General features: G+C 43.0%; 2 protein-coding genes across 3 annotated transcripts in view; both read right to left on the bottom strand.

The window, feature by feature from the left end:
* The window catches only part of VDAC2 (voltage dependent anion channel 2), a 21,945-nt gene extending 4,082 nt beyond the window's left edge, over nucleotides 1–17,863 (bottom strand). Inside the window, exons 1-7 of one of the 2 annotated variants that reach the window (XM_066619066.1) lie at nucleotides 17,704–17,863; nucleotides 15,731–15,792; nucleotides 10,818–10,889; nucleotides 7,775–7,824; nucleotides 4,255–4,407; nucleotides 4,117–4,169; nucleotides 1,202–1,429 (exon numbers count right to left, since the gene is read on the bottom strand). In XM_066619066.1, coding sequence (XP_066475163.1) covers nucleotides 1,202–1,429; nucleotides 4,117–4,169; nucleotides 4,255–4,407; nucleotides 7,775–7,824; nucleotides 10,818–10,889; nucleotides 15,731–15,767 — 593 coding nt within the window. In that variant the 5' untranslated portion in view covers nucleotides 15,768–15,792; nucleotides 17,704–17,863. The remainder of the gene's footprint in view (nucleotides 1–1,201; nucleotides 1,430–4,116; nucleotides 4,170–4,254; nucleotides 4,408–7,774; nucleotides 7,825–10,817; nucleotides 10,890–15,730; nucleotides 15,793–17,703) is intronic. The other variant, XM_066619067.1, reaches the window with a different exon arrangement.
* An 18,347-nt stretch (nucleotides 17,864–36,210) lies between these two features.
* On the bottom strand, nucleotides 36,211–71,610 carry SAMD8 (sterile alpha motif domain containing 8). Its single transcript, XM_066621984.1, has 6 exons — nucleotides 71,502–71,610; nucleotides 63,299–63,888; nucleotides 50,348–50,443; nucleotides 48,669–48,786; nucleotides 44,463–44,613; nucleotides 36,211–43,398 (listed from the first exon to the last, which is right to left on the bottom strand). The coding sequence occupies exons 2-6, from the start codon at nucleotides 63,880–63,882 to the stop codon at nucleotides 43,094–43,096; spliced, it is 1,254 nt and encodes a 417-aa protein (XP_066478081.1). The 5' UTR covers nucleotides 63,883–63,888; nucleotides 71,502–71,610; the 3' UTR covers nucleotides 36,211–43,093.
* Between the last annotated feature and the right edge of the window lie 479 nt (nucleotides 71,611–72,089).

The following is a 72,089-nucleotide window of genomic DNA, read 5'->3' as shown; positions in this document are numbered from 1 at the left end:
TGGAAACAATTAGAATAAAGTTTGCCGAGAGCCATAATCTTATACATTAGGAAGGGTATGTATTCGGAATTATATGCAACTGGGCATTTTTCCCCAAACGTCTCTTGTAAAAAAAGAATTACATTATTATTAAAGCTAAAAATCCAGAACATGAACAAAGTTTTCCTGTTTCTATATCAGGGTGGTCCAACTTTTACTACAAAGGGAACCGCAATACTGGGGCGCCACCCCCTTCCTGAGCGCACAAATGCAGAAGTAATTGGCAGTGATGTGATGATGTCACCACCAATGACTTCCCAGGTCTGATCACTGAAGTCACTTGAAGGAGGCAGCAGAAATAGGCAGAGGTGAAAGAGGAGGTGACAGTGGGGATTTTCAATCTCCCTGCCACACCGCTCCTACTTCTTCAAAGCTGCTGAAACAGGTGGAGGTGGTGGTGCAGCAGGGCTCTCAAGGGCCTCCAAAAGAGGCCTCGAAGGCTGCATGTTGGACTTCCTTGATCTATACAGCAAACTAATTTCAACTGCTAGCCACTAGTTTTTCTTAAGTTTTCTACAGGAAGCTGTAGGGATGTCAGTGTGAGTGAAGTTGCCATGTATGTGCAATGTCAAATTTGCATAGTAAAGGGAAGTCATCAACTATTCAAGAGCATTATGTAGTACTTAAAGATAAAAATCTGAGCACTACGCGAACAATCTTACATTGAATTTTATTAGTTAACATCCAATTGAAGCTTTCCTAACACAAATCGTTGTTGGGATGCTCTTCCTGATCATAAAAACTTGTCAGGTTATTTCTCAAAACAAATTTTTAAAAAACAGAGAGTTTAAGTGCCATTCTTGTTCTTCTGACCTTCACAATGTTTTCTAATTACTAAGCATCCAACAAATAAGCCCTATGTGCCACTTCAGACAGGGATATGGTTTCCGAGCCCCGTTGTTATGCGATTAGGTGGTTAAGCAAACATTCAGCCCAATGCAGTGCCTTTGTTGTGTAAACAGACACTCTGCTGCAGACTATGGGAGACCCGACTGCCTCATTAAGCACCTCTTTGTTGTACTTTTACCATCATCGTATATGCAATCCGACCTGCGCATGACTGTATTTAATTATACTGCAACTTCGACCATTAAAACATGTTTCTGTACGAGTGAAATTAACATGTTAAGTGCAATATTGTCAAGTCAGATTTAATACTTACACGTTGGTGTGCAGCTGGAAGTCCCCAGTCTTGTAACCCAAGGAGAAATTATTCTTTGTCAACTTGGATTTGGCACTATCAAAGGTCATTTGGTAACCAAAAAGCCAACCCTCATAGCCAAGAACAGCTGCACCATGGATAGCAGGTCCAGCAAAATCAAAGTCAACATCACACCCAAGGTTCAGGCATTCACGCTTATAAGACGACTTTATTTTGCCACTTTTCTTTCTGAAAAGAGAAGCATGTTTTACTAGGATTCACTCTTCCCTTGGAATGTCCAAATTATAGTTTATCCTTAAACATGAAAATAAAAGAGACACACTTTGGATTTGGCTAATCCAAAATGTGAGTGGAGACAATAGACAGCAAACACAGGAGTTCAATAGGAACGAAGAAACAGTCCAGACGTGATAGGTCACATTTGTACATTAAGGGGGCAAGAGACTCTGTGCATCAATTTTGACTCATTATCATAATTTACCCTCTCCACCCTCAGTCAGTGTCAAATGATGCATCTGAAGTGTATTGCTAGGTAAAGGGCTGCAACCCATTTGTGTACCATAGATACTTGAGTATAAGTCGATCTCACAGATTAGCTGAGGGGAGGTTTGGCTGGCAACCTTCAGTCTCGAAAGACTATGGCATAAGCCTACAGCACCCAGTATTCCCAGGTGGTCTCCCATCCAAGTACTAACCAGGCCTCACCCTGCTTAGCTTCCAAGATCAGACAGCCACACTAAGCTGAAAGATACCTTTCTGCTTCAAGGGCAGGTTTAGAGTCAAAAAATCATGGAATGTTCTGTGACCCATGGATAAGTGGGGGGGGGGGGGAGAGAGATAAACTTAGGGGGTGTCTGACTATAGTTTTGCCTGATTTAACCAGAGACCAGATCCTGGAAAATAACCTACCAGTAATTGTTACCTAAGAACTGTACAGCATAGAACTGTACAATACAAAAACTGTACAATAAACTGTACAGTTAAAATACAAAAGATCATAAGATACATTTTTATTCATTCATTTTTTAATTCTGGTCTTCACAACCTTTCAGTAAACACTATCAGAGTAAGTGCACAGTAAGCAACATACCAGTAGAACCATTAATCTTTAAGATGCCTGATTTGTTAAGCCAGAGGCTCTACATGTAACATACAACTTGTAACACATAACAGGGAGTGCGCAATTCAATTCACAGCAGAGAGACAAGCAACAAGGACTGAACGTGAGCAAGCACAGCTACAAATAAGGTGCAGCCCTATTTATTCAGAAGTAGACCCCACTACTTTCCATGGGTGTTATTCTTAAGTAACGGTGCACTGAATTGTAGCCTCGGACTTTGTTTCAAATGGAAATGAAGATTACATCCTGGTGTTTAAAAAAACAAGACCTCTGCCAAACGACTGCAAAATTATCTAATTTGCATTGTCCTCTTACTTCTCCTGCTGCTGTGACTTGCTGACCCCTGAGTGACCTTAAAAAGTGAGGAAAGAAGATTATCTAAGCTTGATTTATTGGCAGAAGTTTCTCGTCATAGGCGAGTATCTATGGTATATTAATAGCATAGAACAGGGGTTCATGGCTGAACACAGTCACGTTCTGGCAACTCCTGCGACGCCGCTGGAACCAACCGTATTGGCCTCTGCCTTTCCATTGGACCATTTCAGCGACGTGGAGAGGGGGGATTTGCTGCAAGGGTAACAGCCTATCCTCCATACCTACTTTACCCAGGCTTCGCGCACTGGAGAGGACACTCTGTTCCAGAACCACCATTCAGAGCATGACACCATAGTCTTCCGAGACTGAAGGATGCCAACAGAACAGGGGTGTCCAAACACTAGCCCTGGGGTTACTTGCAGCCCTCGAGGACTCTCAATCCAGCCCTTGAGGAGCTCCCAGTCTCCAATGAGCCTCTGGCCCTCTGGAGACTTGCTGGAGCCCACACTGGCTGACACAATTGCTCTCAGCGTGACGGCCAACTATTTGACCTCTCACATGAGCTGTGGGACAAGGGCTCCCTCCACTGCTTGCTGTTTTATGTGTGTGATGCAGCAGCGGCAGCAAAGGAAAGGCTGGCCTTGCTTTGTGCAAGGCTTTTTATAGGCCTTGAGCTACTGCAAGACCTTCATTCATTCATATAAGTTCCATCTCTAATATATTCATTTATGTAATTTTATTCACATTTGAAATGTAAATTAATTGTTTTTCCCCCCCAGCCCCCAACACAGTGCCAGAGAGATGATGTGGCCCTCCTGCCAAAATGTTTGGACATGCCTGGCATAGAACATTTGCCTACTAATTTTGCCCCATGAATTGGGCAGATGCCAAACCTAAGACTTAACTGAAAACTGGTGCCCTTGAAATGCAAAGAAACTCACTCAACACTTAAAAGGTTTTTTTGGATTTAGAAATCAAGAAATACAGATTCAGTAACTTGAGTTCAACTTAAGGTAGGCCTCTTCACTAACTTTCTCCCATCACCTCCCTCCATACTACATCTGCATCTGCAATTAAGAACAAAAATCTTAATTCTGCGATTCCAGTATGAAACATACATAATGTTACACTGTCCATTCTGGCTCCAACAGACATTTTGAGACAGAAAGAATGTGCATTCACCCCCTCCTCCCAGTTTTCCTTCACTATGTGCATTCTGAATCACTGACTTGGACCAGGTTGCTTTACTGAATTATTCATTGAACTGGACCCCTTCTCTCTCTACCACAAGGCAACCATGCCTTCTTGGGGCATACTATTTAATAAGGCAAAATACTGTAAAAGGTACTTAAAGTGAGGTGAGATTATTATTTTAAGCCTACAGTAAGCACCATCTTCACAAATATTCATTAACCCATCGCTCATTTTGCATACTGTCTATTCAGAACACGTTAATACTTTTAATAAGGGAAAAACTTACCCGGTGTTTGGTGAGAAGGTTGTGTCAAATGTCAATTTCAAACCTTTGGCAAGCTAGTTCAAAGGGGGAAAAGAGTAGTTAATTGAGAGCTATAAATGCTTTTTTTCTAAGCTTTTCAATTAACCAAGACTGTATTACCTGGTCTTCAATTGCCATTTCTGTTCCCAGAGTGTTATCTGTGTTCCATTTTTCTGTAAAAGTCACACCATACTCAGCCCACTTGTATTTGGTCTCCAAGCTTCCATGCACTTTTCCTGTGTCTGTGTTAGATGAACCAGCTGTTGCAAACTCCTGAAAGGACAACATGTGAGGTTATTTTAAGCTCAACAAACCAAAAGAGGAGGCGTAGGCAACAATCACCAAATATCAAATATTTTCATTATGTTTTACTTCATTTTTAGATTGTGAGCCTCATGACAGGAAGCTTCTTCTCACTCTATGTACAATACAAAACAGACTATATAAATAATTTCACAAACAAATATAACAGATTCCAAAAGGAGTAATTCCATCTCTTGATCTTCAATGCAGTTTAATATAACATATTAACATTTGAAGTAACAGCTAATCTGAACTCATTTGCTGCAATTTTGGTTGTGCTTAAACATAACCATAGCATTTAAGAGTTTATAGACAAACACACCTGCATCATTTTTCCACCTTGTGTTTGAATTAAAGCGAGCCATGTTTTGTCTAATGCTGCCTATTAAATCAGTTTGTTGTTTTGCTGGATTGCTCCTGGGAACAGGATTGGGATCCGGCATAACTACCGGGTCCCAGCACCGTCTCCCACTCCCCATCTGCCCGCCCCAGGGACCAGCCACCGCCCGCCCTCCCCCAAATTGGAATGCCTCCCTCCCGCCCCCTCCCGCCCACCCCAGAGCCTTGCGCAAGGCTCGCCACACAACTGCCACAGAGGCTGCATTCAGCCTCTGTGTACCAACACACCTCCGTGTGCTGGTACGGCTTGCTCATGAGGAGGCACAAATGTGCTTTACGTGCAGTTAGGATTGCGCTGCAAGGTTCTCACAGATACGTGTGAAAAAGCACAAATAAGACAAACAGTGCAACACAGAGGTACACGCATGCTCCAGCAACTGCGGGTGCTCCGTTCCGGAACTCCCTGTGGATACTCAAAACCATGAATATGAGGGACGCCCTCCTACCCTCCAGAGGTATGTCCAACTGCAGCCTCTGTGGAGTTCAGAATGACTATTACAAACAAAAAAAATCACTTCTAGTTTTTTGGCTGAGCCACTGAGGGCTTTCCTGGCCTTCAGAATGCCCTTTAAAGACCGTAAAAACATCACTTCTAGTTTTGCCAAAAAAACTAGAAGTGACTTTGTAATAGTCATTCTGAGTCTCCACCTCTGCAGGGCTCAGAAGACCCTCTGACAGTAAGGGAAGCACAGCTCCCCTCACCTCTGGAGGGTGTGGGATATATCCCATATCCATGGTTAACTGAAACCATGGATACAGAATCTATGGATGGGGGGCTCAACTTCCTGTCAAATGGATATCAATTCAAATCTGGATATGCTGTCATGTAACTTGTGGAATGATCCAAAGGATCAGTATACTGTAGTACTGCAGCATCCCAAACTACGAGGTAACCCACATGGCCAGAATCCCATCCTATTAAACACACTTGCGTTCATAACCAGAAGGATCAATGTCTCAAGCAAACTGAAAATTACGGAAGAGTGCCTAAGTAACAAGAGAGTCTGCTCTCAACCTCAGGGTTACTGCAATTGCTGGGAGATCAGAATTCAGCGCAACTGAATGCTTTGTTGCTTATTAACTGAAGTTCTGATTTTTGAAAATATAGAATTGGAAGGTCATTGAGCCCAACCTTCTCCTAAGGCAGGATGTCCGCAGATACCGCATCCCCGTTATGTAGCTATCCCGCCTCTGCTTAAAGACGTCCAATGACGGAAAGCGCAAAATGTTCAAAACAGAGGGATAGATGAACCAACGTTCTCATGTAGGAGTACAGGTTTTTGTGACCACAGTGGGGCCTCCGTATCAATGGATTCTATATTTGTGGATCTGGCTCAACACAGGTCCCCCGGACCTGTATTGAGCCAGACTTGGCCCAACCTAAGCCCACCAGAGGGCTTAAAACAGCCAAAACTGTGGATTTCATTATCCACGGTTTTCTGTATCTGTGATGGGTCTAAGAACAGATCCCCATGGATACTGATGCTTCACCTGTTTATCCATCAAAAACGACATAATTTCTACTATTCCAATTAAATGACCAGTAAATTAAGCATTTATTTATCACACTGCCTCAGCAGCTTTCATAACCAGGTCATGGTGCTGGGATCTACTATGCCAGAGTCAGTGTTCTAGTCTCATTTTTAAGACACAGCAACTCAAAACAGTGCGTTGACAACTGTGGTTAGCGCCACATTTCAAACCATGGCTTGCAAACACAGTTGAAAGCCATGGTTTCAAATCACAGTTTAGACTCAAAATGCAAGAAAAGAATGAGTGAGGAGAGAGATTATATGGTAACATATGGTAACATATGGATTATATGGTAACATATGAGGGGACCAAAGTGATACAGCAAAAAAAAAAAAAAAAAACCAGAGAGCAGAAGATTTCAGTAGCTAAGGCAAATGGGGACCAGAGCACAAACCAGAGTTTTTGCAGAAGGAACTGAAGAAGGGAACACAGTTCTGCAATGTTGTAAAGTTGGAAGGCAAAGGAAAGAGGGAAGCTGAAGAAAAGAATGTATATCTTCTATAAGATTTGTATGGTGTTTTATACAGCGTGAAAAAGATCCCTGTCCTGCGGGCTCATCAACTGAGAGAATGAAAAAGAAGGAAAGAGAAGTAGATTCAGGAACACGTGACTGTTTTAGGTACATAAACTTGGGCTTCGTCACAATGTAACAGAGGGACAAAACTTTAAAAAAAATCAGGCTGTGTCTGTAAATGGTAGCAATGTCAAGGGTAATGAAACAGTACAATGAGAGGAGAGCTGGAGACAATGATTATTTCGTTCTTGGATATATTCAGTTTGAGAAGACAATGAAGCATCGAAACAAATATCAGCGAAGAACTTAGAAATACAGTTCTACAGATATTTCTGTAGATAGAAACAGATAGAGGGGGAGAAAGGACCCAAAGGAGAGAGGGACAAACAGAGGAAGAACTTCCCCTACTGAAATACTGAAACAGTGATTACACAGTAGAAAGTGAATCAACTGAAGGCAGAATCAGAAACCTAAAGCAAAAAAGGGATGCAAGCAAAGTGATTAACTGGACTGGAGGTGGTTGTGAATTCTTAAAATTGTCCCCGCATACCCTACATTCCAACCAAGGGCACACTTCCTGTGCTTGTTACAAGTCTTGACCCCATTATCCGCCCCCCTTTCCAGCTGCTTTAAATATCTCCTTTTGACTGGAGCAAGCAGGGAGGAAGAAAACTAGTAAATAAGGTAACACTGCAGAAAGCCAGATTTAGTGTATGTTGTGTAGATATTATCCAACAGTAACTCCCCATATCAGCTGCCATGGGGAACAAGTGAAAGCTGGAAAACATCAGAGTGCCTCTCACTGGTCAAAAAAACTAAAAATGTATTACATCTTTCTCAGATACACAAGTTATTACCTAGTGTTTAAACACCACACTGTAAAGTACTTACAACTCCACTTGCAGATTTCGTTTTTACATCCAATTTCACTAGACCAAAACCTAGACAGAAAGAATTATAGTTACTACACTGCATACTGCATCCGCTTTTCTAGCAATTAACATGAATACACATTCTAGACAGAGGTATAAGAAAACAGCAAGCTACCGTCTTCCCAGTTGCACTGCTGCTACCATAATACATTACAATAAACCCAACCACCAAAGAGAGGCTCCTCCCCTGCAGATGAGCACCCCTGAATTCACCTGCATGGTGAAAAAGCAAAGCAACAGCAAGACCTTACAGCTTCCCTCTGTAAACTCAGAACAAGCAGTAGGAGATTCCCCCCCCCTTTCTCTCTTTGCATGATTTCAGATCTTACACAGAACAACACTGCATGTTGCGATGCCCTGGGGTGTTGTGGGATGCGCACCAGCTGAGCTGCTCATCGGTGCAACTACAACATGACGCAACAGACCAGAGGCTCTGTTCCGGGGGCTGCATGCCATTTTGCTGCTTTTAGGGGGCTCTCCTGCCTGCCCTGACACTGATTTTAGGGTTATCTAAGGTCGCAGGACCCGGACATAAGTGCTGATGTCATCGTGTCAGTGGCACTTAATTTGGGGTTCTGCAACAGGAACCAGTAGAGGAAATTAATTGTGTATGTGGCACAAGGCATGGCTGGCTCTGAAAAGCCCATTTGCAGGAGGAAAAAAAGACCTTCTTTCTTTCATGGAAAATGGAGAGGAAAGGGGATGTACAGGTGAAGCCTCGTTATTCGCGAGGGTTCCGTTCCTGGAACCCATGCAAATACCAAATTTTGTGTGGAAGCAAGTCGTGAAATTTGGGCTCCACCCAGCTCCGAACACGACCAGAGCCTTTCTTCGGTTACGTCCGTAGCTGTTCTGATGCCTGTGGAGGCCATGTGCAGCCTCCAAAGGCCTCGAAATGGCCTCTGGAGGTCCTAGAAGGGCACTTCCAGTTTTCAGTCGAAGACTGGAAGTGCCCTTCCAGGACCTCCAGAAGCCTTTCCAAGGCCGGTGGAGGCTGCGCAGAGCCTCTGCGGGCCTCAGAAAGGCCTCTAAATGCCTCAGAGGCTGGCTCTCCAGAGGTGAATGGAGCTGTGCTCGTTGCCTCTGGAGGCCCTTCTGAGGCCCGTGGAGGTCGCACGCAGCCTCCAAGGGCATCGGAAAGGCCTCCAGAGGTCCTAGAGAGGCAGTTCCAGTTTTTGTCTGAAAACCGGAAGTGCCTCTCTAGGACCTGTGGAGGCCACTGTGAGGCTCATGGAGGCTGCACGCAGCCTCCACGGGCCTCAGAAGCCCCTCCAGAGGCAACTGGAGCACAGCTCCATTCGCTCCCGGAGGGCTCAGGTAGGGCCAAGTCTGGTTCCACGCAGGTCCTGGGGTCCCACGGTGCGTCAGATTTGCAGTTAAAAATATCATGATTAAAGAGGCTCCAACTATAGTTTCTCTCCTGCAAATTGGGTTTTTACAGAAAGTGCCAGCCATGCAGCTCTTTCCTTCAGGAAGAGGGAGGAAGAGATGCAACATCGTTTCCTCCAGCAAGAGTGGGGGGGGGGAGGAGAAGATCAAGTTCTCTCTCTCCCCATTAGATCTGGAATGACGTAGCAGCGAGCAGCACCTTGCTGGTACCATCCTGAAAGAACCAATAGTCCAGGATTTTAAAAAGCTAGCCCCACTCCCACCCCAGATCTCTTTTTGGAAAATATTGAGAAGATGAAGAATTTCCTTGCTAGACAGAATCCAGTTCTATTTTTGGGCATTCCTACCCCACTTCTACATAGAAGCAAAAGTAAGGTAGTTTCTCTCCCTTTCTTTTGAGATTCTGCAAGAAGCAGCAACAGCAGTGAGGTGCTGTTTAGATTTTTTTTACAAAACCATAGCACAAAAGCAAACTATATTTCCAGAGTACTCTGCCTATGCCACAAGACTCAGGAAAGGAAGGTGCCAGGACAAGTCATGGGTTTGGTTATTATCCCAACTCAAATTTTATGGATCACTGCAGTATAAATTCTGATGAATAAGGGCAGGCAGATTTTCTTGTCACTCTAATAAAAAAACCAAGCACTTTTTAAGCTGACCGTAAGCATTATATTACTGAAATTATCATCAAAGTTTGGATGCAATAAGTATTTCTAGTAATAACAGGAAATATGGATATAGTTCACCTCTTCCACCCACACCCTTGCTCCCAGGACAGATGGAAAAAGACATCTGACACTGCAACCCAGAAGCAGAGATGGGCAGTATTCTGCCTCCAGTGGAATCTGGACTAGATGTACAGGCTTCCAGTGGAGGCAAAAGCATTTCGGCAATGAGCCCAGCGCATGCTGCTTTCTAACAGATTCCAGACCTGCTCCAGAAGTTTTTTTTTAAAAGAGGCTTCTGGTACAAGCAAGGTGAGTTGTGTTGCCTAACCAGAACTGGCACATGAATCAATTCTGCTTAACATGCGCTCTAACTTTCCTCTAGCATGCTGCTTTCCCTTGCCAGAAAAAAAAACAACGATGAACAGCTTTATCTTTAGAGGAGACACCAAGATGGCCAGCACAGTTTTCATACTAGGTCAAAGAACACTTAGGCATGCAGTTAGATTAGGGGTGTCAAACATAAAGCATGTGGACCAGATATAGTTGACACAGAAAATTACACATCTTGGTAGATATGGATTACGTCCTGTGAAATAGACATTAAAACAGGCTTATTTCTACTCTTCTGATCCTGAATGGGTCTCTACTGTGCTAATTAGACCATTTCTTACCCTGAAGAAAAAGGAAGAGGCTTTGACCCTAGTTTGATGAACAGAACTAAACATTACACAAGTCAGCAGCAAGTTCAATTATGCCCCATAAAGAGTCAAGCTGAAGTCAACAACGTGCAAAGTTCTGGTCACATACTCCCATTATACATAACTTGCTCAAAACCAAGAGATGAAAACATAAAAGAATATGCAGTCTGAGTGGGGCTTTATCGGCAACAGCAGCATTTTGACAATATTATGCTAGTCTCAGGTAAAGAACATCAGTTATTCATACCAAATCCTTTGTTGAAGATATCTCTAGCAGCTTTGCCGAGATCCCCATACGGTGGCGGGATAGCCATTGGAGCTAGGAAGACACAGTACAGACATGTTAACAGTGTGGTAAAACACATTCGTTCCAGTCATGCTGAATTTTCCAATATGGCTAGGCACATATCACTTCTGCACCAGACTTAGGGTCAATATTTTAAAAGAGAAAATGTGGTTGAGATGTGGCAATTATAAGTTCCATATGACAGAAAACATCCAATTTCAGACCAATATTACTAGATGTTTTATGGACGAGCAAGGCACACTTTTTTATTTTCTGGTGCAGTCTTCAGTCTCTCAAAAAACATAGAAAAACCAAACTTGCTTGCCCATAAGAATGCAAGCTTAGGTTAGCTTACCTTTTCTCACAAGTTATCACTTAGGGCAAAGACAAGCATTCAATATGAGCAACATTATTCAAGCAAATGTTGATAAACTGTGGTGGCCAAAACTAAAACAAAAAAAAAATGCACCACAGACAGTACAATTGAAAACAATCTGATTTTCCCAGGACAGCTGCAATTTATGAAAACAGCAGGGGGGAAAATATTTAAGAAAAATCAAAATTGAAAGTTGGTGGGTCAACAGGAAGAGACCCAACTTCCTTGCTGTAAACTGGTTTCCTGGGGGGAAAAAAGGAGTCTTAATATGAACAAAAAAGTTCAGTCCCCAAATTGCTGAGCAGAACAAACAATCAATCCCACAACAAATTATAAAGAACAAAGTGTCACAGAACCTATAAAACATACTTCCAAGCCCACAAACAGGATACAAGGATGACCATCTTATGCACACTAAAACTAGTAACGCGAATTAATTTTGTCTAAAAGTTTATAACCCTTATTTCAGTTTCCAAGACAGCACACAAATGTGTTCAGCATCCATGAGAAACCGATAGCTCATGAAGTTTTAAATTAACAACTCAGCAAGGAAAAAATAAATGAGAAATCAAAATATTGACTTTTTCATCTTGCCTTTTTAGCTCTGCCTTTAGCAGCAGCTTGTTGTGCACAGATACCTCTCTATATTTTGTAAAGGTTCATCTGCTGTTTTCTGCACATCATACTGTGAAAAGCACAACAGCAGACTAACAGCCCAATCCTGAGCTGCCCAGGGCGCCTAGGCTCAGCGGCACCGAGGAAGGCTGCCACCGAATCCAGCGCCTCCCACGCTACCTCTCGCTACTATCGTCCCCTTCCACCGAGTAAGATAAGCAGCTCCGCAATGGGGCTACTCACTTTACCCCACTTGTGTAGGGCGCGCAGTCCTACACAAGTGCCCTGGATCCTGTGAAGCAGAACTCCACGGATCCTCCTCCCTCCCTCCCCCCAGCACGCCTCCCTCCATTGTCTCTCCGTCCCCCGCCAGCTTCCCCCCTCCCCGGAACGCCTCCTCCCTGCCCCCATCTACCGTGCTGCTGCTTGGTGCTCCGCCGAGACCGCCGAAGCTGGGCTAGCACGGGCGGGAGCCCGGTGGTGAGCCCCATGAACATGTCTTATGGCACATTTGCGACTATGCTCGGTGGCACAGAGCTGTGCCACCGAGCACAGGATTGGGCTCTAAGTCAGGTATTTTCTGATCAGTTGGTAATTCAAGTCACAACTTGGTGCGTGCGTTTTAGAATCCAAGGGTACTTTTAACCATGGATTAATATAATCTTACAAACAGTGAAGTGTTAAGCTACATACTTTAACTGTGCTCTCCCTGAGAAATAACTGTCACTCAACGATAAGCAGGTAAAAAATCCAGCAAGGCAGAATCCATCACCACTTCTGCCATCTGCTGTGCTTTAAAAGCTGAACAACATGAATAGTTTTTAACCAAATATGAGCCTTCTTGATGGTGTCTCAGGAGATCAAAAGGCAACATATGAATACTCATCTAAAATATATCCTTAGAGCAGTGTTTCTCAAACTCTCAGGAAGTTTGAGCCCCGCTATAAGTTCTTGCAGTGGAGGCAGCAACGTGATCGCCAGAATGTCATCACTGTTGAGGGGCACAGGGGCTTGCTTAGACTTACCAGAGGCTGGAAGAGGCTCCCGGGGGTGTAGGGAGCCCTGCGCCAGCCTCCACAGGGCCCTCCGAAGCACGCAAACTGTCAAAATAATGATTGTGACCCACTTCCGTTTTTCTGCGTGCTTCGGGGGGGCCCTGCGAAGGCTGGTGCGGGGCTCCCCGCACCCCCAGGAGCCTGTCCCAGCTTCTAGTAAGTCTAAGCAAGATCCCTCTACAGCGACATGATTCTGGCGATTATGTCGCTGCCTCCCCCCGTCCCCAACCCTTAAGAGTGCAGAAGCCAGGGCTCTCTGGCACTCCAGTTTGAGAACCACTGCCTTAGAGTTTGAAAGTCAACAAAACTGTCTTTGCTAAAAAATACTTCTTGTATATTGGCAACAATTAGGGTTGTTTTTTTAAAGTTATGCATCAGAGTTTTCCAGACTTTAAAATGTCACAAATTTCAGAAGTTTTTCCTATAATGCTTAAAACGAAATTTTGATTAGGAGATACATGCCATACACACTTAATATGGCTTAAATGCTACAGACCAAATTTAAATTTTTACTTGGAATAAGTTTTACTAGAAGTCACAACAAAAGCCTGCTCTCCATTTTTAAAATTGAAATCCGCAAGAGAAGTAACTGAAACCAGTTAGCAAACCAATTTTAACAAGTCTAATGAGATGTGCATTGGAAAGTCATGCGAAGAAAAAAGGTAATTACAATTGTCCAATCTGACAGGCTTTGGTTGGATTTCAATATAATGCAAACCCATGGTTGGGTTAAACACATCTGAATCCAAGCCTACCCACAAGCTATGCTGTTTTGGGACCAAACAAGGATCTGAAACCATGGTTTGAATTTGACTTGCAGACTGGTTTGTGTCAACTGTGGCTTCCTGGTGTGTCCAAATTCACACTACTTCCTGATGCTTTGCTTCAAGAAGCTCTTGCACCATAAAGATGGGAGAGAAAACTTTGGTAGTCATTTGAGGATAGGAAACAAATGAACTACTTCCAGACTGTTATATATCTGTAAGCTCAAAACGTGGTTTTACATCAAGTTGGGACCCAGTCATCACATCCACTCATTTGTTATTAATTACACTAAGCCTCCTGCTTAAATGTGGGTTAAGATCCAGGGGTCTCTACTCAAGTTGAAATCAACGCAAGCTGAAACACCCAATTCTAGCAAGGCCAGAATTTTGTGCACCTGCACAAAAGCATCCAAGGATTACTGCATCTGCACAAAAGTCATCCATAAAACGAATGCCCATAACTGGGGAGCCAGTTAACTTTTAGTAACTACTACATCTTTAGAAATGGTAGATATTCCATGAAAAATTAAGACAGCAGAAAGTTTTCTGCCTGTATTGCTGCATAAGACTTTTCATACAAAGCAGCTTTTAGAGCTTGATCAGAGTTTTAATATTACTTCCATTTGGTTTTCAATTATGACAGCCTGAAATACAGAGTTGAACAAAAGGGATTTAACTTCGATAAAATAGCTGGGGCACATCAACTTTTCTGCAATGTTCTCCTGATTGGTGTGCTTCACCTTTGTTAATTTCCACCTCTCTGCTGGGTTGGGCATAGAATTGCTAAATGCTATGCCTCACAACCTAATGTTCAAAGAACACTCTTCTGTTAGGCTGGAAGCCACTTGTGCTGAAATCTTCAATGCATGTGGCAGGAAACAAAAGGCACCCAGATCTTCTACGCAATCTTTCAACCGAACATTATGCTTCACAGCCGCACAGAAAAGTCAGGAACTGCATTCATCATGCCAGTGCTTGTTACAGATTATGCTTTCATTTTGACTCTGAAGTATTAAAAGAATTTGAAATATTTGCATATTTTATTTCCCTGTTATAGCAAAGCTTAGTTGTATGAGTCATCCCAGTTGAAAAAATCTAGATCAGTGCACTAGATGAATGATATGTATTTTCCTATCCAATAAGGACAAGTAACTTGAGGCCCTGGGGCAACACCCTCTCTCTCCCCTCCCTTCAGTCATTTCAATTCAGCTGTGGCATTAGACTTACTAACAGTTCACTTTGCAATTGAACTGAAGGCCCAGGACTCTTGCTAACCCCTCACAAAGTGGTCTGCCAATGAAGACAATTGCTGATCAGGGCTCTACAGGCAAAAGTGGAAGGGGATGGGCAATCTTTCCTCACTCAAACTGTAAAAATATGTTTCAGTCCATCCTAAATACCACCCCCACCAGCGTCAAACTGTTAGCACACCATCAGGAAAAGAGAACAAGGACTGGCAACGGGAGTTCAGTAACTAGGTAAGAAGTTCATTAAAACCAAACAGAAGCAACTTTCAGGTCAATTGATTTAGAATTAAGATGCCAGTTATGCATCAATTCAGGAGAAACTGAGTCACAAGGCTATATCTCCACATTCTGGTACTGAACCCTAAGAATAGAAGGTTGAAAGAAAAAAAGGACTTCACAAAACTCAAGCACACCTTTCTAAGGGTGCAATAATTAAACAACAAATTAAAAACCAAATTATGAAGATTACATAAATTATGTTGCACCTTTCCCTGAAGTTACTTTCAAACTACTCCGCACCTTTATGTTAAAACAGCCCAAAGGAATTCTTGGAAAACTTCACAAATATCCAAGACTACATTAAATTAAGCAGTTTGTGATAAGGCACACATAACAGACATAGAGACTGTATCTGAAAGACACATTTAAGAAACTTATCAGTTTATACAGTTAAAACTGTCAAAGATGAACAACTTCTTATAACTTTGGATGATCTGCAGTGTTAGATATTAGTCTGTCTCAAAATACCTCACTATAACTTATAAAACTGTTAGTTAAGTTACTTGAACATCCTTGTTTAAACTCTCTCCCTACTTACGTCTTGGTGGGCGATGACATGCTGGATTAAAAGTCATAGCTATCTAGTCCAATTTAGACAATCTATAAAATGGGGAAAATTACATTAAAAATGTAAAATTCACATATTTAGGTGAATATGACAATTTCATAGACAATTTCAGGAGTAGCTTTTAAATACTAGACATTACATAGTGTGTCTTTTTTGAACAGAAGCGTTCACTGCTCATTAAAAGGGCTTCCGCCCCCATATAAAGGACGAGACTTTGGGCCTTACAGACATACGAACAAACGGGGGAGTGGGAAAGACAGAAAAAGAACCTGTACACTCCTCCAATGCTACAAGGTGAACTCTTTCATGCAGCCATCTTATGGAGCCAGTATTGACCCACCTGTTCCCCTACCCCAGCTCAAAATACACCCTTCCTCCTTCTCTTTGCTAACATATATCCTGCAGAGGTGTATTGTAGCTACTGTAAGTAACAGATATGACACCTAGACAGGTTTTTTTTTTCCTTTGTGAAGAGAGAGGGGTGACAAATGAACAACAGCAGGAGAAGCATTTTACAAAACAAAAGTATCTAAATCTAGATGCAGAACACATTACAAAGAATCAGACAGGAGAGGAACAGCCAGGCCTCTTATCCATTCCCTCCAGTGCTGCATTCCTATATTAAACTTCCTTGGAAGTAAATTCCACAAAATGCAAACAGTAGCTACTCCCAAATAAATATGCATGAAAGTAGATGCCTAGGGCAGTGCTTCCAAAACTTTTTAGCTCTGGGACCCACTCCTAAAAATGACTATCTAGTGCGACCCACTAAACAAAAAAAGAAACCTAGAATTAAATAATATTTTATTTATTAATATTTAATACATTATTAATTAATAACATTATTTCTTTCTAGATCTCTTTCTTAGTTTAGTGGGTTGGGATAGATTGGGGTTGTATGCTCTCAAGGCTGCTAGAGATCTCAACAGACACAGACACGTTAGATCAGGGGTGATAAGCTCATTCATACAGTGGGTCAAATAGCATTCATGGTGCCTGCTGAGGGCCTGCTAAGTGACGTGCTTATTTTTGGTTGTTTAATGACTTTTTTCTCTCTTAGGAACTCATTAGCTGCAAAGGACAGAAGAGAAAACATGCAAATCCTGATCATAGTTCAAGACATGGGAGAGCCCAATTTGCACTTGGGCTGCCCTTTCAGCAGTCACACCTCTGCACTGCCCAGCAGCTGAGGGCCAGAGAGCTTCTGCAGGCCACATGCAGCCCCTGGGCCTTATGTTTGGCAGCCCTGTGCTAGACTCTCCCTAGAAATGGGGTTCGAGGGCTGTTTCCCCCCAAACCTTAGCAGTCATTCCAGGGTACCCAGAAGGCTGAGACGGAGGAGCAAGATGCGCACTTGGGGACTTCCAGGCCAGACAAAAGGCTCAAACTGGGGGTCGTGTATCGTGACCCACCCAAAGTAGGCTCGTGGCCCACTGGTGGGTCCTGACTCACAGAGTGGGCCACACCGGCCTAGAGGTGAGTGAGAAGAAATGTAAGGAGCACTTTGTGAAGGGGTGGGAGGGGGGAGACACTCACTCCCTGCAAAACCTGAACAGGGAACAAGGTGAAGCCAGAGGAGGGGAGCTGGGGCTGGGGGGGGCAGGAGAGCTCTGGTCCCCCCAGCCTCAGGAAGCCTGGCCAGGCCCCTCACAAGCCCTTCCCCCTGGGGGGGAGCAGGGCTCACAGTCCTGCTCAGCCATGAGACTCACTGGGAGAGCCTGTCCCAGCCCAGCTCACCATGGGCTGCCCTGAGGCTTCACACGAGCAACGCCCCCCGCCCTGGACTCCCTGGAACTGCAGCAGGACGAACCCCCACTTCCTTCATGAGGCTTCCCCACTGGCCAGTGGGCTCGTCCACTCCCCCCCCAGCAGCGCGAGTGGTTCCCCCCACCCAATTCTCTCCGTTGCTATGGGAACCGCACCCCGCAACCACCCCCGCCTACCTGACTAGGTGGGAAAGGGGCTAGGAGGATAGGTTGTCTCTGTCCTCACGCACGCGCTGCTTGTTTGCTTCCCTTCCTCCCTCTCTAGCCGCGTGAAGGCCGCGCTGGAGGGCGAAGTGAAGGAGACACCTCGCGCTCGCCGCTCGCTAGGACCCCTCCCCCCCCACAAACGATCCAAGGACTGTGCAGCGCAGGTGCCTGTCTGCACTGCACACTTATCCCGCCCTGCTCGCTTCCCCAGGCGCTACCAAGAAGCAAACGAAGGTATCACCGGCACGAATAGCCACTGCTGAGTAGCGTAGAGGGCGTGAGAAGTCGTCCAACCAGACAGGCACTGGAGTAGACAGGCCCTTAGGGGTCCTTTGTGTAGCACGGCGGCCCGAGGGTGGCGAGACAAAAGGGGCGTAGCCATGTGGGGCGCGGCCAAAACCATTAGCGACTGGTGGGCGTGGCCAAAGCATGGGTGGCTAGTGGGCATGGCCTCTGAGAGTGGGAGGAAGGAGGCAGCCTTGGCTGGAGGAACGTGGCGGGTGCTGCTGTTGCAGGCTCTCCTGCTTTGGACTCCTTGCCTTCTGACAGCCCAATCCTATGCATGTCTACTCAGAAGTAAGTCCCATTAGTATCAATGGGGCTTACTCCCAGGAAAGTGTGGAGAGGATTGGACTGTGAGCTGGCAGTGTTGCTCTTACTTTCTAAGTATAAGAAATAGTAGAATTTTTTAGGCTGCTGCAAACGCATCACAGGAGTTTGGAAGGTGACCCAGACTTTCCATAAGTATCAGAAGTGGACCCACAAAGGCTGCTGCCCCACAACTGAGTTGTCTGCTGCTGTTCCCCAGAATAGCTTCCCTCCATGCACTCACTCGCAGAACATTTTGGCCCTGATGCACATCCTGGTCGGGGATGTGCAGTGGGTGCACTGGAGGCCTTCGGAAACCACCGTCGCCATGGGAGGTGCTCAAGCGCTCACTGCACAAAGTGTGGAGAGCCTGGACAGCACAAAGCACATGAGTTGTGAGAGCTTGAGCAGCTCCCACAGCAGTGGGGACACTCTTTGAAGGACTCCAGTAGAGAGGCACTGCCTCCCCACCCACCGCACGTTCCTGCTTGTGGAACAATGAGCAAGAAGGGGAGAAAAAACCACTGAGGCACTAGGTTCTGAGATTTTAGGACACAATTTTCCACCCGCAAGACACACATAGGTAACCTGGATGAATAAAGTGGTATTCTGTGAGGTGTTCACTTAAGGTGATAAGCAAAATAAAGCAAATACTTATTCGAGAGTAACACATTTGATACTATTTTGCACTTATATAGCGCTTTAGCATCCAAGGCACTTTGTGTATATCAGGCTGAAGTAATCAAAACAAACCTGTTAGGTAGGTTAACAAGCCAACAAAGAAGGGGCAGTCATAAGTTCCAGGGGGAGAGAGTTCCAAAGGCCAGATACTGTCACAGAAAAAGTCCTGCCACAGTTTACTACCAACCAAACTTCAAAAGGCAATAGCACCCATAACGGAGTCACCAGTGAGGATCCCACATGACAGGCAAATTCACATAGGATACAGTGGCGTAGCTAAGGGGTTCAGGGGGTAGCAGTCATACTGGGCAACTAGCTTTAGGGGGGCAATAAGCTGAGCTTGACACTAGTGGCAAAAATTGTGAAAATATTGGTATGTATGAATAATACCATCATGTTATATATCATTGGAAAGATAATTTAATGCAGAATGCAATGAAACAAACTATGTTACAATATCTGTATTCTATCAAAAGTTATGGCCAATTAAGCAGAAAGCAAAAACACAACTGCCTTAAGGAACAAAAAGTGGATTTTCTTAATTCAAAACTGACCCATGAGACTGGTAGTTCTGAGAGCCAATGAGCTGTTATTATGATACAGCATGGAACCAATAATATGAGTCAGCTCTCATAATACAGCTACTCCGGCTAACTTATATTTAGCAGGAAGAGAATTAGCATCCCTCTTCACCCCAGCATAGTGTCTCTAACCAAGAAGGGGCACACTTTTTATTTATTTACTTAAATTTGATTTTGTCATGGGGGGGGGCTACAAAATTTTATTTGATCCCAGGTAGAAGATAGATGCCTTAGCTATGCCATTAGCTGGGGGGAAGTGGCAGATCAAGTGGGTGGTGATCTGCTGGGGGGGAGGTAGGCTTTTTCACTTTTTAAAAAGCCGAGTGTGATGTCATTTCCGGTTGTGACATCATTTCTGGGGCATCATTTTGAAATCCGCACCGGGCTACACATTCATTAGCTACGCCACTGATAGGATGTGACAGTCCTTCTGGTACCTGTGTCCTAAACCATTCAAGGCTCTATAGGCCATCACCAGCACTTTAAATTGTGTCTGTATATTCCCAGGCAGCCAAGACGGATTAGTATGGGTATGAAGTAGTCTCATCCCCTCTGTCCCACAAGGAGCCAAGCAGCTAGATTCTATATACTAATGGAAGTTTCTGAGACATTTTCAGAGACTGTTAACTAGGATAATATATTACAGGACAATTGTGACTTTCAAGTTGAATATCATTATTACTTTTAAGTGTCGGACCAAGGCTGTGGTGAAATTCATGCTTTCTTGATTTTCTAAGCTCAAAGTGCCAACGTGCTCTTTCCCTTCTTGTCCCTCAAATAACTGCCAATCCAGACAGTAAATGCTGTTACGAGTTGCTGTTATCATATAGCAAGAACATATCAATTGTGAGGTTAAACACTGGGATTGAGAACCAGTCTCACATTTGTAAACAAAAGAAACTGCTATGCCTAGCTTGCCTGTATACTTAATAGGAACAAAACCAGCAGAGCTGAATCCACCATTGCCTCCTCCACCTACTGTGCAATTAAAGCTGAACCATTTGAACCATACTTTTCACTAAATGAAGCTGCTTCCAGAATCTCTTAGGAGATGAAAGGCAGCATAAAGTGCTCAGAAAAATGAATAAATATGGACACAGAAGGTTAATTCAGATGCTAAAAATGCTACCAGAACATCTGCAAAGCTCACTTCCTCCTCCCTCCCCTTTCCTCCTCATTTTGCACATCTTGGAGTCCTGGTTTAGTTAGACCATGTCTGCATTTGGCAACCTGGAAGCTGTAGTTTAACTATGGCTTACAAACAAGGATATGAAACTGAGAAGATCCCAGTTTTATATCCTGGTTTGTAAACTATAGCAAAGCCTTAACTTCCAAGCTTGGATGATGTGGAGCTGTAGTTTAAACCAAGATATTTGCATCAGAGCTCCATTTGAGAGTTGAGGAGGAAAGGGAAGGGGGCAGTGGTGGAGGCTCTGGCAAATCTCAGCACTAGGCCACTATGGTGCCCCACTCCCTGATGGTGCATAATGCATTACTGCCACCACCATCAATACTGAGAGTTCAGGGGTCAACACGGCCTGGTGAGCCCTCTGATGGGCATGGATTTTTGGCCAGTGCCCCACCTGGCTGACCTCTCTTATCACCATTGACAGCCATTGGTTTCAGAACATTAGCATCCTGGGGTGGGCTGATAGAGGCACTGGCACCTCTTTTCATTCCTTCTCTTCACAATCCCCTGCCTTCTTTCTCCACTCACCCCTCCTGTTTTCTCTTCCTTGCCTTTGTTGTTCTCTCTCTTCCTTCCCCCCCACCTCCAAGCCCACTCTTAAATCTCCCACCCAACTCACTGGACATCAGGCTGGTTGTGCTGCCAGCTTCCTGAAAAGTAACCGGGACAGCTTCTGTCCCTGAAAAGTGGGACAGAACTTTAAAAAAAAAAGCAAAGTGCCTTTTACCTGTGTCTGGAACTGCTGGGTGACAGCAAATAAATGAACAGCACCAATGTCGCCAGATCTTCAGCTTATTTTGTGATATGACCCCTATGAACAACTAGATGTCAACCTAGACATCATCAGAAACTCAGGGGGGAAAATTGAGTAAGGTGCAGCTAAGAAATAGTTGGCTTTTTCTTCTACTTAAATATTTTTGAGCCAGTGATCTCCAACAAGGTGCAGACTGCTGTGGGATTTACTGAGAAAAAAATATATATAATCTCTACTTGTCCAGCTTGCTTAAGTCAGTTACCTTCTTTGGGGGAACTGCAATAAGCAGACAAGCCCAACAGTAATTACATACACTCAGAACAATAATAAATCACACCCAAGAAATAAAATAATGAATACCCACTAATTCTATGAAATAAAGAATCAATCCAATATAGACCACAAAAGCAATATTAATGTAAGTGAAAGCTCAAATATTCACTCAGAAAAATCATGTGCCAGTCTCTGAAAGGGATCACTGTGTAACCTACTGAACATACAAGTAATTAAATCTCATGAAATGCTCAAAACCAACTCGGAAATAACTTGGTTGTGCAAACCTAAAGTAGAAATAATACAAATGCAAGGCAGAGAGAATAAAACTCTCTCAAAGAACATCAAAATAAAAACTTGTGAAAACAAAGGAAGCAAACCTAATGTAGAAATAATACAAATGCAAGGCAGAGAGAATAAAACTCTTTCAAAGAACATCAAAATAAAAACTTGTGAAAACAAAGGAAGCATTTGTATTTTTGTTACTTGTTTGATCTTCAAGACTGCAAGCCTGTGCATATTTGCTTGGGATGAATCATAGTGATATCAGGCATAGTGCTTCTTTCCAAGCTTTGGAAAGCTTCACCAGTGGCCAAGCTATTTTGCTGCGCTAGGCAAAACACATGATTTACACCCCACTTCTCTCCAGCATCCCACTGTGTCTGAACATTGGCACATTAAAAAAATATAGAGCAGTCACCAGGATACTGTTTTTAATATTCATTTTAGATTTCAGAAACATTGACAAGCTGAGAACAGGAAGATCCAAGAATAGCAGCTAACATATGTTCAGAGAAGCCTCACCAGTCACAACTAGGGAGCTGAACTGCAGCACCAGCAAGAAGCTTCTGCTGCCTATTACATCATGACAGGGAAAAGCAACTGTAAAAAGTTTTGCCTCTTTGTACCATAAGAACAACCCATGTCATCTGAACCCTCTTTTCCTGTATGTTTTTGTTCTCATCGTCTTGCTAGCCTTTTTCTCAAGCACTCTTGTCCAAATTTAAGAGCTTCATTCTTCTGGCAGTTAATTCAGAAGACAAAACATTAGATATGCTACAGTAGATCTGTAAACATGGTGTAAAAGCCAGGAAAGTCACACCAGAAGTGTACACACATAGACCCATCCCCAATGCTTACTTGGTAAAGGGAGAATGGGTTGGGGATCAAATCTATCTGAAGTCACAGAGTTTGCTCTGTTGCACCTGGTTGATGGGAACAGGGTGTTGTCATTAAGTGGTAAGGAAAAGGCACATGGCACATGATCATTAGCACTTTTTCTGTGTTAAAGCTTCAGCACAATTCAATCCTAGCATATGCGACACAGGTTCAGGGATTGAACTTCAATGAGCCCTCTGCTCCAGCATAAGTTTTAGCCCCTTTCACACACTAAAGTTTTAGCCCACACACTGAAGAAGTGCATGAAATGGAAGCACTGTGGCAAAGAGGGGAGAAGTCTGGGAATAAGCCTTCCGCTCCCCTCACGTGTTCATTGGTCCTTTGTGAACAGAGCTTATGCATATACAGCACTTATTTTTTCATTAACATTTTAGACTGCTTTTCATAACAAATCAAAGCAGCTTACAGACTGCAAATTGTATACAGTAACTGTAAGTTGCTCATGCAGAGCCTCTCTCTGTGCAGTTGGGAAGGGGAGAGAGAGCTGTATTTTGCCCGGTCCAGGATTGCATGTATAAAGCTATGCACGCAGGCTTTGTTTGCCAAGAAACTGTTAAGCCATGTATGGCTGGAGGAGGGGCAGCAGACACAATCCCATTCCCCACCCCATGAAGTAATTCCATACACATCTCCATCAAGATAAAAGGGCTTTTGACAGCATATTTCTTTCCTTCCCTCAATGTTCCCATTGAATGCAATTAAGCAAGCATACAAAACCAGGTTTTCCCTAAACAAAACCTTCTGAAAGTAAAAAATAAAAATTAAAAAACCCAAATACATGCAAGTTAGGAGTACACTTAATATTTCTAAAGCTTTTAATTTTACATACTGCCCAGTACCCCAATTCCCCTACATGTTACTTCCAAATAATTATTCACAGGTAATATTCATACCATCCTAATAAGACTTATTCATGTCTGACGCACAAGAGGTGCAGGAAGGCTTTATACTATTACTGCTATGCCAAGTATAAAGGCATCCTTTAGTTGCCTATATTTTAGGCATCCTTGAACTGGAAAGCTAATCTTTCTTTCTAGGGAGCTCTAAGCAGCAAGAGTGGCAGCCTGGGATGGGGTGGGGGAACCAGACCCTTTGTTGGGTTTAGGGGCCCAGCAAATAGCTAACCTCCCACCATCCATGGAGCTAGACCTATGCACCAAAGATGACACTGGAACCCTCATTGTTGTGATCCAGACAATCATACTCACACATGTGTTTGCCTTTACTTGACCTGTTTTTTCCTTTCTTTTTCTTCTTTTTCTTTTCTTCTGCCATTTCCACATAAGCATCCTGCAATACAAGGAGAGGCACTTTTTCTGGCATAACTAAAAATGTCTCTCTGCTTTTCAGGTCCTTCCAGACAGTCAGATCTGAAGCCCCTTAGTTCACTAGTGGACTTTAACACTTGGACAAAAGGCTCTTCACTGCCTCTCTTGGGCAAGGAAGAATGTGATCTAAATCTCAATCTTAAAAAGGGGTTTAGGGAACTGTTGTAAATGAAGGAGGGTTGCATAACAAACAACCATCTCCAGCAATGTGTAGATAAGTGGGAGGAACGTGTTTTTAAACTGCCAGAACTATGGACTAGGGGCCCAGTTCTCTCCAACTTTCCAGCACCGGTGCAGCCACAATACAGCTCCGAGATAAAGGAACAAATGTTCCCATACATTGAAGATGCTTCTGTGACTGCTTCCCCACCACAGGATGCGGTGCACTCCCCATGGGTATGGCTGCACCAGCACTGGAAAACTGGATAGGATTGGGCCCTAGGACTGCAATCTGATTAAATTTACTTGGGAAATAAACTGTATTGAACTCAGTACAGCTTTATCTGAGTTGTACCTTCTCCTCAAAGGCTGGTAGATCCTGTGAGGTCTTCTTTAACTTACAGTCTGCAGTTCTGTGCAGACACACCTGGAAATATCCCACTGAACTTAGTGGGACTTCCCTCTGAGTAAACATGCATAGTGGTGTACCTGCATCTGGAAGAATACTTACTTGGAAAAACACTCTATTAAAGCCAATGGACTTACTTCCAAGTATCTGTGTTTAGGATTTGAACAGAAAGGATTATACAGAAGGAAAATTCCACTAGCAGCACAAGCCAATGCATGTCTTCTCAGAAGTAAGTCCCAGGAAACTATTATGTTCAATGAGGCTTGCTCTCATGAAAGTGTGGAGTTGCAGGCTAGGTGAGCTTCTGTCACTACTGCACTGTAGTTATAATCAGCACAGATGAACTTCTTTCTGTGCAACATTTTTAAAGGTAGAGAAAGCCTAGGTTTGATACCTCAGTTAAGCTATTTTCAACCACTGTGCTGTGACACATTGATGCGCCACAAGCAGGTGTGCTGTGGGAGTTGGGGGAAGAGTCATTTGTTGTTACTAGGGCCATTGTGGGATGTGAGCCCCCCACCAGGCAGTGTGCTGTGCCGTGTCAATTGTCAAAAAGCTGATGTTGTGCCTTGATCATTTTAGGGCCCTGTCAGTGTGCCATGAGATGAAAAAGGTTGAAAATAGCTGCCTCTCTTCCTTGCAGAGGTCCTGTGCCTTTAACAGCTGCCCACTAGGCAGAAATTAAGTAGTTGCAGTATTTGCTGGGAAAATGGTGACAACTCTGCAACCTGAGAATACTGTCCTGCAAATATAAAAGATGAATATGTGAAAAGAAGCATTATCGGGGCTCTTACTTCTCCTAGAAACCACACAGAGTCTTATAGCACCTTAATGATCAACCAATTTATTTCAGCATAAGCTGAATTATAGTCCACTTCATCAGATGCATGAAGTAAAATCCTCAGTGGGTAACTATAAATAGGGCTACCAGATATAAAGGGGGACAGAGTGCCTGTCCCTTTAACCACTGTAGAGAAGAGGGAATGTTGGCAGGTGTGGCTCAACATGGAAAGGTTTAAAAAGTTGCACCTGCCAACATTTCCTCTTCTCTACAATGGTTAAAGGGACAGGCACTCTGTGCCTCCCCCTTTGTATCTGGTAACCCTATATATGTAAATACATATGGGGACAGAGAAATGGGCAAAAAAAGATTACAAAGGCAGAGTTAAAGGCCTAATGTCAAGATGTGAAGCTGGTGACCTTATTATGTAAAGTACAATGAGTCACAACAGAAATAATTAGTCACTAAGTCTATATCATGTTGGAGTATTGTAAAGGAACAAAGGTTAACTTTTAGAGTAGTGTTCTTCAACATTAGGGGTTGGGACCCTAATGGGGTCTTGAAGCCTCAGTTGTGGAGTCATGACAACTTATGGGAATGAAAAAGGTTGAAGACCACTGGATTAGAGCATACCAAGTAAAGGGGGAGGCATCTGGTGTACCCCTTCAGGTATTAGGAGACTGTGGGCCCAATCCTATCCAACTTTCCAGTACCGGTGCAATTGCAATGCAGCCCTGCAGTAAGGGAACAAATGTTCCCATACCTTGAGGAGACCTCCAAGACTGCCTCCCCCCCCCCCATGCAATGCACATCCCATTGCCATGTCTGGACCAGCACTGGAAAAATGGATAGGATTGGGCCCTGTGTCCCTGTCCTGCTCAGGTTCTCAGCATCTGGGCTAAAATAGCTTTCAGAAGTACCAGGCTTTATGGTAACTTTTTCTGCTGTCTTAGATAAGAATTTTTGGTTACAGTGAACAGTGCTGGGAGGGCATTATGGGGGGCAGGGGATTGGGTGGGAGGATAGGGTCCTGGGAGGGGGGAGTGGATCAACAGTGGGTCCCCAGTCTCATCCTGAATTTATTTATATATCTATTTGGGTTGTGGCATGAAAAAAATTGAAGACCACTGTTTTAGAGCCTAAACTTGTGACAGGTACCCACTGGTCATGGAATACAAGAAATGCAGTGAGCAACTGATGGTATGCGAAACCAAAAGCATGAGATCTGGCTTTCTGCCTTCCTTTACAATCCCCTGGAACATGAGGCAGAGGCTGATCTGGATTTGTCACAGAGCCAAGAGGAAGCTGCTGCCCTGTCAATTTCCATCCCCTGAGACTAGTATCTGTAAAATTTGCAGGTTAGGAATCATTTGAATTGCGGGTTCACTTTGCATTGTTAGCTTGCATTGTTTCACTTTTCTTTGCTGCAATACTTTGTGCTGTGCTTTCTGTCAGGTCCACTGTGAGAACTGTGACAATGCAGATTTCTAATGGAAAGTTAAACTAGTTAACATTTTCTTGGACAACAATCAGTTTCCTACCACACCCAAGCGCCAAGCCATTCAGTTCCTAGCTAGCAGGACACACTTATTTTCCAATCCATGAATCTGATTCAACCTGTGAGTGATGGCTTATATCAATGTTACCCGGAAGGTGGTGTTTCAAATTAAGCATAATGATTAGTTTGGGTAAAAAACTGCCTGTTAGTGGTGTGGCATGATCAAACTGGCGGTGTTTCCATCCCCACCCCTTTCCCTTATACAGAAACCACTGGACTGGAGACAGTGACAACACCCTTTCTTCATTCATTCTGGATTTTTGTGGGATGACTGTGTGACAGGCAAATAGCTTAGCTGAAGTTGCTTCACGTTATGGAGAGACAAGAAACTGGATAGGCAATGCCTTTTTAGACTTATTGAGAGAGTCCTTCAATAAAGGGCACTAAGAATGTAGTATTTAAAGCCCTGACTAGTAATTCCACCCTAAACAAGCTGCAAAGGAAGGAACCTGCTGTAAGAATTGTTTGCACTTGTTTATTACTCACTGTCTTGGAGATGGAGTTTTCCCCCATTAAAACATTTTATGAAATAAGATTGTCACAGAGAATGCTTTGAGAGTGTCACAGAGAATGCTTTGAGAAGAAAATGCTGCACTTTCATTGATTTCCGTAGAATAACGACTCTCAAAAACACTCATGTAGATAGTTGGGAAGTTGGGCTAGCACTCTTGAGTAAATCTACTCAGTGAAAATGGCTTCTTGGCATATAATTTTTGGTAGCAGGAAGTTTCCACAGGCTTTTCTCTGGATTGAATAGGCACATGTGTGAGTCAGCTAAGGGAGAAAGGGTGCCAACTGATGTGTTTATAACCACACCCATGTTACTAATTTTTTCACTATAGGAGCTTGTAGGCATACAATACATGCTTCTGTGGTGAGCATGGACTTGAGCCCAGAGCTCTGCTGTTTAAGTTCAATACTTTCACTACTAGCTACTGTTGGCCCCCCCCCACCCCCCGGGCTCAGACAGAATGCAGCAGAAACACACAGTTTTCCAGTCACAAACATTAATAATAAGGTGGAGCATTTAAGTTGAACTAAATATGACGATACACTTGAGAAGATAAATACAATGGGGCAAAATGTGAGTTGGTGTAGCATAGGGAAAAGAAACTGAGCTATAAATCCAGAAGTCTCAAATTTGAATCTCACTTCAGCCAGGAGCTCACTAAGATGGCCTTGGGAAAGCTATTCACCCTTAGCATTAACCCTATCACGAACTTGCAGAGTCTCTGTAAATACTACAAGATACTGTATACAAAGCACTTTGAACACTATCTCTGAATGCCAGATGCAAGGGAGAGGCAGTAAGATATTTGGTATACTAGCTTCTTCTTGTCTTGTGTGGTCCCAGGGGCATCTGATGCGCAACTGTGCGATACAAGAAACTAGACTAGATGGGCTCTTGGCTTGATCCAACAGGGCTCTTCTTGTGTCCTTAACTCTTGGAAGTACTATATAAATGCTAAGAATCATTACTATGCTTGAATAACTGACAGAAAGGAATCTAGTTTATTTTATTAGATACTTTTTATTGTTGTCCATTTCTACCCTGCCTAATGCACAAAGTTCTCAGATAAGCCCCGCTTACTATCACTGGTGAGAAGACCACTGAAACAACATGGGGAGGCATACAGCAGTTAAATCCTTTTTCAGAAGCTGCTTTTAAAGGGACAAGTATGATTATTATGTATTTATTTATACAGTACAGCACAGTGTCCTCCATGCGCATAGCACTTTACACAAAGCTAGGGCAAGTCCTGTCCTGAAGGCTCCCAGTCTAAAAGAGACACAAGGAAGACAACAGTGGATGGGGAGAAAAAGACTGGGGAGGAATATGCAGTCTCCATGTTAATAGCTACTAACTCACAGAAGTGCTACCAGCACAGAAATGACACCCCTGTAAGCAAATTACAGTATTTTTCAATTGGTCCACATATATGCACAGCATATAAGAAGGTCCCTACATTTTATATTATATTGCAAACTGCCTAGAGAGACCCGTTAGGTTACAAAGGCAACACCTTATCTTTGAATGTATATAACAGCTTTCCACCTCCTAAGAGGCCCTCAAGCTGGCCTCTATTCTGTTGAACCAAAATATTAGCAAAACATTATAAAACAATCAATTAAAAAATAAATAATGCATAATAAAAAGTAAACTACATCAACAAAAGAAGGGGAAGCTCAACCAAGAGCTTGTGTAAGCCACAAAAAAAAGTCTTCACCAAATGGTGGAAGGATACAACTGAAAGAAAAAACAGAGCCTCTAGGAGGATGGAGTTTCAAAACCTGGGGGCTGTGACTGAAAAGGCCCTGTCTGCATCCCCACTAATTGCATTTCTGAACATACGCATTTTAAAAATAAATTATATTTTAAATGGTCACAACAAGCCCATGAGACAGTCTGCTAGTGTTCCAAGATCATCCGCTGACCAACACTTGAGTCAAGGGCCCCTGACTCAGTCCCCACGCAGGAGATTCAGGTCTGTCTGTGCCTGAGTGTGCTTGCTTACTGTTTTCATGGCGTGAAAAACCTTATGTGGCTACCATTCAGACCCAGCAAACAGCAGGGAAGTTCCAGCCAGGAGTGGAGAAAGGTTGATTTTTGCTTTTGCATTGGGTAGGAGGATGGAAGGCAGGAGCAGGCTCTCTTGCCTGTCTCAGAAAGAACCATTGGTCACTGGACAAAGGATGGGCGGTCTGGTTTGTTTCTTTGGATGAGGGAGGTCAGGAGGAGGAGCCCAAGACGGGTTCTTGCCTTGGAATTGGCTGGAGAATCCCAGGGAAAAGGAGGTGGGGAAGCTGGAGGGGAAGTTCCTAGAGATCATGATTTCCAATAACATGGTTGCTGTGAACTCCATTTTTACTTGGGGGGAGGAAGCCCCATTGAATAGTTGCAGTGGGACTACTTTTGAGTACTGCTGCAAACGATTGGGTCGTCCTGGTAAGCCAGGCAGCTGCTCCATATGACCCTCCTCCCTCTTGCCACCTGTCCGTGCTCTCACACAGTTCATCCCATTCCCTCCCGCCTTGTTTACAGATGGGATGGGGCAGCAGGGGATGTTTAAAGAGAACACCAGCCAACCAACCCACACACACACATATATCCTGGCAGCAGCCTCGTCTTTTCCTATGGCTGGCTTTTTAAAGGGACCGACTCGAGTCTTCTTGAGTCATGAAAACACTCCAGGCTACTCATAAAGTGCCCCCATTAGGACTCATTTTATTTGAGTCGCAGGGGGTGTAGACTCGTGACTTGACTCAAGCTGCACTAGATTTGCCCATCCTTGCAAATTGCTAACATCCAACACAGGGATGGGCAAACTTTCAACTTACAGGATCCTGGACCTTTAGCAATTGAATAGAAGAGGGAACACCCTGCTGATGAAAGCCCAGACACGCTGGGCAGGTCATGTTGTAAGGATGCCAGACCACTGCATCCCTAAACAGTTCTTATATGGTGAGCTGTCTCAAGGAAAGCAATTGCATGGGGGACAAAAGAAGCAATATAAAGACACACTGAAAGCCTTTCTCAAGTCCCTGGATATTGACACCACCACCAGGGAAATCCTGGCACAAGACCGATCGACATGGTGCATGCTGATCCACCAAGGCTGTCAGACATCTGAAGCCAGAAGGACAACCATAGCACAAGAGAAGTGTGCAGTCCATAAAGCCAGAGCTGCAAATGCTGCAACAGTGGTGCCCACACATGTCTGCCCGACATATGGCAGAACATTCCGTGCTCTTATCGGCCTTATTAGTCACCTGCAGACACAGCGTGGACAGTCCACAACCCATTAGATGTCAAGGTGTTCTTCGAAAACAATGGATGATGATCATCATCAGGAGAGGGAATTTCAGCAGGTGCAGCTCGTCATCTCACAGATGACGAGCTGCACCTGCTGAAATTCTCTCTTCTGTACAATTGTTAAAGGTCCAGGATCCTGCAAGTTGAAAGTTTGCCCACCCCTGATCTAACATATTACGAATAAGCAAACAACAATATTAAGTAGCTTTGTGCTTACTAACATTTGTCAGTTCATTCACAATAACTGATTCATTACAAGTTTCTGGGCTGGTGGCTCCAGTAGAGGTAGGATTCAAGGAGCTGTTAATGAAAAACAACAACAGTATTTAAGTTCATCTTTCCCTTTGACCCCCCCCCACCCCTCCCCAACTCTAGAGGAATATGCTGCCCTCTTCAGTTCAGCTAACATAAACAGGAGGCTGGTTCAACAGCTTTCATCTGGCAGTCACCACATTTCCATCTGTCCTGAATTTCCATGTGGTTTCCAGCCAAAAGAGAATGAGTCATTCTTATGGAATTGTTACCAAAAGGAAAAAGCTTGAGGCAAAGTAAAATAAAGACATATTTACAGGATTTATCCTGTCCTGTCCCTGAAGGCTGAGAGTGGGCAAGAATCAGCAACAGATAATCACAGCAAGCACTTAAATATCTATATCCATCTATCTGCAGTGCCTGGAGGTGGGAATCCTAGTTCCTGGAGATAGTAGAGGGTAGAAAAACAACTTGTAAATCTAAATAGGATAAAGATCACCCATTGTGGTTATTTCCAAGCAAAAGATGTTTGTCCAGATAACAAAATACAATGTTGCTTCCAGAAGATGCTTTTATTTGAATGGGACAATCATTAAAACCATTTTTTAAATGTGAAAGTCAGTATTTTAATATTAGACAGTGGCCACCAAGAACATCTTTCTATGGGTTCTCACAAGACCGACCTGGCTCATGTTGGGCTCCACCAGCTGCTGTCCTTGGCTGGCCACAGAGATTGAAAAAAAAGAGAAGGGGAATAACCTAGAAAGTGTGTGTGGCCCAAACCATTTGGGGGCTTGTCAGTAAAAATAGGCCCCTGTCTAGATTGGTGCCAACACCATCACCAGAGCATGTGGCAGCAGGTAGCCAGCAAACCATTTTCAACTGAGGGTGGGGCTCACTTTTGTTACAGAGCCAAACTATGCACTATGTCAAGCATTCCAGTACAGCTGGCTTGCTTAACTTTTCTTTATTAAATAGGAGCTGTGGTGGCCCCAGTCCAGAGCAGGATGCCTTTAACTGGAGGAGGAGGATGCCTTTAACTGTTTACCTCTGCCATCAGTCTAATCCAGTGGTTCCCAGCATTTTTTCCCCACTCACATACCCCTTGGCAGCCCATTTCCATAAATTGTACCCCTGTTTGTAATTCATATAGTTGCTGTTATTTCAAATTTATGTTTTCAATTACTGATCCATATCTGATAATACATAATTTAATGCCCCAAAACTAGCAGTTGGTGGGGCTTTTGCATCTTCCTTTCTGCCTTGCTAGCCCCGTAAGCCTTTTTCTGCCATTATTCAATTTTTTTGCAAGTACCTCCAAAGGTCCTGGCAAGTATCCCTGGGGGTACACATACCCCAAATTGGGAACCACTGGTCTAATCCTATTTGGGCAACCCCTTGTGGCTGTTTGCTCCAGGTACTCCTTATTTGATGAACTACTAACAATGTTAGTTGTGCACAGTCCCCAAAATCATTTGGCAATTATGAAGAAAGACCGAGAAAAATAACAAATCCTGAGACAATAGGGTCAGCCTGCATCTTACCCATACTTGAATCAGTACATGTGCTTGACCAAAAAAAAAAAACCACAGAAGACAGAGCAAAACAACTATTTATCGATTCCACACACCACTCCACTTCCTCAGTATATGCCAGAGCTTCCCAAAACTATCCCTGTCCCTATAAGAGGTGGGGAAGGGGGAACGCAGCAACATGATCCCCAGGATAGCACTGCTGCCAGGGATGGGAGGCGGGTTTTTTTTATTTACCAAGAACCAGCGCATGAGTCCTGGGGGAGGGGTCCCTCCAAACAAAAAAAAGGTACCCCAATAATTGGGCACTTCTTTTTCATCACAAAACCAGAAGTGCCCATTTTTTGTTTTAGATTTTTAGAGGTGCAAGGAGCCTTGTAGAAGGCTGTTAAAAAGACACAGTTTAGAAATGTTCAGTTTACACATTTGATCCCTGTTGCATATATGCAATGTTGGGAAGAAATGATTTAAAGCAGTGGTACCCAACTTAGCAGTTCAAAAGCATGTAAAACTGCGAGTAGATAAATAGGTACCACCTCGGTGGGAAGGTAAGGGCGATCCATGCGCTTAGGCGTTTAGTCATGTCAGCCACATGACCAAAGAAACTGTCTTTGGACAACACTGGCTCTTCAGCTTAGAAACTGAGATGAGCACCGCCCCTAGAGTCGGAAAAAGACTAGGCTTAACATCGGGGGGGGGGGGGGAAGGTTTAACCTTAACCCAACCTTTAGGAGACCGCATACCACTGAGCCAAAAATTGGAATTGTCATGGACCACGTGAAACACCCCACCCCCCACACAAAAAATTTGTAATACAAGTGGCCCTCATTATCCATAAGGGTTCCGTTCCCAGAACCTCCACAGATAAGGAAAATCACAGGTATTTGAAATGTGCAGTTCTCCCCCCCCCCCCCCCGAACCTGACCAGAGCTGAGTTCTGGTTGGTCCAGAGGCTTTTCTGAAGCCAAACACCAGAAGTCACCTTTAAACGATTCCAGGCTTGAAAGGAATCGTTCACAGGCACAAAGGCCACAGGCAGACAGAGAACTGAAAACTTCAGAAGTCAGGTCCAGCATTGTGCAGTCTTTGCTCTCTATATAAGGTGGAGTAGGAGCACTTGAACTCCAATCTTTCCACTTGTTCCCCCCATATACATAAGCATGGGGAGAATCTGTTTACAATTCCCAATGTATACACACAAACCAACTGAAGAATTGGTTGAAGAACTGAAGAACTGAATACTGAAGAACCAACCAACTGAAGAACCAATACAAATTGGACCATGACAAGGTCAAAGCATTAAAGCCCCCTCCAACACCCACCCACTGTGGTTGGTACCCAAGTACTGTATGGGAGAGTGTATTTTTTAAACATACCTTTTTAAAGGGCTAGCACACACTTATATAGACTAACCTGTAGAGGTATCAGTTGTGACTCTTTTAAGCCAATATTTTAATTGGATTCAGACAAAATGCCTTGCTAGGAGTTTTCCTAATGTGCATTTATTAAATGAGCAATTCAGAAGAGTAACATTTTAAGATCTATGCAGCTTGGCAAGTACATCAAATAAACCAATTATCAAATTAAAGCCGCCCATCTTAGACAATTCAGAAAATGTGAATTCAGTTGATGTTCAATTACCAATCAATATGTATGAAGTGCAAGGTAAAAGCAGATTTTTAAACCATGTAGCTGAAAGGCTTGGCTGCAGGGCTTAGCTTTCAAAGACACAAGCTGCAAAACTTTAAGGGGGCTTAGCAGTCCTTGTATATGACCCCATGTACTCTTCTGACAGCAGCAAACATGATCCAGTCATTTGTGGTAGTCCATAACTGATAAATTTCTGGAGGTGACCGGTGTTTCCTAAACTTCTAGTATCAGAAGTTATGGGGGGTTTGGTTAATTAAAAATGGAGGCATACTTTACACTTACACACAAATAAGTTTTCATTTTCAAAATATAGGTTGAGTATCCCTTATCTGGACTGCTTAAGATGGAAAGCTTCTGGATTTCAGAATAATTGCATAAATATAGTGAGAAATGCTTACCCTTACTCCACTGTTTCTCAAACTGTGGGTCAGGACCCACTAGGTGGGTCACAAGCCAATTTCAGGTGGGTCCCACATTCATTTCAATGTACGTTTTATTTTTAATAGACTAGAAATTATTTTTAAAACAACTGCTTGGGTGGGTTAGGAGGGTTCTTTATTTTAAATAAATTTTTAAGCATATACAAGGGCTATTCAGAAAGCAACTCCATTTGGCTTTTTTAAAAAAAAAACAAGAATGAAGGCAAACAATTTTATACTGCTCAAAAGTTAAATACAATGCCAGCACTCAATTCCATGTAATCTCCACCTGAATTGAGGCAATTGTATCCTGGGACAAGCTTTTGTCTCTCCTCTTCAAGAACTTTGCCACCAGGGAGCTCAGCCAGCTTTCATTTGTGTAAACAAAAGGTGTGATTCTTCTCCATGACAATGCGTGTGCTCTTCACAGCAGCAAAGTTCTTGAGCAACTCTCACATGCGACATAATCCAGTACAGCAATTTTAATCCAAATCCAAGATGTAGTGGTTAAATTTAAAAAAAAAAAAATGTGATGTGTGTTGGAACCCCTTTGAAGAAGATAACAGTGGTTATCCAGACCTCGTAGCAAATTGCAAAGGGTTCAAGCCATGAGTTCAAGCCTCCAAAATGTAGATCCACCACTGCCCATGGTGAAGGAAGTATACACCCTGCGCGAGTAACTGATCTTAGTGCATCTTCTCTTGCAGCACACAATCAATAGGAGGACTCCTCATGAAATTTTCAGCAGGAAGACAGCTTTAACTAATTCTAATTTAAATCCACCTGAAGCAGTTGGGGTGCAGGATTAAAAAAAGGAGCTTGGGACTTCTAATACTGACTTGAATTGGGGAGGTCTATACTTGATAATTTAGAAAAATATATATATTGGCAACCTTCAGTCTCGAAAGACTATGGTATCGCGCTCTGAAAGGTGGTTCTGGCACAGCATCTAGCGTGGCTGAAAAGGCCAATCCGGGAGTGACAATCCCTGCCACACCAGGAGCAAGTGCAGTCTGTCCCTGGTCTGTCTCCCTGGCTATGGGCCTTCCTTCTTTGCCTCTTAGCCTCAGACTGTTGGCCAAGTGTCTCTTCAAACTGGGAAAGGCCATGCTGCACAGCCTGCCTCCAAGCAGGCCGCTCAGAGGCCAGGGTTTCCCACTTGTTGAGGTCCATTCCTAAGGCCTTCAGATCCCTCTTGCAGATGCTTAGAAAAAGAAAAATATTTTTCTTAGAAAATCTTAGAAAAATAGCATGTATAGAAAGAGCACAAGATAACAGTAATTTATTTGAATTGTTTAACTTATCTCAGATTTTATTTAATACTTCAATAGTTTAATACAACAAATACAAAAACAATATAAATTAAATCTGGGTTAAATCTGAGCTAAATCCATGTTAATTTATACAACATCTGTGCTTCAAGTCTTTCTGCAGTAGGAACATCTTCAAACATACCACTATATTCTCCAAAGATAGAAGAGAGATCCAAAGTAAAAGGTCTGTGCTGGGCACTGGAAGGATGACTATCCACCATTTTCTTCTTTCACAGGTTATATTGAGAAAAATGCAAATTCAGCAAATAGTTAGTTTGCTTGAGAAAATAACCAAGTGTTTGTTTTTAAAATGGGGAGTTCCCTAGGCCATGCTAGGCCTTTCCCATGGTGGTGATGACATCACTGACACCACACAGGGTATATCCAGAGGGATTTAATACTGTTTAGGACCATTCCCCAGACTAATATGGGCTCTGGAATCTATTCCAGATCCTGTTCAGATCTAGTAGACAGAAACCAATTTGTGCAGGAGTCTACAAAAAAAAATACAACAGAACTGAGAAGTTCCGAATTCCTCATTGAAAGTTGTAGCACTAACACTGCACATCCAACTCACATAGGAAGGGCCTTTTCATCACTCTACTGCTATACAATTTAATACGGGAAGAATAATTTTGTAGCTATAAGTATGTGTTTTCCTTTGAGAACTAAAAAGGTCCCACAGTTTCAACTTCTGAAGACCAACTGAAGACAAACTGAAGTTAGTGGCGTTACTTCCAAGAAAGTAGTTAACAGGATAATAGTGTGCATAACTAACGCATCCAGTTAATCCGATTAAGAGGCCTTTGCACCCCAGAGATTGAGCATTTAAACAAATATTTTGAAGGTTCATTTAACGAAGTAAACAAGGCAATGAACTAAAACTTCTCAAAATATCAAATTATAATTTTTAGTGTTCCGCTAGTCCTGAGCACCCAAACACACGCATCACAAGTGAAAACTGCCTGGTTTAAGCAAACTGTGGGTATTTCATTATGGGCAAGCTATGTATCTAGTTGTTTCAAAACTGGGCAGTGTTCGATGCCACGGGCAGATGTAGACCATATGTGGTCTCATATTGTAGGCCACAGAAAAGCAGAGTAAGACCAGAGTGAGTCAAGGAAGTTGAAGAACATTACTTCATGCTGCTATCCGTAAGTGCATGGGTAAGTTCTAATTATTGCTTGGGATATGTCAGACTGCCAACTCCACAATCTGCATACTTAATCAACAACTTTCTGAACAACACATTCAAAATAATACTGTCTTGAGGATACAAACATGGGTAACAGGGAAATACATTTTTGCTTTTCTCAAGTAGAAAGTATTCCACACAGGGATTTTGAAGAGTGACTCCCAAACTCACAGGCATTTCTCAATGGAAATATTTTGGGAGCGGTGACATGACATCTCACAAAAAGTGTAATCAAACCTGGATGGCATGTCCAAGAACGTACTGATAACATCTTCAAGTATAATTGTCCTTTGGAGGGCTATTTTTATTACATCTCAAAAGTGCAAATGTAGCTCCAGACCAGGACTACTAGAAGTATTTTTCACTTGAAAGGAAGATTATATATTTTTTTATATTGACTAAACAGCATTGTCAAGTAACCTGTTACTATATCAATACAGCATTTTTAATTTCCTCCCAACCCCATTTCCCTCCATCATAGGAAGTAAAATATAGACTCAAATCAGCTAAAGTTGGTGGCAACCAAGACTGCAAAAATATACACTTACTTAGAAGTAAGTTCCATGAACGTTGGCTTAATTCTCAAAGGGTCTGGGCTGTACTACTTCAAACGGCAAGTATGGGCTCAGCTGATTCAATATTCCTCCATATTAAAAAAAACAGAATTTCTTACTGAGAATTCCAGTTCTGGAAGAGGAAGGGGGGGATTTCCTACTCGTGGGAAGCCCCTCACCCTGAAGGCAGGATTGGTCTTGGAATTATAAATCCTCCTTTGGGGTGTCCCTTCCCCAGCCTGGTCTAGAGAGCAGGAATGCTGTCATTCCCTCTTGTCCTGCACGCCTTCCTCTACAGATGGTGTCCTGGGCAAGGCCTAATCGGACTGGAGGAGAACCTTCTACCAGTGTGACATACCAAACAGGACATGTCACCAACAGGAAACTGAACAAACAGAAGGCAGAAATAACATAGGGTGAACAGGTCCTTAACTACTTCCCTCCATAACAGTAAAAAACCACCTAGAAAAATCCCACTGAGCCAGGTTACAGTAGAAGGTGGAATGCGCCATTTCCTCTTCCAGAACTGGAATTCTTGGTAAGAATTCAATCTTTCTCCTGCAGAGGAATGGTGTCATTCCCTACTTGTGGGATCTGCCAGAGCCGTGCTAATGGGTGGGCCAGGAAAAGGACTCGCTCAGTGCCCCACCACCTGCTGGAGTACCCTTTTACCCAGGGAAGCATCAACCGAAGCAGCTACATCAACCCTATAATGTTTAACAAACGTACGAACGGATGACCATGTGACCGTCCTGCAGATCTCCATTAGAGAGGCATAACCATCAAAAGCAGCCAAGGTCGCGGTTCTCCTTAAGGAGTGGGCTGTAATACTCCTTGGTGGATCCTTACCCTTACAGCAATATGCCAACTCAATGCATGCTCACAGCCATTGTGCCAGAGAGCTAGCCGTGGCCTTGTGTCCCATATTAGAACTCTTGAAGGTTACAAAAAGATTCTGAACACCTAATCCCCTTTGTTCTCTTGGTGTAAAACCCAAGAGCCTTCCTAACATCCAGGGTGCGTCACAGCTTTTCAAGATGAGTAGATTTTGGGCAGGGCGGTAGAATCAGCTCCTGGGCGCTATGGAAGATGGTATTAACCTTTGGGACGAAGGAGGGGTCTGCACGCAGAACTATCTTATCCCTATGGAAGAGGCACAGCTTGGGGTTAATGATAGTGCCCCCAACTCTGACATTCTTCTGGCAGAAGTAATAGATACCAGGAACAGGACCTTCAGAATAAGCTTCCTAAGCAAGAACTGTGGCCAGTAGCTCAAAGAATGCTCCCATCAGGGCTACCAGAACCTTGTTGAGGGTGCAGTTTGGGAATCTGTGCACTGGCAGTGGATTTAGGAATGATCCCCCCCCCCAATAAAACACATTACATGTGAGTGACATGCTAGACTCGCACCCAAACCTGCTCTGAGGATGCAGCTCACTAATGTCAAACATCTCTTCAGCATATTAGTAGAAAGTCCCTTATCCAGTCCATCCCGGAGAAAAGCCAACACATGTTTAACCTTGGCCTTGACTGAAACCACCCCTCTGGAAATCACCCATTTAGCAAAAGTGCCCTCGGTGGAACCATACACCTTCCTAGTGGAACCCCTGCAGGAGGCTAATAAAGTATCGGTGATCTTCTCTGCGTAGCCTAGCTTAGATAGCATGCCCCGTTCAATCTCTACACTATTAGGTGAAATAGATGACCTGCTTGGTAGTGGCACAAGATGGAGTTTCCTATCGTTCTGTGCTGTGGCCTGGAACATGTGGCAGGCCGGCCTCATTGTTCAGCTGCAGGTGCGGCTGGATTCCACACTGCTGGAATGGCTGCCGCAACCCTTGCTGGCCCAGCAAGTTTCCTCCTGGGCCACTGTTCTAACAAAAGAAGCACAGAGGGAGAACAGAAGAGGAGAAATCCTTAGAAAAATGCTGAGCTAAGGCTCAGCAAACATGACCAACCTCCTGAAAGGCAGGGCTGGTGTGACACCCCCCAAAGGAGCATTGTTTTGAGACCCTGCCTCCAGGGGGATGGGCTTCCCACAAGTAGGGAATGACACTCTTCCTCTGCCAGAGAACAATTATCTTCTCACAGAAAACTAGCATGTCCAGGGAAGAGGTTACAGCCTAACATTCCCCCCCATCAATCAGTTATATCAACAGAAAATGATTTTCTTCCCCCTAAAGAGAAACATTCAGTCATGCAAGCCCTATCTTGCAATTTGAAGTGGTACAATTTGGGCACAGATTGATCGCCCAACTAAAAACCAATGCTTCCAAGTAAACGCGCCAGTAATCCTACTATCTCAGATAGGACTGTCAAAACCAAACTGGATTGGTGTCAATCTCAGTTTGAACAGAAGAATCAAATATTGCCTACAACATAATGTAAATCTGAACTGTAAACTTATCAATGCAATTTGGTCTGTGTGACATTTTTCCTTTCCAAGAGGAATTGAAATACAACTTTGAAGGAAGCGCCTCTCTTGAATCCCAAGCTGCATTTCACCAAGATCTGTTTTTAAACAACCAACATTATGGGCCTCTGGGCATTGTTACATTTCAGTTTCCCTATGGAGCACAAATTTGGTAATACACACTCTGTGTGCACTTATGTATTAAACATTTTGGATATTTCCTCTGCCATACAAGATGTTCATGGACAGAAGAATCCCCATCAAAACACACATTTACCAAAAGAAGTGGCCATTACTGCCAATAGGAGCAGGCCAAGAAGTTGTCTCTGTCTTGGTGATTAAGGTCATGGCACATTTGAGTATACCGCACTATTATTTTCTGCCCCATTTCTTCAGCACTAGTGAACACATATTTGCAATCCAGGCCATCTTCTATACAACCTTATAGCCAATGCATAAAGGAATGGCTCTAATTAGATGTGTTCAGTTACAGAACACCAGCTCTGCACTACATTGCAGTCTGCAACAAGAATAAGGCATGCTCCGAGACAATAATATTCTTCCCTTAAAGTGGCACATAAAAATACTGAAGTGGTCATTTAAAATGTGTTTAAATACTGTGGCAATATCAACTATTGCTAGAAGCTATACAATAGAACAGTTCTAGTTTGTAGATACTTCTAATGTGCACATTTGCAGGTTTAAGTACATTTTCTATTTTTTGTTCATCACAATTCTAGAGAAGTCTCCATTCCTGGAACACCGGACAATGCTTATATATGTGTCAGTATACAAATATTGACCCATACGGAACAATGCTAACCACAGAACTAGAAAGGAATGTTTACACTGCCTATCCTGCCCAGGAAGCAGGGGCAATAAAGCTCACACCCTTTGCTTCTCAATGGAAATTACTTACTAGCAACGCTCTGTAAAACACAGTATCTGTTTTGTGAGGCTAGTGTAGTCACCAGGAATAGGCACTGGAGAAACAGGCACACCTGACTGTCAGAGCAAAGCTGAGTCATATCACTTCCACTTGAACATTCAGGGTAATAATTATGTGGAATGTTTTCGACACCCAAGGGAGCCAAGGAACCATTCTGTGTTGGAGGGACTCGCTGCAGCTGCATTGCATAGACTTTTTATAATCAGAGTCCAGGCAGACCATAACTTTTAATGCTAAATGTATATATGAGCTAGCATGTATGGGACTTCAACCACATTACTAGTCTGGATAAATTTAAACATCCATATAAATGTCCAGCTGTGTGAGCAGGGCAATTCGGGACACAGAATGGAAGTTGATCAGAATGGAAGCATGAACAGTTTGTGCTGAACTGGCAGACCTGCAAGCCTCTTTTGAATCCTCTTCCTCCGCTGCCTATTTGGAAATACAATAATGCAAAATGAACTCATTCTGGAACCAGTGTGATATTAACCATTACCGTCTTAACCCAAATAGTCCACTTCCTCTCCCCGCCCCTTTGGGCAGCATTTGGGACTCCCGAGTAGAATTTTCTACTGAATAAATAAATTAGATATTAAACATGAACTGAAGTAACTTCTGTAGGTGATAGCTTTCTGTTTGTTTTTTTTTGCAGTCAAAAATAAAACAGGACCTGCAAGGCCATCAGGTTCTGTGCTTGTTATGACTCCAAATACCATGAGCTCCATTTCTAGGTATGAATCCTTACACTAGCAGAAGAGCACTCTTGTAAACAAGCAGCCCTATTTGTAAGACCTAAAAGAACAGTCAGAATCTCAGCTAGCCAATTAAAATGTCAACATCTGCCAACATCCACTTGGAGCAGAATGACACTTAGTCAGCACTGTAGTGATGGGTTGGGAAAAAGATTGCTATTGGGGTATTTCCAAAAGCCACTGCTCAGTATCTCCCCCACTGCTTCAAAACTAAAAAACAGCATATATTTCCTTTGTTCTATGGGACATTGCTTGCTACTACACCAGGTGTTCTAGTTTCCTAGCAGCACTGTTTAAAAAGCATGCACAGACTTATGTAAGTGTTTAATACTGTGTCCGTAGGGAAGTGTTATGTGGCACTAAAACTACGCCAACCTCATTTTCAGAAAACAAAGCATTTATTTCTTACCAATTCACTGAAATATAAATAAGAAAATCACTGGATGGGAGACTAGCATCAAAGGATTCAATCCAAATAAATGAAGCCTTGTTCATAATTGTCAGGTTGGTACCACATCCCTGAGGCAGCTACTTTGCCTCTTTGATACACACCTAGCATCTTTCACATTGCTCAAGGCTTTCATTGGGGAACCGTTTCTCTCCCTCTTTTTCTTCCAAAATACATCTTACTCTCATTATGCAATCAGTTATTTTAAGAAGGATGACACTTGTGTTAGAATCTAACACTAGAACAACTACTAGGGAGTATCTGATGTCAGCTGTTAGCTATTCCTTCAGCAAATGGCAATTTGAAGGCCAGGCTACAGGTTGTTAAGTATTGCTGAAGAACAGATAATAACCTAACTTTAACACATTCATGCAGAACCTTGCTGTAGCCAAGAACATCCACTGTATATTTTTTTTTAAATGGTCACAGTTACCTATTTTAGCTTCATGGGAAACTCGGTTGAAAGAGAAAGAACAAGGCCTGAGATGACACATAGTTTAGAGGAAACCCATTTTACCCAGCTGTTCTTGTAGGGAGTTAGTCACAAATACGTCCCCCACATATGTAAATTAAACCAGGCACTGTTTTATCCAATTAATTTTTTCATTACTGTTGGTTTTGCAAAGGGCCAGCAATACTCATTTGGTACTGTACCATTGACATTGCATTCAAAGAAAGAGAACATGGGAAACCAGATCCTAGCCCTCCTACTCTGATGATAGGCTCTTGTGTTAGCCAAGGTGTGATAGTACAAAAAGAGTCTTGTGGTGATGTAGAAAGCAATGAAGACATCAATGGAGTAGTGTTCGTGCGCTGCCAAGATGAAGAAGATTCCAAAGAGATTCAGCACCCAGGACAAAGTGTGCAAGAAGTTCCAGCTTCTTGGTGTATCTAAAGAAAAGGAAAAAAAAAAAAAACACTCAACCAATAAGAATGTCTAATGACAATTATGTGACAAAGATTTTCTGAACAGCTACTTAGAAGCAGCCAAGATGGTGGATTAACTTCTACTGAAACTGTCATTTCCTTCATCATTGCTGAAAGTAGGACAATCCCAGTCACAAGCTGGAGGACCAGCTGCTGCTCAGAGGTTACCTATTCTATGCACCTACCCCCCCCCCCAGCAAGGAGGAAGACAACATGGTCCCAACAGGATTTAAAGTGCCAGTCAATATCATTTTGTTAAAGCCTTCCCAAACTCATCTTCCTCCTATACCCTTTTCCTTCCTTTTCCTCACACACTTGGTCTTTCAGATTATGAAAGGGCAGGGTCTCTGTCTCTTTTGATTTGTGTAACAGTGACTAGTTAGCATGAGCACTCTAGAAAATAACCAAAGTGAAACTTATCTTTCATGTTGAGATATGGTTGGGATGCTGATTGTATTTAGGGAAGTTTTTCAATGCTGAGATCAGGGGCTGGCACTTTTTCTGAAACATCATTTTAATTGTGATCCAACTGAGCTTATTATGACTTACTGTTTTTAATTTTTTACGGTTTTAATTGTTTTTGCATGAATGTTTTCGTATTGCTTTATGCATCATTGTACTGATGTACAGTAAGCTTCAGGGTGTAGAGTAAGCTGTATGGGTCCTAAGCAGGGTGGAAAGTTGGGGTACAAATTCCTTAAATTAAATTAAAAGTTAGTTTAATACTGCATTAGTACAATACTCATGAAGACTGAAAAAACTAAGACCTTAGCTCCAGTTTGCTTGCACTTTTTAAAAACACGAATTACAATCAATCCTTTTTGTCTAACTTCACCTCATAATAATGCTGCCAGCCACAAGTCCTACTGCCAGTTACCTCCTACTAGTTTCCTCTTCCCCACTGAAACTTTTAACCTCCAATGGAGAAACTTGTTGTGCAAGAACAAGATGTAAAATGACAAGAGGAAGCAGTAACAAGCTAGATTCATTAGACAGATGATCTTAGGCCATTTCAATATTATACTTACATTCCGTGACAAAGAAGTTCAGCATGGTCAGGACAACTGTATGGCCACTGAACATGTAGTCTCCGCAAGTATGGACTCCAGTTAGTGTCATGCCAAACCCACTCCAAATTGCAAAGGCTCGCTGAAATTTTGCCCATAAGTTGTCATACAACTAGAATTAGAAGCAGACATAACATGGTAAAGAATATACCAAACACACTTCAAAGCACTCTAAATGTCTCTGCCTCCAGCTTCCATGACAAGCGAGCAGGTTACTGAAACACAGACATGCTTTATTTTGCTACAAGTTACCCATTATAGTCTAACGCAGGGGTCTCCAAGCTTTTCAACAGGAGGGTTGCATCAAATATCTGGCATGGAGTTGAGGTTTGGAAAAAAATAAATTTAAATAAATTTGAATACATTTATTATTCATATTTGGAAAAATTTCAATACCCAAGAATTCAGGAAAAAAATTTCTGAAAGACTAGAAGCACCATGGACTTGGTTCCATGATTTCTCCCAACAGAAAAGTTTGCTGCAATCCTGGTCAGCGGCCCTCCATGTGCTCCAACCATGGGTTGAACCCACACGGACCCTCTGGAGATGAGGGAAGCTCTGCTCCACCCCGCAGCAAGCCTCCTGCTCTCCAGAGGCTCCTAACCTTGGTTTTTGGATCCAGTAATCCAAAAGAAGCTCTGCTCCCCTCACCTCCAGGTGTTCTGAGGATTAGGGAGGCCGCGCACAGGGAGGGCTTCCCTAGTCCTCCGAAGGCTTCTGAGAGGCCTTAAAATGTCACTTCCAGTTTTTCAGAAAAAAACAGAAGTGACCTTCTAAGGCCTCCCAGAGGACTTAGGAGATGTTCTGAGGGCCAGGAAGGCAATGCTCAGGGCAGCAGTGCCTCTGGAGGATTACTGGGCACCAAAACCAAGTCAGGAGTCTCTGGAGGGCCGGAGGCTTGCTGGGGTCAGAGGCTTGCCACTGGCTGGATGGATACTTGTTGCGAGCCAAATCTGGCCCATGGGCTGGGGTTTGGAGACCCCCAGTCTAATGCATTGATTACCAAGGGGGTCATGAGCCAATTTTCAGGGGTTGTGGAGAGTTTGGTGCCACCATCTTAAAAAGCTGGGCACCATCTTTGAAACTCTTTTGAACAACCATCTGCCACCATCTTGAAAGGAAGAGTTTAAGAACGTGGTTAGTGAGAACATGAGGTGAGAAAGAGAGAACAGAGTGAGGGCCCAATCCTATCCAACTTTCCAGTACCGGTGCAACAACAATGCAGCCCTGAAGTTAGGGAACAAATGTTCCCATACCTTGAGGAGGCCTCTGTGACTGCCTCCCCCACCACAGTAAGTAGTGCATACCCCATTGGCACAGTAGCACCAGCACTGGAAAACTGGATAGGATTGGGCCCTGAGAGCCTGATCATTAGTGTATGCTCTTGAAGCAACTGTTTGTGAAAGTTTGGTGGCGAGTATGCCTTCTTTACTAACTTTATGAAAGACGTTGTCCTCCCTGCACCTGCTGGGGCCCCTTTGCAAGCTAGCTGCGCAAAACTTAGTAGTTTGGGAACAGTGGAAATTTCTGGCTAGGGAAGAGGCTATTAAACTGCCTCAATGCTTTTGGCTGAGAGGGAAACTAGCCTTGCCTTAGACTTGTCTAGGTGTGGTATGTGTGTGTGCAGGCAGTGACGTATCTCCCAGGTCTCTCTCTGAGCAGGCATGTTGCACTTTCCCGGTGTAGGCCTAGGTAAGTCTCAGTGCAGGGGGGGGGGGAAGAGGAACATAAATACTCTGAAGACTATCTAAAATTTGGCTTTACTACCTTGATCAGCAATGGCATAGAAAAGCCACAATGCACTCTGTGCAATCTTGTTCTCAGTGCTGAATCAATCACTGAATTGGTCACTGAACTCAAAATATCGCTTAGAATCAAAGCATTCGGAAAATTCTAAAATCTGGAGTTCTCTCAACTTTCAAAAAGTCTGATTTATTAAAAACAGTCACTTCCTGTTTAATGGCATAGCTACTGGCCCTAGCCTGCACAATGAAATCACCTTCTGTTTGCAGTTTAATGACATTACTTCCTGCTTAATGACATCACTTCTGGCCCTAGGTCTTAGGGAGGTCCTGACAAGTTGTCATACCTAAATAGGGGGCCCGGTGCAAACAGGTTGGGAACAGCTGGTCTAATGTTCAGAAATGTAAGTGAGCATCTTTGCTATTGGGACATAACTTTCCACAGCTTATGCACTGAACTTGGACTGCTCCTAGATACGCAGTCTAAAGACAATTTTGCATGTCATCCCTTAATGAATTAGGTATGCCCTAAATCAGCCTTCTTCCACCTTTTTTGTGCCACAATCCTAATAAATAAATGAGAATGTGGACCCACCACTGATTCCGCCCCCGCATGGGAGGTGATCTGCCCACCCCCACGCACCCCGTTTCCCTCTACCTCTTATGTCTTCCCAACAACCTGGTGAGAACACAGCCTGAGCAGGAATGGCCTTAGGAACTGTGCAGGAACTGTGCAGAATGGCCTTAGTGGCTGTGCAGGATTATATCCAGAACTCAGTTTAGATAAGGGAATGCCATTACTGGACTGGATCCAAGCCCTTTCTTGCACAAGCTTTGAAAGGTTGCTATGACCCCACTGGGGTCATGACTCAAAGGCTGAAGAACACTGCCCTAAATTCACTCAGTTCATGCATGCTTCTACACATCTGCATAATATATAATCAGGCTGGCTGGCAACCTTCAGTCTCGAAAGACTACGGTATAAGCCTACAGCACCCAGTATTCCCAGGTGGTCTCCCATCCAAGTACTAATCAGGCCTGACCCTGCTTAGCTTCTGAGATCAGACAAGATTGGGCATGTGCAGGCTAGGCAAGATCTTTCAACGTATTTATGTTGCTCTTTTAAACACTCTCTTCAGCTTGCATAATTTATAAACAACCCTAATAACAGTTTAGCATTTGAGACAGTTTGAAGTCCTTCATGTTCATTCTCTCTCCATTCAGGACAACAACCCTGTAAATATTATCCATATGGAACACAGGGGCTGCGACAGCCTTAGCAACCCTCCTGTCTAGTGTGGTTGTGGTTAAGGATTGTGAAAAGACTTCTGAGGAATGCAAGTTGTATTAATTCAAGACTGGAAAAAGACAGATGTGAAGAAATGGTCCGACTACAAGCGAAGCCCCCACTAACTGGGCAAAGAGGTGTCCTTCAATTTGTGCTCCTTTATATTTAGCAGAGGGAGAGCAACCATCCCCATTCACCCCAGCCTAGCTTTTTTCTAGACTTGGCTGGCGTTTTTTCTGCATCTTCTTTGCATGTGTGACTCCATCAGGGATAGGGAACCATCCATTTAGCTATGTCACCGTTTTGTAAATTTTCTGTTCAAAACAGTATATAAATATTCTTAATAATGTAGCAAGTGAACTATAAATCTAATAGACCAGTGGTTCTCACACATTTAGCACCAGGACCCACTTTTTAGAATGAGAATCTTTCAGGACCCACCAGAAGTGATGTGATGATCGGAAGTGCAATTATCAGGCAGGAAAATTTTTAACAATTCTAGGTTGCAATCCTACCCACACTTACCCAGGAGTAAGTCTCATTTACTGTCATTGTTAAAATAATATACACAGTAGCTTGTTAAAAGTACAGGTATGTAACATTTCCCCAAATGCATTCAAATACCATGGGAGCATCAAGTCTATTCAAAATTAAATATTGAAATGAATGAGGACCCACCTGAAATTGGCTCGTGACCCACCCAGTGGGTCCCAACCCACAGTTTGAGAAACACAGTAATAGACCAACTTGGTGGCCTTTAAGGCATACTTATGAACATGAAGAATTCCCACTCAAGCTATGTCACACAGTAATATCAAAGCTGCAGGGGCTGCCATAATTGGGCAGAGCTTACATACAAAGATGACAGATATTCCAAGGGAACTCATACCGCCCATACCTGCTAAAGGAAAAGCTGTCTACTGGACCTTTAAGCTGGTCCTCCGTTTTTAAAAAAAACATGTTAAAACTAAATTAAAAATTAAGCATGATGCAAATTCAACGATATGCCTTCTTGACATATTAGCATTAAATCTGCTTGCCAGCAGTTTAATTCTACCCCAAGATTTTATCCAAAGCAAAGTCAGGGAACAAAAAACTGACAGACAGGCTGGTGCCGAAGAGGAGGAAATGTTTTACCTTTCCAGAACACTGCAAGTGTTGGCCGGGCACCGACAGGGAAGTCACAAACATTGTTATGCAACGCAGCAAGAACACAGTACCCATCAGACTACACAATCGTCGTAGGAGGATAGACCTGGAAGTGAACAGGAGAAACTCAGTTCCAGAAACTGCTTCATTTTGACCTAGATAAGGGTTCCTCCCTCCACAGCAAATCAACATTAAGCTAACCAAAACCTTTGAAGTTCTGAACTGGTAGTTTTGACAGTCGGGAAGCACAAACCCATTTGATAAGACAGCATCTGGAACTAGATTTTTGGCTAGGTCGTCCATGTGCCATGGGAGGAAGACAAACACAGCATGTCTGTATTTTTTTTTAAGTTGTGCAACAAAACCTCAGCAGCAGTCTCACTACGAACATGCAAGAAAACCCTCCCATGGGTTTTCTTTAAAAGGAGATGCCTCGCCTATTCCTTGAGATAAAAATACATTTCAAGTTACACGGTGTAGCCCCCATCTTCAAAGTTACTGTGCTTTGGTTCAAACCATAAAACAAGACAGGCAAAGAAATCTTAGTCATGTATCAGAGTTGGAAAAGTTTCCAAAAACGGTATTTAAGACAATTAAGGTCCGTCAACACTGACAATTCGCTATCAGTACGGCACTGATTAGACCTCAAGGAAATGACCAGGTTTGACTAATAATAAATCTGAAACAAGATTATCAATAATTTAAAAGTGATCTGTGCTCAAAAGGGTGCTACTGAGAGCCAACGAGAATCACATTAACAACCAGGAGAGCAATGGTGGAAAGCTACCCTGGTTCCACCTGATACATGCCAATTGATTCAAATCAACTCAAATAGGGGTCCAATCAGTTCAAACAGGGGTCCCACATTCAAATAGGGGTCCAATCTATGCAATCACTACTCTGTAAATTCAGGGGCTATTGTGCAAACCAAACCTATAACGGGGGACTCTACTCACCAAAGGCCCTGTAAAAACCATGCTATTCAAAGAGGGAAGTGTCATCAGTTGGACCCAAGGGAAGAGGAGCACAATCCCTCACCTCACATAAACTTTTATGTAGTGAAAGTTACTTTTCATAAAGTTTTTGACATTTTAGTAGTAGAAAAGAAGGTAAGAGCCTCCTTTCTCCAGGCATTAAAATAGGGTTGTATTGGACAGGATCCATTCCATGCAGATCTCACAGAAATATACTCTCTGTCCAAGAAAAAATCTGTTTCGCGCATCTACTTTGCAACAGCATCAAGCAGTACAAGAGTCGCTTAAAACTGAATCTGTGCAGCAAATGGTCCACATACACATGCCACTGGCATGTCATTCTTCTTCACAACAAACCCCTGGCAGAAACCTCTAGGATGCAGCATGAAACAATGTGTGACAAGCCAAAGCCTACTTTGTGTTACGTTAGTGTTTCTCCAAAGCACATTCTTATTTGTGGAGAACCACCTGGTAAACTGCTGCACACAAACAACTCACTAGGTGGAACAGCTGCAATAGATTCAATTTCAAGCTGCTTCCATGTGCAGTGTAGACTTCAGTATGCCCCTCTTATTGGTCAATCAACCGGTCTTCACATTTCCTCCAGGATAATGGGGGACAAAGAGATATCCACAAAATTCTTCCAACAAGATTGCCTAGTTATTCCAGATGAGAAGTACTGAAGAACAATACCTGTGTTTGTGAAGAAGAAGAACAAGCAGCCAAATATAGCAGAGAATCACTCCACATACTTCAGTCATGGCAAAAGCCCATGGTATCCTAGGAACGCTAAAAGAGAGAGAAAGAACACAGCATGATGCACCTTCACTTAAATAAAATAATAATAATAATAATAATAATAATAATAATAACAACAACAACAACAACAACAGGTATTTATATACCGCCTTTCTTGGTCTTTATTCAAGACTTTATTCAAGGCGGTTTACATAGGCAGGCTTTATTAAATCCCAATTAAATAGGGATTTTTACAATTTCAAAGAAGGTTCTTTCTTTCAAGAACGACTACATTCAAGGTGTTTCATTCCGATCTGGCTTCACATTCTGGCCTCCATCCTCCCACGCTCAGAGCAAATGGAATTGCTCGGCTTCAGCTTGTCAGCTGCTCCAAGGTCGCACGGTGCCGGCGGCCTCGAACTGGCGACCTTGTGGATGTTATCTTCAGGCAGATGGAGGCTCTACCCTCTAGACCAGACCTCCTGCCCATGTATATAAATGTATATAAGCCAAAGTCTTCACTTCTCTGGAAATGCAGAAGTCAAAATGGGAACTATAAGTAATTAGCAATATAAAAAACCCTAGATCACTTGAGAACAAAATCTTATTTATGTACTTAATTACTCAGCATAAAGCTAACAACGTCAGACTGCTAATTTTTCAACCAATCAATTGATACTTCAGCTTGACATACTGAGGAACAACTTTGGAATTTGCCAAAAGAGATACATTTTTTCTGGAGACAAATAGCTTGCCTCTCTCTTAAATCCAAGCTTTTCCTGTAACAGTACCAGTTGGTCAGCAAAAGCCACATCAGCAGTTCCCCAATGTCAGACTTACCAGATGACAGTGTGATAAGGCTTTTGTTCCCCTGCCTATGACGATCATCCCCATTCCAGCCATGCAGCAGTTTAACTGTTTTGCAGATCACCACCAATCTATTCAATTTTATGGCTTCACTAGAGATTCAATCAAGTCCTGGAGCTTTGTTACTGGAGAAAAGACCAGTTCTACTGCTGCACCCATGGTGCAAGGCCACAAATCACTACTGAAGAAAAGGAGCAGGAGAGACTCTGTGGCAAGACTCTCGCTGGGTCACTCAGCCTGCTTTTGTTGCTGCTGCTGCTGCCTGCAGGGTCAGAGTCTTTGCTCCATTACAACTGCTTTTCGACATAATCTCGTCTGATCTCAGAAGCTTAGCAGGGTCAGGCCTGGTTAGTACTTGCATGGGAGACCGCCTGGGAATACCAGGTGCTGTAGGCTTATACCATATTCTTTCAAGACTGAAGGTTGCCAACCAACCAATAGATCTTATTAAAGAAATTATGGACATGATCAAGTGGCATTTACCTGCCTTGATTCCAAGAAGGTGTTCAACAAGGCTGAGCGCAGTTTGTGTTATTTAATGTACTAGAGATATTCCGGGTTGGTACATCATTTCTGGAGTACACAAAAGCTCTGTATGATCACCTGCATGCTACTGTTCTGCCTCTTATTACACGCAGAACTTAGCAAGGCTGCCTGCTGTCAGTTTTACTATTTCTTGTACATACTAGGCCACTAGCAATAGCTAGTTTCAAATATCAAAGTGTAGCAGATGCTACTTTGCTTTGGGGAAGCACCCAAGGCTTAGAGCCTTGTTGCTTGATGGAGATGCCGGGGAGCAGAAGCACTCCGAGGGTTGAGGGAAGGAACTGGAGCAGCAAGGAGTTAGAGAGGCAGAAAGGATGAGATGGCAGACAGGATTTAAATGTGGATGCAGGGGGGAAGCCGGAAGCTGGAAGAGATCTTTGCCCAGCCTCCACCAAGCTTTTTATTGACTCTCAAGCAGTACAATACAATACTGAGAGTTACTGATAACACTAGCTACAACTAGCTGGCTCTAGTTGACCACAACACATTCCTAGGTCTGACCGCTTCCTTATCTCTAATGCTAGCTCATCTTGTTTACTAGGTAAAAGGCAGTGAACAAGGCCAAGGTCAGAGTGCACTCTGGCCAAAGCAGATGTGCCTGCGGTTGCCAAATTCACTAAGCCTTTATGTGCTTCTGCATATGCTACATCAAAGTTTCAGTTTAACTTCTGGAGTGAAGATGGATGAGAATGAATATAAATTTATACATGGAGAATGCAATGCTCATATTAATAAACCCGATGTCCTCCCTACACACAGCTGTAGCTTGTACTGACCAGCTCAGCACTGTTTCCAAGTTTAAATTAATGCTTCACAATTTTAATACTTTGCCCTTAACTGTGCACAGGTCTTTTGGGGGATGACAGCAACAGGGGGACGGGACTGATAAGAGATAATGGGCAAAACACAGAGATAGCAGAAGTGCAAACCGGCAGCTGCAGCATGTGGTGCTCAGAGCACAGAGAAGAATGCTAAAAATGGAGGCAAGACCCAGGGAAGTCCCAGCACCAGAGTCTATTTACAGGCAGTATTTACAAGTAGAAGGCAGTTCCAGAAATCGGCAAGCAGAGGCAGTCCAGCAAACAGTCCAAGTAGCCCGCAAATCAGGCATCAGTCCAGCAGAGATTCGTGCAGCAACTCACTCCTACAACCCACACAGTGGAGCATGCTGGTTGAACATTTATACTCCTGTCAGCCAATGGGAAACACCATGACCTCATCACTGAGGAATGTCATTACATCATCCTGGGCAGGAATTGCATCAGCTTTTCCCATCTCTCCTTGTTCTGTGCAATGACTCAGCACTTTGCCCTGATTGGCCCTTGCCCCATTGTCTGACAGGTATGCTACCATTTAGCACAAACATCAGCAGTCTGGTAGGCCTGCCTTATCCAGCCACCAAAGTGCCTTACTGTATGGGGCACATACTGTAACATATGGTGGAATTTGCAATACATTCGCGTGCAGCATGCTATACATGTAATACAATACGGCATGCAATACAATGCGTGCCGGCAAAGGCTTCCCTAGTGCAGACGGCGCTTCCAGTTCTGCCAGGGAGCCTCCGCAAAGCCCTCTGTGCACCCCCATCTTCACGCTGAACAGTCGCGTCTGGCTGGAAATCCAGGCACAAAGCCTGCTGGAGTGTCGGATCCCAGAAGCAGTTGGCTGGCATGAAGACTGAAGGCACATGGAGGGTCTTTATGGAGTTTCCTCCATGGAAAAGTGCCATTCACACAGGGGAGGGCTTAGGCAGGGTGCCGGATCCGGCCCACGGGTTGGAGTCTGGAGAATCGTGCATTAGATAGTAGACTATGAGATACCCAGTAACTAAGCTATCTACAATTCTGGGCACCTCACTTTAAAAAAGATGCAGCCAAACCGGAGCGGGTTCAGAGGAGAGCGACGAGGATGATTGGAGGGCTGGAGGACAGGCCCTACGAAGAAAGGTTGAGAGAACTTGGTATGTTCAGCCTGGAGAAGAGAAGGCTGAGATGGGATAGGATAGTGCTCTTCAAATACATGAAAGGCTGTCATATGGAAGAAGAGACAAATTTGTTCTCAACTGCCTCTGAAAGTGGAACTAGTACCAATGGATACAAACTGCAAGAGAAGAAATTCCAATTGGACATCAGGAAAGAATTCCTGATGGTCAGGGTGGTTTGGCAGTGGAACAAACTGCTGGGGGAGGTGGTGGACTCTCCCTCACTGGAGATCTTCAAGCAGAGGCTGAAAACCAGAAGTACCCTTCTAGGACCTTTGGAGGCCTTTCTGACGCTTATGGAGGCTGCATGCAGCCTCCACAGGCCTCGGTACAGCTCTGGACGCAACTGGAGCTCAGTGGACCCTGAAATCCGCATGATTTGATATCATGTGGAACTTGGTGTCCACGAGGGGTCCAGGAACGGAAGCCTCGAGGGTCCACCTGTATGCCAAAAGGTCCTGTTTGTCCTTGAAACTGTACCAATTGTCAATTCCCCTGCCTATTCTGAAAAAAAACTGATTGAAAGACTTCCTTCAATACCTCCACAAATACCATGATTTGCTACAGAGGTCTGGTCTAGAGGGTAGAGCCTCCATTTGCCTGAAGATTAACATCCACAAGGTCGCCAGTTCAAGGCCACCGGCACCGTGCGACCTTGAAGCAGCTGGCAAGCTGCAGCTGAGCTGTTCCATCTGCTTGGAGCGTGGGAGGATGGAGGCCAGAATGTTAAACCAGATCGGAGTGTAACACCTTGAATGTGGTGGTTCTTGAAAGAGAGAACCTTCTTTCAATTTGTAAAAATCCCTGCGTGGATTTAATAAGCCTGCCTGTGTAAACCGCCTTGAATAAAGTCTTGAATAAAGACCAAGAAAGGCGGTATATAAATACTGTATATTATATTATTATTATATTATATATATATATAATTATTATTATTATTATTATTATCCATGTGTGTGCAGACACACACATGCACAAGAACTAACAAAAACAGCAAGTTGTGACCCATGCATTCCAGACCCATTCAAGACTACTTTGTCCAGTTCTGTATTGTGTATTGTGTGTGTATTGCAGACACACACATGCACAAGAACTAACAAAAACAGCAAGTTGTGACCCATGCATTCCAGACCCATTCAAGACTATTTTGTCTTCTCAGCTGACCTTTCTTCCTTTTCTTGCCATGAGAATGATTTTTCTGCAACCTTCTGCATATTCTTTGGAGGTTGCAGAAAAATCTTCTAAAAAAATATTGTATCAATGGTACTTAACCCCTGGGGAGGGAAAGGTCAAGCAAGATTGATACTAATTGCTGATGATGAATTGATTGATGAATGCTGGTGATGTCTGTACCCATGTACTGATGTTAATTACAGGGCCCAGCCATCATTACAAAGAAAAAATTAATCTGTGCCATCTCTATAATTACCCCTATAAAACTGACATTAAATCTGATAGTGATCCTTTTAGATCATATTAATGACCAAGTTGAAAGTGAAAGTAACCTCCTGTGGAACCTTCTTATGGCTGCTAAAGTATTCATTGGTCAAAGATGAATTTTTCTATACCATATTTAAAGCCATTGTTGTTGAGGGCTTGGAACATAGCAGAGATTACCAAACTTATGAAACGCATCTGGCTGAGATAAAGGGAAAAGAAGAAACGCCTCCTTTCCACTGTCATTATTATCATAATTTGTAAATATAAAGCAAAAAAAATACCACCTAGATATGAACTGAGCCAACACTGTTTTATGTGCGTAATAGAATGCGCATAGCGACAGTAGTGCTATACTCAATCTGTGGGTCTTGATCAGGCTGCGATGCAGTGTTGATGGTCACAGCACCAAAGCTATATGAATTTGGTCCTTATTTAGATGAATCCTGAGCTTGCTTTTTTAAAAATTAATGTTTATTTTACTGTGTTATACTGTAATTGACTTTTTTCTTCTTGATTTTCTTTCCACATTTGTCATTTAACAAAATATGCTATGCGTGTTTATGATTATATATCCATTATTTGTATTAAGATAAAACCTGAAAAGATTGACGCTGAAGAGATTATTAGACTCTGAAGAAATAGGAACCTGCAGTATCATCATAGTGAATACAGCGTTTCCATGCGGTATTAGACACTCTGGCCTACAGCAGCTTAGCAAGGACAGTAGATAGGAACAATATGTTCCAAAAGGTTTACACTATCCACAGAGTACACTGCAAAAATCAAAACACAATAGATATTTCTGATAGTTCTTTTTTTAATCTTATCTCTAAGTAATAGAACAGCAACTATACAGATAGTTCTTCACTGTTATTAGCATCTACAAAACCCTGTCAACCCATAATGCTCCATCACATTTAACCCCGGGGGAAGAGAGAAACGTTCATAATGGCCAAGGCTGAATTCAAAACAAAAACAGTTTAACAAAATAGTAGCAGACGAAAACTCAGAATTACAAATTAATGGTAGGAAGCTGAAGCAAAGAATCAAAATGAAATAAGTTACAAAAATACCAATACAATGCATTATTTGATAACATGAGATCAAAAAGGGTGGTGATGCTGTAAGTCTAACTGATGTCAGCATAAGTTTTTGTGGACGGTCCAAGAACACTTCTGCTAAAATAAATTTGCTAGTCTTTATGTACCACAGGATTCTGTTGCTTGTGCTTATAAAGACCAGCATAGCTACCTCTCTGGAATTTGATAGTGCAAAAAGCAAAAGTGATAAATACAAGTTCCAAAGCAAGAGAAAAGATGTTTTGGTTGAGTTGAGTTCTAGAAAACTGGTTAGCTTTGGGTTTACAGCAGTAAACACAATCTTTTAAATAGGACGTTTCCTGGTAGATTTGTTAATCTACCAGATTTGTGGACTTAAGGGTCAAACTAAAAGCAACAAAGAAGGTTTTCTGTGTTTAAATCCTAAACTTCCCCACTCAGGCAATGGAAGGCAAGATTCTATTTTTAATAGCAAAAATACCACCAAGGCAGGGAGCGCTTCACACCACCCATAGATTATGTCCCTATATGTGTCCCTATATGTCCCTCTGGGCACTGTCCTCCTCAGCTGAGTTTCAATAAGTGGAAGGGTATTCAGTTCAAAGAGGGTCCTCTTCATTTGTACACCCTTTTGTTGTTAACAATTGGCTTCCTCAACACTGCTATCTGATTGAGGCAGATCTGTCCCAAGCACTTGGACCTCCTGCTATCGAATCTAGTTTGGCTCACAGCATTCTTCTGGAAGCAATTCTCAAAACAACGGACATTTTGAAATTAACAATGTTGGGCTCTTAGGCCATAGTCGAATACAGCTGTTCCTAACTAACATTTTGCCTCCTACTTTGATAAGAATTATCAAAAGATGAAGCTACAGCAAGTAGCTCTACAAACTATCCAGTATAACTGATATAACTGATATTCTGATCTTCAGGTCCCAAGTACCTATTGTTCTACCTCAGTTCCTAAAGTCCCAGATACTTGTATATTCAGTATTGGAAACCAAGAGTCATTTACACTCAAAATCTCCTCTCTCCTGTTCATGTTGTTCAAACGTTTATAAATCTCCATGGCCTCTATAAATCCAAGTGTGATAATGACTGGCAGTGGACAATACCTGTGTTTGCATAAAATCCAAGCCTTGCCAGGCTAAATGCATGCAAAATCTTGCACAATGACACCACAGTGACAGTGCACCGTAGAAGAAGGATGCCATAATGGTGGTAAGCTTGGGAACCAATGCTTTAAGGTCATTTTGCAGGAGAACTTTCTATTTGTGCCACTATTGGCTGAGACTAGGTGGTGGCAACTAGTGGTCTGATCTTCTCCACGGCTTCTGGAACTCAGAAGTGCACCCTCCCTGTTGGCCTTCCAGTGAGGATTACAGATCTTTTTATTCCATCTTGGCTTTTCACCTCAGTTTTTCTTTTTCTCTTTTCTAATAACCCGCCTGTGTCTTGCTGCTATCTGTAATTTCTGCTTATTTATTATATTCTAATTTATTATATTCTTGTTTTTATCTAGTTTATATTTTTAATCATTTGTTGCAAGCTACCTTGGAAATAAGGGGAAAGGTGGGTTATAAATATATAAAAATAACTAAAATAAAACTTCTTATAGAATTTTTCCCTAAACAGAGTCTAAAGTTCATAGTAGTGTCCACAGATACTGTGTTTAAATATATGTAAAAACTTAATAGATAATGTTTCGCTTAATGTCAAAAAGCCAAAAGGCCAAGTTAAACAGAAACCAATTCCAAGTTATGGCATTTTTGGAAACTCTATTCCAATTACTTAGGACAGGGCAGGTAGTACTCTAAAATGAAATCATATACGGACCTTGCTTCTACAAACAGGAGTGCAGCATGCCAAAGAGATCCTGGAAAGATGAAGTTAAACATAAGAACATAAGAACAGCCCCACTGGATCAGGCCATAGGCCCATCTAGTCCAGCTTCCTGTATCTCACAGCGGCCCACCAAATGTCCCAGGGAGCAAACCAGAAAACAAGAGACCTGTATCCTGGTGCCCTCCCTTGCATCTGGCATTCTGACATAGCCCATTTCTAAAATCAGAAATTGCACATACACATCATGGTTTGTAACCCGTAATGGATTTTTCCTCCAGAAACTTGTCCAATTCCCTTTTAAAGGCGTCCAGGCCAGATGCCGTCACCACATCCTGCGGCAAGGAGTTCCATAGACCGACCACACACTGAGTAAAGAAATATTTTCTTTTCTCTGTTCTAACTCTCCCAACGCTCAATTTCAGTGGATGTCCCCTGGTTCTGATGTTATGTGAGAGGGAAAAGAGCATCTCTCTATCCACTTTATCCTTCCCATGCATAATTTTGTATGTCTCAATCATGTCCCCCCTCAGGCGTCTCTTTTCTAGGCTGAAGAGGCCCAAACGCCATAGCCTTTCCTCATAAGGAAGGTGCCCCAGCCCAGTAATCATCTTAGCCGCTCTCTTTTGCACCTTTTTCATTTCCACTATGTCCTTTTTGAGATGTGGCGACCAGAACTGGGCACAATACTCCAGGTATGGCTTTACCATCTATTTGTACAATGGCATTATAATATTAGCTGTTTTGTTCTCAATACCTTTTTTAATGATCCCAAGCATAGAATTGGCCTTCTTTACTGCCGCTGCACATTGGGCTGACTCTTTCATTCACCTGTCCACCACCACTCCAAGATCTCTCTCCTGATCTGTCACAGACAGCTCAGAACCCATCAGCCTATATGTGAGGTTTTGATTTTTTGCCCCAACGTGCATGACGTTACACTTACTTACATTGAAACGCATCTGCCATTTTGCTGCTCATTCTGCCAGTTTGGAGAGATCCTTCTGGAGCTCCTCACAATCACGGCTGGTCTTCACCACCCGGAAAAGTTTGGTGTCGTCTGCAAATTTAGCCACCTCACTGCTCACCCCTGTCTCCAGGTCATTTATGAAAAGGTTGAAAAGCACCAGTCCCAAGACTGATCCTTGGGGCACACTGCTTTTCACCTCTCTCCATTGTGAAAATTGCCCATTGACACCCACTCTCTGTTTCCTGGTCTTCAACCAGGTCTCAATCCAGGAGAGGACCTGCCCTCAGTTTGCAGGACAGAATGAAGCCACATAGTGTTGACAACTGTGGTGATTAAAATTACACATTCATTTCAGAGCAGGCTTAGCTTGTTTTTCAAAGCAGCATGGCACTGTGAACTCTTCACCACCAGTTCCATGCTTCGTTGAAACAATGCCACGAGTTCAGCGGAGGACTGACTAGCCAAGCTCCATGCTTCTGTCTCCCTACAATACATACACTCCTTAGGTAAGCCACCCATCCAGCCCAGGAGTAAAAAGGAGATTCAAGCAAAGAAAGTAGGGGGGGGGGCACACGGACATAGAAGTAACTCGTACAATCCTTTCTGTAGTGGGATGCTCCTACCTCATCCTCTTCTTTCTTCTTCCCAGCTTTGAGCCTTCTGTTAGCTTCATCACAACTGGGTCTTAGTAGTATTAGACAGGGAAAGTCTATGAGGCTGATGATTTTCATCAAACACTTGGGAAAAGTTCATAATACTAGATGTAAAATAGGCATCATCACAATCTGCTAAACCAGCAATTAAAAGTGCTGTAGAAAGAGCCTGCATGAGGGCTATCTGGAAACACTTCTAGAATCTGGATAATGCAGTGTTGGCTAAAACTGATGAATTTTCTTCCATTCTTATAAATATTGTCATTCAGCCTTTATCAACATCAACCAACAGAATTGCTTAGGGAAATATCCAGACAGCAGAACAGCTAGAAAATCATTAGAAATAACCTCTAACCACAAGAAAAAAAAAACAGAGAAAAGTACACTCTGGCATACTGATGACCTAACATCAAATCATTAACAATGGTTCCTCTTATCTGTTCAGCCATTGTCTTCTAGTTACCCCATCCACTGTTAGCAAATGATAATCACGAGAAAGACTGAAGAGTTTATTTGACTGGAGCCAGATTGCCCTATTATTACTGAACCAAAGGGAAAGACATTATTCTTGGTTGTCACTCAAGAGAAGAAAAAACCGAAAAGACTGCTAACAGTTTACAAAAACTGACACTGAAGATAGATATTGTTTTTCAGAAAGGGTTTTTAAAAAACCAAACAAACAAAAATACTGGGTGAAGGGAGAAATGGTGGAAGCCAAGATAACAATTGAATGCTGGAAGCCAAGATAAGTAATAACTACTGAATGACAGAGTGTTCTAGGATGGAATTGCTATTGTCAAGACACTGAGAGGGAGTTGAATGGAAAATGCCAAGAATGAAAGTTACAAAAGATTACAACAATTAGTTGTTTCAGTAACTGAGTGCTGTTGTCTAACAAAAAAGCATATGACTGCAAAATGACTTCAGCTGGAGCCTAACAACTATGCATTTGTGATGATGTTGCAGCGCCTGCACACTGTCTCCAAGAGGCACAGGCTACAGAAGCAATTGCTAAGACTTTGAAAGCCAAAGCTAATACAGTACACAGATTTTGTCGGGCTGGGACAAAAAGGCCAATTTTGATGGAGCTTTGGCTAACTCACCAACCTAAGGGTCGGTTCTGATGCTGTATTTTCATAGACAGGATTTTACAGCTATGCTATATGTGAGAAACCGACTGAAGAAGTTGGCAAGTGGCCTTCTCACCAATGAATGATATTCACTTTAAAAAAAAAAAAAGGGTTCCAAATCACAAAACTTTGTATGTCTGACCCATGTCGTAACCAATTAATTATGAAAAGCACCTATTCTTACAGAAAGAACACAGAACAGGAGTGTTGAACTCAAGTCATTCCAAAGATCACTTTTAATAATAAAAGTGTTTTTAATAAACTCAAGTCTACATTATGTGTAGAAAACCACTTTGTTTTCAGCTTTAAAAGTTCTCGTTTTCACCAGTTCTATTTCTCTCCCTATGTGCACCCTAGCATGCGCTTTGCAACAACATTTGCCTCCCTGATCTGTTTGCTTTTAACCCTATCTCCTTTTCTGTCTCCACTTTGTAATGTACTCTCTTGCCCTCTCTCTTCACCCTATAGCATATGCTCCCCTCCCTCTTTGCCCAACAAGTCATCATCCCATCTGTTATTCCCCTCTTTTTTCTGCTACCCCACCCCCAAAGTGCCTTTCTGGACTTTACTGCATTTTCCCCCACCCTGCACTAACTACTACAGGTCTCTGTATGGCCATATTTTTCCCTGTTGGTTCCATTTCTCCCCACCTCCACCACCACATTCAATGCCAACAGCACACTCTCCCAGCAACTACACCAGCAAAGCAGTCTCAAAGAGGCTGACCATGCAGCATGGCTGACTGAAACAAACTAGAAGAACCAGCGCCAAGTCTGTCTTGCACTTCGGAATCCAGGAAAAGCCATCCAACCTTTGCGATACAGACAGTCAAAATCTTACCCCACCTGTCTTGGATGTTCTCAAACAGAGGCAAGGAGGGTTCAGAAAAAATGAACATTCAAAATTCCCTGGGGGGCACAAATAGGCAAGAAGGGGGATACAACTGGCCTGACAAAGTCTCAAACATGAGACATTCTATAATTCAAAACACCTATCAAAGCTTTCTCAGCAGCAAAAAAAACCAGTTTATCTGGCTGTCCACACTCCAAGTCTTCATGAAAGGCCAAAAAGCAGAATCACATACGTGGGTAGCAGGCTGAGGTGGGGGACAGGGATCACCACCACAAGGGAAGCCTGTAGCTTCGAAAAATTTCTTTACCAACATCCAACCATGACAAGACCAAGGCCACATGTTGTAACGTCTTAAGAAGAACCACTTTGCACTTTGATAAGTTAAGGCAGAATAAATATTTCAATCCAATGCCAAGAAGTAGCCTTATACCTGACAAGGCCATACATGCCTGCCTTATCTGCTTGGTCCATGCTGTTAACAGCCACACAGGATGTATATCTTTGTTGTACAGTGGACCACCTGCTCCCATCAATGAGGTCCATTACCTCCAGACCTTCTTTGAGTTTTTGTTTTGTTTGCACTATCATATACTTCAAAACACTTTTTGTTTTGAGATCTATAACTCATGAGCATGCGCTCGTAAGGCTGGAGCTCTTAAATCATTGCTTATGTTGACCACAATTCCTTGCACGATATTCCTCTTAAGTTGTGAACAAAAAAATGCCATGATTTAAAAGCAACAATATGAAGAGTGAATACAGCACTACTGTTACTTCATGTGTCTGATTAAAGCTTCCAGTGCACAAATGTTCATGCAACAATAATTTACTGGTCTTCATGTGCTTGGAAGAGTCTCCATTTTTAACAGTGACAGCAAATAGAAACAATGGAAGTAGTATGAGCAGTCCTAATTTTATTGGTTTTACCTTCAGCATACCAGCAGTTGCAATTATGAGACCGAGGACTTCTAGAGGATCTTATATCTACTTGTGGATTTTCATTCTTCAGAAGCAAGCAAGTAGTCATAACTATGAAATATCTCCCCCTCCTCATTGCATTTCTTTTCAGACTCCTGATGCCACAGCACATGAAAGTCCCTTTTCCTTCCCCGGTCAAATCAGCTCAACATTTTTGGAAAGAACACTATACAAAGAGGAGTACTACAGTTTCCCGAGGTAGCAATTTGCCAGATTTTCGTATTCACTATCAACCTTTCCCTGGTCACTTATGAAAAGCGACAACCTATTGCTGTGACTGTAGTTGCAAAATACATGCAAAATTCCATGCAGCAGTTTTTCCTCTCTGCTCTCCAGATGCTTTTTCCTGCATGCATATCTTTCACCCTGCAGGGAGAAAAGCAGCCAGTGGCATTTGGAAAGGAAAAGCAGCAAATAGGGAAATGGTTAAAGCAATCCCTTCCCCACATATCTTGCCCCTGCTCTGCAGACTCCAGAGTTTGCTTCTCATGTTTAAAAAACAGGGAAAGTTCACGTAACATAGCTTGGCTCAACAGTCGAGGAATTCTGTGAAATAACATTATTTTGATGGTTAAGGTTGGACTTACCTATCTAGGAAAATGTCAGGTAATGGTGGATATGTTTGCATGTCGGGTACTCGCTCATGCACTATGACCATGACGAAAGAGGTGAAGCCAAATACAATGAAAACATATATACAGCCCAAAGCCGTCTTCCAATACTCTGGATCCAGTCTTCGTACAGAATGCTTGCTTTTCCCATTTGTGTACTGATGCTGGTCACTGTTCAAGTCAGCAACAGGCTCACAGTCATCACAGTCCCGTTGAACTTCACCATTGCAAAGCCAGTCTGTTCCTTGAAGAGAGCCTATCACAGGGGCCAGTGAACCAATGGGACCCTCACTGCCGTAACCAAGCTCCTCCAAAACGTCAACATGGTGCTTCTGTAATTTGCGTATTGACAACATGAGCCTTTTGATATCCCCTAGAACCTTGATTTCCAGAGGAGGAGACCTCAAGTCATATTCAGTCAAGGTCAGTAAAGTAATCCCGTCCAATCTGTGTTTATCACATAAAGTGTCCACATATTCATAAAACCCCTCTTCCTTCAGCCATTTCGCTACATGTCTGGTTGACCAACGCCGAATGCACAGCTGGCTGTTGCCTTCCATTCTTGCCTGAAAAATTAGATTTTTTTTAATTAAGATCACAAGGAGAGTGTCAACATCCAAGTAATATCATACATCAGGTTGTTCTGCTAAAATTTTCTCCAAAATCCCTTCTCCATTAGATGCAGGCAAACATAAGAGGGGGAAACCAGAATACACACTTAGCAGAAGATTACTCTCAAGACCTTCTGTTATATTCAGAAATCTACTGCTTAAGGATTAACACAAAAAAATGCTGTCAACACTCAGACAGTTCCATTACAACTGGAATGAGTAAAGGTTGTAAAATGACAGTCTCTTTCCCTGCCACAGCAGAAGAAAAGGAGCCACATCCTTCAAAGTGCACGTATTAAGAGTTATTCACAGTGCTAATCTAGCATACACCCAATACGTCAAAGGTCAGCTATCGCAGTACTGTACTTGCGAGAAAGTTCACAGCAACTTTTGAACACTGGAGACGTGGGAAGGTCAAATGACTGAAGAGATAATTCTCAACTGGTTTTCTGCACAATTTCTGGCATTATTTCTACACCAGACGGTTCTTATTTATGAAGGAAAGGGACCAACACTTTCTAAAGCCTTTTCTAAAGAATTGTTCTGCACAAAAAAAAATTGGCATTTTTTTCTTTGCCAAGTCATTTGGCTGCAATCTTTATCATAATAAATAAGATGCTGTTTCAAGAAGCTGTACAAGGGTCCAGTCAGCACCTCACCAAAGTGAGTTTTGTCTTAATAGACATCAGAAAGAATGCTGTCTCTTTCAAGCTTCCTACTTGAAATCTTTATTGCCTGCCAAAGCAAATCTACTGGTGAGCAGGCATTCTAGACTGCCATTCAAGCAGTACCTTTGCCCCACACTAACTTCCCCTGCAATCAACATCACATGTATATTTTTAAACATGCTGTAGGCTTATTATACCATAGTCTTTCAAGACTGAAGGTTGCCAACCATTTTTTGTGTAAAAGAAAAAAGCAGTGTAACAGCAGAAGAGATATAAAAGTCAAGTTGAGCTGAAACAACTAAGAGAACTACAGGCACAAATATTTGCCATTTTGTGCATTTTTATGGGGGATGGAGCGTTTTTAAAGTCACGCAGTTTGGGGGAGTTGTTCACCATCTTTTTAACCATCTTTTTAATTTCTAGCTTTTTAACACATCTAGCAAGAGAAGGGTGAAAAACATATTGACACACTTGCAACAAGAGATCAGACTATGACCACTCTTTGAGAAGAGACTAATCTTGAGGTTCACATCAAAAACCCTCACCTTCCACATGGACTAATACAGGATAACTCACTGAAAGACATGTCCTGAATACTTTGGCAACAGAATTAAGCTTGACTTCCCTGACCTTTCATCAGAAGGATGCTGATCAAGCTCACATCAGCTTCAAGTGTCTAGTGTGCCAGCTCTAGATGGCAGAGCTATCATCATGCCCTGTCTTAACATAAGACCAACAGTTAGGATTGAAGTCTTAAAAACTGAAATAAATCTCAGGATTCATTCATATTATACACAGGTCATTAACATGTAAACCACTGTTTACATGTGTTCTACATGGACACCCATAATCATTGTTTCTGTTTGCGTGTATGTTAGAGAGACACAACACTGCACCATGTCCATCAAGACAGAAGTATTATAGGCTTGTAAGAGTGGCAAAGAGCAGTGGGCTTTTTTTGCTAATGCTAGTCTGAACAAGTGTGCATTAATTATGTGTATCTGGAGTGTTGAATGACAAAATTCCTGCTTGTGTACAACTTGTTCTCCTTGTAAGTCTGTCTTTTTTTTCCTTCCTAGTGAACTCTATGCACTGTCAAAGTTGCCAGATATGCAATGGTTCCCAACTTGGGAGTCATAAGCTGGTGAGAATGTGGGGTGGGAGAGAGAACACAATGGAAGTCTGAATAGTAGCAGGTGTTCCTGGGGCGATCATTCAGTGATGAATATGCTTTCTTTACAAAAGATATTATCCTCCTTGCGCTTGCTGGGCCCCCTCTGCAAACTAGCTTTGCAAAGCAGCCGGAAACTGTGGGAAAGCCACAGGTCACGGGTTATTGCTAGACCTCCATTCCAACCTTTCCTTCTTCCTATGTGCCCCTAACCCAATTGCCCACCAATTTCCATTCCATTCACATAGCCTTCTGCTCCCGTTCTGAAATTAATTTGGTATTGTGTTGCTACAGTGGCTTTTTCACTGCATCCCATCCCTGTCTCGCTGCCTGCCTCATTCTGCATAACAATGTGTGTGTGTGTGTGTGTGCGCGCGCGCGTACGCACAAGTGTTTTGCTTGTCACTGACTGCCGATATGACAAAGGAAGTGTCAGGTTGCGGTTCTGAGCCTCTACTCCTCAGTTGCAGGCAACCTTGGTCAAGCTGCTCCCTCCGTGCCACCGCAGTTGAGGTATGGAGACATAATAATATTGGCTTCCACAGCTTTTCAATCTCTCCTCTTCCTCCACACTCCCTCCTCCTACCCTCCATCCCTCTCCACCCTTCTGTTGCTGGACTTCCCCTGTTTAAATACTGTCTCTACCTTAAACTGACTAGGCAATCTTAGGCAAGCTGCTCCCTCTGAGCCTCTACTACACAGCAGCAGAAATACAAGAAATTACAAAAATACAAGGATAATTTTTTTGCCTCAGAATCAGCGATTCCTAACATTTGTGAATAGCTGAAAACTAGTCATCTCTAATGGCTTTCTCTCTCACACACACCCCATCTACCCATTTTCCATTCATTCATTTCTGCCAATGGGGCTGTTTATGAGTGGGAAGGTTCAGGAGTACAACTTTAAAAATGTGATTTGTTCAAAAAAAAAGTGTGATTTATTAAAAACAACCACTTCCTGCTTAATGTCATCACTTCTGGCTCTGCCATCACAATGATGTCACTTTCCGTTTCCAGCTTAATGACATCACTTCTGGCCTTAAGTCTTAGGGGGTCCCAACAGGTTGTCATACCTTAAAAGGGAGTCCCAGTGCAAAAAAGGTTGGGAACCACTTTTATAAAGGAAAAAAACAAACTTTTGAGTATCAACTGTATATTAAACCAGTGCGTAACTGTGTCCTACTGAATAACAGGACAATCATTTATTTCCAGGCTGAATCAGCTCATTAGCCAGAGCAAATGTACATAAGATTAAAGAGAATGGCACCAGCCTGCCTGGGCAGCCTTTCCAAACCTCATGTTAACAGGGAAAAGCTGGGAAGTTCCCTAATTTCTGCAGCAAACAAGCTGCCACAGGTCTTGTTTTCACAGGTAGCACTCTGGCAAGAAAAATCAAGTCTGCTTAACTCCACAATCTGAAACAATCAACTGCAAATATTCCGAGTTAGCAAAATACAAAAGACCACTATGGAAATTCATCAAATAGTCTTTTGAACACTTTCTCTGCCTATATGACAGACACAAACCAACATTTTAGGGGGGGAAATGTCACTTTTCAGTCAATGCAGTGTCAAGTGGCATGCAGTGTCAAGGACATTTACAGGACAGAGACTTGAAGGTGGGGGGGAGGAATTCAAGGTAGAAGTGTTTTTCCCCCCTGGGTATACCTCCACCCCCAAAGAATTTTTTGCAACTTGTGTGAAACTTAGTAAGAGTAGTTAAAATCCTGGCAGACAAGTATTGATGCAATGAAACTCTACTGATGTCAAATAAGGAAACGATAAAGATGAGGAAATTGGGGAAGTGACCAAATATGCTCAGTTAAGAGATGAGAGGTTAGCCATTTTCAACCACTGTGCCGTGGCACACTGGTGTGCCGCGAGTGGTCCACAGGTGTACCACAGGAATTTGGGGGAAGGTCATTTATTAATAGGGCCAATGGGAGATGTGAGCCCCACTGGTAGCATGGTGTGCCTTGTCAATTGTCAACAACCTGGTGGTATGCCTTCACCATTTTAGTACCTTGTCAGTGTGCCATGAGATGAAAAAGGTTGAAAATCACTGGGTTAGATTGAGAAACCTTTCATAAAATATGGCCCACTCTAATAAATTTTATCAACGTGAGAAATAATTTTGATATTGTATTGCAGTTTTTCTATGATTTTACTGAATAGAATTTGTCCTATGGCACTATTTGTGATATTTGATATGAGGAGCTTAGATTGGACATGTATATTGGACATGTATTTTACATCTAAATGTTAATTAAAAAATAATTTCAGAATTATGAGAGAAAAGCTTAAGTATTATTTTAAATATTGTTACATGACACTGCTACAAAACTCCAGATTCAGGATTTTAAAGTAGTAATGTTAAAGATGATGGGATTATGACTGCCTCCACCTAGATTACTGAACAAATAATATGATGAAAAAGTAACACTTTTCTCAAAAGCTGAAAAATACAGAACACAGCTTTCTGGTTCAAACTAGGCCTCTGCCAAGCATACTGCTCCTGCAGCATCATGAAAAGACTTTTGTAAACACAGCCTTGTGTTTCTCACTTGCGTCAGATTCCTCTGTCTTCTGCCTAAGTAAAAAACGGATGTCTGAAAATACACCCATACAATCAAATACATGCACACGAAAGCGTGGAGAAGCATCTTTGGATTCATGCAAACCCTCCATTTTCTGAAGTACACCAAGTTCAAAGCTGCACACTCTTTCCTCCCCACCCCATTAGTTAGGAGTTGTCCCAACAAAGAGAAGGGCTTCCTTCTGAAAGCTTATGGGGGAGCACTGCCAATTTTTTTTTCTAGAAAGGAAAAAACATGAAGTCCTGCTGATGTGATCTTCCTTGGCAACATTCTAATATCCCCATCTTATTCCAGCCATCCCCAGTAGCCCACAATATAGAGTACAGGTGGTTCCTACCTAAGTATAGGGTAAGTTCCGGATGCCCATACTTAAGTTGAAAAATTATTTATTTATGTGAAATAAACACAGCTGTGAACAACCTTCCATAGTGCCGAAAAACAGTATAGAGATATTTATTTCTATAAATAATCTATAAAATTGATAATAATTCAGTCCCCAATGAATGCACACTGTGGTAACCCTGCTTGTGCAAATGGCCTGAGAGAACCTAAATGAGAGGGGGCTGCATTTGTACTTGCATTTTACATTTTACAAGTTAAATTGCGCATCTGTATCAGAATGGAACATTAGTACAGTTCTGTTAATTACTATACTGGCTCACCTTTATCCACAACTTCTCCATCTCCCTCCCCAAAACACAGCATTACTCTCTATCTCCAAAATCAGCACTATTTTCCCTGAGGTAAAACGTCAGACCAGAGAGACAAAACCGTGACACAGTTGTCCTTAGGGACTACCTGTACTGTAAATACATTTGTTTTCATATTTCACAACACACCATTTTGGAGCAAAGTTAATACTTTAAAAATGAATATTATTCCTTGCATTATATGCACTATGTGCAATTCCTCATATACCATACAGATATAAACATAAAATTTATGTTTAGGTAATTTCTGTGGGGTTTCTCCCCACCAAGAATTTCCCTAAAGAGGATTCAAATTCTATATATTGAAGGAAGATTTGGATTTCCAGATCGCAGCTTATTTCATCAAGCATTACGTACTTATTTTATTTTTCACATTTTTATACCATCCCTTCCTCCCAGGAGCTCAGTGTGGTGTACGTGGTTCCAAGGGCACTTAGGAAGCTTCACGGCTGAGCAAGAATTACTGTAATTACTGGGATCACTTTTCAAATTCTAGCAAGCCATCTTGGGCTATTTGAGAAGCTTCTTATTTGTCACCTCTTTCTAAGTGAGTGGTATGAGGGTCCACATGGACAAAACCAGATTGAGCTCCACCTACAATTTCTTCAGTCAGATATTTATGGACCACAAATATACTTCCTTAGTGGACTGCAAGGAAGTACAAATATTATCCATTTACTCATACCAAGTTAACACTTTGAGCCAACCCTGAACTTAAAAACAGGAAGAAAATCTTTTGGGAAATATTAGAATTAATAAATATTAATGTACCGCTTTTTAACAAAAAGTAGTTCACAAAGTGGCTTTGCATAGCAAAACAAATCAATAAATGGACCTCTGACACCTAACTTAAATCATGAGCCTTCTGTACACCCACTGTGTGCAGAGAAGAGTCATCAGCCATGTGTAGTAGCTCTAGAGGGGCAGAAAGAAGCAGCTCAGAAAATGATCCTTGGTGCAAGACTAGATGTATCAGAAACAGCACCTAAGTCAGTGTTCCCATTTTCATCACCAAAACGTAGGAGCTCACATTTTTCTTGGCATGATGCCCCTGCTCCCCTCCTACACTCTGCCCAAGAAGCTCCTGCTTCACACATACCCTCAAATCCCCCAACAGTCCAGCATTCTGGTACCAACAATAGCTAGCCAGATGCTCCTGTGAAACTCCCAACAGAGCAGGAGGATAAGCCCAGGAGCCAGCATTCATAGGCAGGCTGCCTATACAGAGGTTCAATTTAAAAGGTACAAGGGGCCAGTAAGGAAGTTACAACTCTCTTGCCAAGTACACTTATTATAACAATACCCTCAAGGGCTCTTTTGAACTATGTTGACTGGGTATGACTGACAATAAATAAAGAAAATCAAAACCTAAAGAAGCTATGCTGGATTAGAGCAAAAGGTCCATCTAGTGTGGCATTCTGTTAACAGCAGACAGGGAGAAGTCTGGAGAAAAGAGCATGATAATGATGGCCCCTGTTGTTTAACCTGCTGTGTAACCAGTCTATAACCAGAGATAGACTGCTACTATACACAGAGGTTCCCTTCAGCAAATGTGGAGGATGCATACATCATCTATAAAAGTTGCCTGACCCCAAACTGCTCTGCTGGGTTATTTATTTTTTTAGATTTAAACTCCACCTTTCTCCCCAAAGAGCATTCAAGGGCTTGACAAGCTTCCAAGGGCTTGACAATGCAGTCCTATGGATCTTTTCCCAAACCAGTCCAACTATATGTTTAAAGGGCTTACCTGTAAGCAAGTGGACTCAGAGCTACAGATCAATTTAGAACAGTGTTTCTCAGCATTTGTCTTCTGGTGTACCACTTCACATGATCCACCTATTTGAAGTACCACAAGAAACTAATGGGGATGACATCACTGCCAGTTTCTTTGGGTTGCGAGGCAAGATGTGACAAGACAAACACCAGTCAGAGGCTCAGCATGGATGGGAGGGCTTTTCAAGCATGGAAAACATGCACTGGAACCTCCTACCACTGTTTGATGTGCCACATTCCTTGTCTTGCTGCTGGGCAGCAGGTGACCCGGGGTTCTGCGAGTGCCACCTGACACTACCTCAAGTACCACTGGTGGTAACCATACCACTGGTTGAGAAACTGATTGAGAGCGCAAACCTAAGCATGCCTACTCAGATGCAAGTCCCTTGTGTCCAATGGGGCTCACTCCCCAGAAAGTGTGCACAGGATTGCAGCCTGTGGTTCTTCGAAATGGCCAAGCAGATACCTCTGGGAAGTTTAGATAGCGGGCAAAAGGCACTGCCACTCCAAGGGTGGCAGCAGCTGGCACCCAACGCAGAGCAGCCTCAGAGCTCCACTGACCCACCCTGGGGTGCCAGCAAAGATGCCACCACCAGCCAACCCCAGCCCTGCCCTCCAGCACCCCGGGGTGCAGCCACCCAGACCCCTCACCGGACTGCTGGCAGAGTGGCAGGAGAGGCTACGTGCTGGCGAAGGCAGCCTGCGCCCAGGGGCTGCTGCGCTTCTCTCTCCGGCGCGCCATCTCCATCCCCCCCAGAGCAGCTTCAGCGGCGGCAGCAGAACAGCAGCACCAGGCGCCCAGCCCTCTTCTACGTAACGGAAGGGGAGGCACCGAAACTCTGCCAGCTTCCGCGAGTGGGGGCGAGGAGGGGCCGCGCTGCTCCTTGCGTGCTGCGCCCAGCCCGTTCCGCTGCGGCTTGCCCAGGCCGTGCGCGCTGCGGCGGGCACACAAGCGCGCAGTGGGGCTCTTGGGCACGTCTCCCCCCCCCCAGCGCGCCCTGCTTGCCCTTCTGTCCGCACCAAGGTCACAGCCCTGGGCGGGCGGCTGGGAAACAGCCCAGTCCTAGGCAGGTCTACTCAGAAGTAAGTCCCTCTAGAGTCCATGGGGCTTACTCCCAGGAAAGTGTGGAGAGGATTGGGATGTAAGAGCACGATCCTCTGAACACTTTCCCGGGAGTAAGCCCCACTTAACTCAGTGGGACTTGCTGCTAAGTAAACATGCATAGAATTTGACTGTAA

The sequence above is a fragment of the Tiliqua scincoides genome, chromosome 3, assembly GCF_035046505.1.
Source record: "Tiliqua scincoides isolate rTilSci1 chromosome 3, rTilSci1.hap2, whole genome shotgun sequence".
Lineage (NCBI taxonomy): Eukaryota > Metazoa > Chordata > Lepidosauria > Squamata > Scincidae > Tiliqua > Tiliqua scincoides.
Note: the sequence above shows the minus strand (reverse complement) of the source record. Positions and strands in the feature narration are given on the sequence as shown.

Coding starts and splice junctions, on each gene's coding strand:
- SAMD8 (XM_066621984.1), bottom strand. CDS start 63,882: ATGGAAGGCAACAGCCAGCTGTGCATTCGGCGTTGGTCAACCAGACAT. Junction 50,444..63,298: donor CCTGACATTTTCCTAGATAG/GTAAGTCCAACC, acceptor TCTCTCTTTTAG/CGTTCCTAGGATACCATGGG. Junction 48,787..50,347: donor CTTCTTCTTCACAAACACAG/GTATTGTTCTTC, acceptor GTTCACTTCCAG/GTCTATCCTCCTACGACGAT.